General features: G+C 44.3%; 3 protein-coding genes and 1 non-coding gene across 9 annotated transcripts; 2 read left to right on the top strand and 2 right to left on the bottom strand.

Annotated features, from left to right (window-relative positions):
• Positions 1 to 41,600: 41,600 nt before the first annotated feature.
• LOC125528517 (carotenoid 9,10(9',10')-cleavage dioxygenase-like) lies at positions 41,601 to 45,995 on the top strand. The gene is made up of 13 exons (XM_048692971.2): positions 41,601 to 42,207; positions 42,320 to 42,466; positions 42,588 to 42,690; positions 42,783 to 43,045; positions 43,132 to 43,311; positions 44,146 to 44,224; positions 44,326 to 44,407; positions 44,571 to 44,633; positions 44,717 to 44,855; positions 44,995 to 45,316; positions 45,440 to 45,498; positions 45,580 to 45,735; positions 45,828 to 45,995. The coding sequence occupies exons 1-13, from the start codon at positions 42,091 to 42,093 to the stop codon at positions 45,993 to 45,995; spliced, it is 1,878 nt and encodes a 625-aa protein (XP_048548928.1). The 5' UTR covers positions 41,601 to 42,090.
• Positions 43,573 to 53,340, bottom strand: LOC125528518 (Iron-sulfur cluster biosynthesis family protein). The gene is made up of 5 exons (XM_048692972.2): positions 53,028 to 53,340; positions 52,457 to 52,587; positions 52,175 to 52,283; positions 51,967 to 52,053; positions 43,573 to 43,904 (listed from the first exon to the last, which is right to left on the bottom strand). Exons 1-4 carry the CDS (start codon positions 53,223 to 53,225, stop codon positions 51,991 to 51,993), a joined length of 501 nt encoding a protein of 166 aa, XP_048548929.1. The 5' UTR covers positions 53,226 to 53,340; the 3' UTR covers positions 43,573 to 43,904; positions 51,967 to 51,990.
• Positions 53,341 to 57,001: 3,661 nt separating this feature from the next.
• Positions 57,002 to 60,337, top strand: LOC125509084 (purple acid phosphatase 23). 6 transcript variants are annotated; one of them, XM_087526113.1, is made up of 6 exons: positions 57,002 to 57,934; positions 58,273 to 58,496; positions 58,967 to 59,157; positions 59,361 to 59,642; positions 59,767 to 59,890; positions 60,065 to 60,337. In XM_087526113.1, the coding sequence occupies exons 1-6, from the start codon at positions 57,072 to 57,074 to the stop codon at positions 60,094 to 60,096; spliced, it is 1,716 nt and encodes a 571-aa protein (XP_087382239.1). In that variant the 5' UTR covers positions 57,002 to 57,071; the 3' UTR covers positions 60,097 to 60,337. The 6 variants fall into 6 exon arrangements, with proteins under 6 accessions (XP_087382239.1, XP_087382235.1, XP_087382236.1 ...); XM_087526109.1 differs by having other exon boundaries at positions 59,767 to 59,900; XM_087526110.1 differs by having other exon boundaries at positions 59,767 to 59,900; positions 60,060 to 60,337.
• A 79-nt stretch (positions 60,338 to 60,416) lies between these two features.
• On the bottom strand, positions 60,417 to 60,503 carry TRNAY-GUA (transfer RNA tyrosine (anticodon GUA)). Its single transcript is given in 2 exon segments — positions 60,417 to 60,452; positions 60,467 to 60,503. It is a non-coding gene; the product is annotated as a tRNA-Tyr (tRNA).
• Between the last annotated feature and the right edge of the window lie 11,586 nt (positions 60,504 to 72,089).

Raw genomic sequence — 72,089 nt, 5'->3', positions numbered from 1 at the left:
TGTGTGAATACATAGACAAACAGAGTGTCACTAGTATGCCTCTACTTGACTAGCTCGTTGAATCAAAGATGGTTAAGTTTCCTAGCCATAGACATGAGTTGTCATTTGATTAACGGGGTCACATCATTAGAGAATGATGTGATTGACTTGACCCATTCCGTTAGCATAGCACTTTATCGTTTAGTTTGTTGCTATTGCTTTCTTCATGACTTATACATGTTCCTATGACTATGAGATTATGCAACTCCCGTTTACCGGAGGAACACTTTGTGTTCTACCAAACATCACAACGTAACTGGGTGACTATAAAGGTGCTCTACAGGTGTCTCCGAAGGTACTTGTTGGGTTGCCGTATTTCGAGATTAGGATTTGTCACTCCAATTGTCGGAGAGGTATCTCTGGGCCCTCTCGGTAATGCACATCACTTAAGACTTGCAAGCATTGCAACTAATGAGTTAGTTGCAGGATGATGTATTACGGAACGAGTAAAGAGACTTGCCGGTAACGAGATTGAACTAGGTATTGAGATACCGACGATCGAATCTCGGGCAAGTAACATACCGATGACAAAGGGAACAACGTATGTTGTTATGCGGTCTGACCGATAAAGATCTTCGTAGAATATGTGGGAGCCAATATGAGCATCCAGGTTCCGCTATTGGTTATTGACTGGAGACATGTCTCGGTCATGTCTACATTGTTCTCGAACCCGTACGGTCCGCACGCGTAAGGTTTCGATGACAGTTATATTATGAGTTTATGATTTTTGATGTACCGAAGGAGTTCGGAGTCCCAGATGAGATCGGGGACATGACAAGGAATCTCAAAATGGTCGAGACGTAAAGATCGATATATTGGACGACTATATTTGGACATCGGAAAGGTTCCGAGTGATTCGGGTATTTTTCGGAGTACCGGTGAGTTACGGGAATTCGCCGGGGAGTATATGGGCCTTATTGGGCCATACGGGAATAGAGGAGAGAGGCCAAAAGGAAGGAGGCGCGCGCCCCCCTCTGGTACGAATTGGACAAGGGGTGCAACCCACTTTTCCTTGTTCCTCTCCCCCTCTTTCCTTCTCTCCTACTCCAACAAGGGAAGGAGGAGTCCTACTCCCGGTGGGAGTAGGACTCCCCCCTTGGTGGGCCCTCCTCCTAGGCCGGCCGCCTCCCTCCCTCGCTCCTTTATATACGGGGGCAGGGGGCACCCCATAGACACAACAGTTGATCATTGATCTCTTAGCCGTGTGCGGTGCCCCCCTCCACCATAGTCCTCGATAATATTGTAGTGGTGCTTAGGCGAAGCCCTGCGACAGTAGAACATCAAGATCGTCACCACGCCCTCGTGCTAACGGAACTCTTCCCCGACATTCTGCTAGATCGGAGTCCGGGGATCGTCATCGAGCTGAACGTGTGCTAGAACTCGGAGGTGCCGTAGTTTCGGTGCTTGATCGGTCGGGCCGTGAAGACGTACGACTACATCAACCGCATTGTGCTAACACTTCCGCTTTCGGTCTACGAGGGTACGTGGACAACACTCTCCCCTCTTGTTGCTATGCATCACCATGATCTTGCGTGTGCGTAGGAAAATTTTGAAATTACTATGTTCCCCAACAGTGGCATCCGAGCCTAGGTTTTATGCATTGATGTTGTGCACGAGTAGAACACAAGTGAGTTGTGGGCGATATAAGTCATACTGCCTACCAGCATGTCACACTTTGGTTCGGCGGTATTATTGGATGAAGCGGCCCGGACCGACATTACACGTACGCTTACGCGAGACTGGTTCTACCGACGTGCTTTGCACACAGGTGGCTGGCGGGTGTCAGTTTCTCCAACTTTAGCTGAACCGAGTGTGGCTACGCCCGGTCCTTGTGAAGGTTAAAACAGCACCAACTTGACAAACTATCGTTGTGGTTTTGATGCGTAGGTAAGAACGGTTCTTGCTCAGCCCGTAGTAGCCACGTAAAACTTGCAACAACAAAGTAGAGGACGTCTAACTTGTTTTTGCAGGGCATGTTGTGATGTGATATGGTCAAGACATGATGCTAAATTTTATTGTATGAGATGATCATGTTTTGTAACCGAGTTATCGGCAACTGGAAGGAGCCATATGGTTGTCGCTTTATTGTATGCAATGCAATTGCGTTGTAATGCTTTACTTTATCACTAAGCGGGAGCGATAGTCGTGAAAGCATAAGATTGGCGAGATGACAACGATGCTACGATGGTGATCAAGGTGTCGTGCCGGTGACGATGGTGATCATGACGGTGCTTCGGAGATGGAGATCACAAGCACAAGATGATGATGGCCATATCATATCACTTATATTGATTGCATGTGATGTTTATCTTTTATGCATCTTATCTTGCTTTGTTTGACGGTAGCATTATAAGATGATCTCTCACTAAATTTCAAGATAAAAGTGTTCTCCCTGAGTATGCACCGTTGCCAAAGTTCGTCGTGCCCAGACACCACATTATGATCGGGTGTGATAAGCTCTACGTCCATCTACAACGGGTGCAAGCCAGTTTTGCACACGCAGAATACTCAGGTTAAACTTGACGAGCCTAGCATATGCAGATATGGCCTCGGAACACTGAGACCGAAAGGTCGAGCGTGAATCATATAGTAGATATGATCAACATAATGATGTTCACCATTGAAAGCTATTCCATTTCACGTGATGATCGGTTATGGTTTAGTTGATTTGGATCACGTGATCACTTAGATGATTAGAGGGATGTATATCTAAGTGGGAGTTCTTAAGTAATATGATTATTTGAACTTTAATTTATCATGAACTTAGTCCTGGTAGTATTTTGCAAATTATGTTGTAGATCAATAGCTCGCGTTGTTGCTCCCCATTTAATTTTTATATGTTCCTAGAGAAAACTAAGTTGAAAGATGTTAGTAGCAATGATGCGGATTGGATCTATGATCTGAGGTTTATCCACATTGCTGCATAGAAGAATTATGTCCTTAATGCACCGCTAGGTGACAGACCTATTGCAGGAGCAGATGCAGACGTCATGAACGTTTGGCTAGCTCAACATGATGACTACTTGATAGTTTAGTGCACCATGCTTAACAGCTTAGAATCGGGACTTCAAAGACGTTTTGAACGTCATGGATCATATGGATGTTCCAGGAGTTGAAGTTAATATTTCAAGCAAATACCCGAGTTGATAGATATGAAGTCTCCAACAAGTTCTATAGCTAAAAGATGGAGGAGAATAGCTCAAGCAGTGAGCATGTGTTCAGATTGTCTAGGTACTACAATCGCTTGAATCAAGTGGGAGTTAATCTTCCAGATAAAATAGTGATTGACATAATTCTCTAGTCACCATCACCAAGTTAGTAGAACTTCGTGATGAACTATAGTATGCAAGGGATGATGAAAACGATTCCCGAGCTTTTCATGATGATGAAATCGATGAAGGTAGAAATCAAGAAAGAGCATCAAGTGTTGATGATTAACAATACCACTAGTTTCAAGAAAAGGGCAAAGGGAAAGAAAGGGAACTTCAAGAAGAACGGCAAGCAAGTTGCTGCTCAAGTGAAGAAGCCCAAGTCTGGTCCTAAGCCTGAGACTAAGTGCTTCTACTGCAAAGGGACTGGTCACTGGAAGCGGAACTGCCCCAAGTATTTGGCGGATAAGAAGGATGGCAAAGTGAACAAAGGTATATTTGATATACAGATTATTGATGTGTATTTTACTAGTGTTCATAGCAAACCCTCGGTATTTGATACTGGTTCAGTTGCTAAGAGTAGTAACTTGAAACGGGAGTTGCAGAATGAACAGAGACTAGTTAAGGGTGAAGTGACGATGTGTGTTGGAAGTGGTTCGAAGATTGATATGATCATCATCGCACACTCCCTATACGTTCGGGATTAGTGTTGAACCTAAATAAGTGTTATTTGGTGTTTGCGTTGAGCATGAATATGATTTGATCATGTTTATTGCAATACGGTTATTCATTTAAGTAAGAGAATAAATTGTTGTTCTGTTTACATGAATAAAACCTTCTATGGTCATACACCCAATGAAAATGGTTTGTTGAATCTCGATCGTGGTGATACACATTTTCATAATATTGAAGCCAAAAGATGCAAAGTTGATAATGATAGTGCAACTTATTTATGGCACTGCCGTTTAGGTCATATTGGTGTAAAGCGCATGAAGAAAATCCATGCTGATGGGCTTTTGGAATCACTTGATTATGAATCAATTGATGCTTGCGAACCATGCCTCATGGGCAAGATGACTAAGACTCCGTTCTCCGGAACAATGGAGCGAGCAACAGATTTGTTGGAAATCATACATACAGATGTATGTGGTCCGATGAATATTGAGGCTCGCGGCAGGTATCATTATTTTCTGATCTTCACAGGTGATTTGAGCAGATATGGGTATATCTACTTGATGAAACATAAGTCTGAAACATTTGAAAAGTTCAAAGAACTTCAGAGTGAAGTGGAAAATCATCGTGACAAGAAAATAAAGTTTCTACGATCTGATCGCAGAGACAAACATTTGAGTTACGAGTTTGGCCTTCAGTTAAAACAATGTGAAATAGTTTCACTACTCACGCCACCTGGAACACCACAATGTAATGGTGTGTCCGAACGTCGTAACCGTGCTTTATTAGATATGGTACGATCTATGATGTCTCTTACCGATTACCACTATCGTTTTGGGGTTATGCATTAGAGACAGCTACATTCACGTTAAATAGGGCACCATATAAATCCGTTGAGACAACACCGTATGAACTGTGGTTTGGCGAGAAACCCAAGCTATCATTTCTTAAAGTTTAGGACTGCGATGCTTATGTGAAAAAAGTTTCAACATGATAAGCTCGAACCCAAATTGGAGTAGTAAATCTTCATAGGATACCCAAAAAGAAAATGTTGGGTACACCTTCTATCACAGATCCGAAGGCAAGTTATTCATTGCTGAGAATGGATCCTTTCTAGAGAAGGAGTTTCTCTCGAAATAAGGGAGTGGGAGGAAAGTAGAACTTGATGAGGTAACTGTACCTGCTCCCTTATTGGAAAGTAGTTCATCACAGAAATCTGTTCCTGTGACTACTACACCAATTAGTGAGGAAGCTAATGATGATGATCATGTAACTTCAGATCAAGTTACTACCGAACCTCGTAGGTAAACTAGAGTGAGATCCGCACCAGAGTGGTACGTTAATCCTATTCTGGAGGTCATGTTACTTGACCATGACGAACCTACGAACTATGAGGAAGCAATGATGAGCCCAGATTCCGCGAAATGGCTTGAGGCCATGAAATCTAAGATGAGATCCATGTATGAGAGCAAAGTATGGACTTTGATTGACTTGCCCAATGATCGGCGAGCCATTGAGATTAAATGGATCTTCAAGAGGAAGACGGACGCTGATAGTAGTGTTACCATCTACAAAGCTAGAATTGTCGCAAAAAGGTTTTCGTCAAGTTCAAGGTGTTGACTACGATGAGAGTTTCTCACTCGTATCTATGCTTAAGTCTGTCCGAATCATGTTAGCAATTGCCGCTTTTTATGATTATGAAATTTGGCAGATGGATGTCAAAACTGCATTCCTGAATGGATTTTTGGAAGAAGAGTTGTATATGATGCAACCAAAAGGTTTTGTCGATCCAAAGGGAGCTAACAAAGTGTGCAAGCTCCAGCGATCCATTTATGGACTGGTGCAAGCCTCTCGGAGTTGGAATAAACGCTTTGATAAGTTAATCAAAGCATATAGTTTTATACAGACTTGCGGTGAAGCCTGTATTTACAAGAAAGTGAGTGCGAGCACTACATCATTTCTGATAAGTATATGTGAATGACATATTGTTGATCGGAGATAATGTAGAATTATTCTGCAAAGCATAAAGGAGTGTTTGAAAGAAGTTTTTCAAAGAAAGACCTCGGTGAAGCTGCTTACATATTGAGCATCAAGATCTATAGAGATAGATCAAGACGCTTGATAAGTTTTTCAATGAGTACATACCTTGACAAGATTTTGAAGTAGTTCAAAATGGAACAGTCAAAGAAGGAGTTCTTGCCTGTGTTACAAGGTGTGAAGTTGAGTAAGACTCAAAACCCGACCACGGCAGAAAATAGAGAGAGAATGAAAGTCATTCCCTATGCCTCAGCCATAGGTTCTATAAAGTATGCCATGCCGTGTACCAGACCTATTGTATACCCCGCCCTGAGTTTGGCAAAGGAGTACAATAGTGATCTAGGAGTAGATCACTAGACATTGGTCAAAATTATCCTTAGTGGAATAAGGATATGTTTCTCGATTATGGAAGTGACAAAAGGTTCGTCGTAAAGGGTTACGTCGATGCAAATTTTGACACTGATCCAGATGACTCAAAGTCTCAATATGGATACATATTGAAAGTGGGAGCAATTAGCTAGAGTAGCTTAGTGCAGAGCATTGTTGACATAGAAATTTGCAAAATACTTACGGATCTGAATGTGGCAGACCCGTTGACTAAACTTCTCTCACAAGCAAAACATGATCACACCTTAGTACTCTTTGGGCGTTAATCACATAGCGATGTGAACTAGATTATTGAATCTAGTAAACCCTTTGGGTGTTCGTCACATGACGATGTGAACTATGGGTGTTAATCACATGGTGATGTGAACTATTGATGTTAAATCACATGGCGATGTGAACTAGATTATTGACTCTAGTGCAAGTGGGAGACTGAAGGAAATATGCCCTAGAGGCAATAATAAATTTATTATTTATTTCCTTATTTCATGATAAATGTTTATTATTCATGCTAGAATTGTATTAACCGGAAACATAATACATGTGTGAATACATAGACAAACAGAGTGTCACTAGTATGCCTCTACTTGACTAGCTCGTTGAATCAAAGATGGTTAAGTTTCCTAGCCATAGACATGAGTTGTCATTTGATTAACGGGGTCACATCATTAGAGAAAGATGTGATTGACTTGACCCATTCCGTTAGCATAGCACTTTATCGTTTAGTTTGTTGCTATTGCTTTCTTCATGACTTATACATGTTCCTATGACTATGAGATTATGCAACTCCCGTTTACCGGAGGAACACTTTGTGTGCTACCAAACGTCACAACGTAACTGGGTGATTATAAAGGTGCTCTACATGTGTCTCCGAAGGTACTTGTTGGGTTGCCGTATTTCGAGATTAGGATTTGTCACTCCGATTGTCGGAGAGGTATCTCTGGGCCCTCTCGGTAATGCACATCACTTAAGACTTGCAAGCATTGCAACTAATGAGTTAGTTACAGGATGATGTATTACGGAATGAGTAAAGAGACTTGCCGGTAACGAGATTGAACTAGGTATTGAGATACCGACGATCGAATCTCGGGCAAGTAACATACCGATGACAAAGGGAACAACGTATGTTGTTTTGCGGTCTGACCGATAAAGATCTTCGTAGAATATGTGGGAGCCAATATGAGCATCCAAGTTCCGCTATTGGTTATTGTCCGGAGATGTGTCACGGTCATGTCTACATTGTTCTCGAACCCGTAGGGTCCGCACGCTTAAGGTTTCGATGACAGTTATATTATGAGTTTTGATGTACCGAAGGAGTTCGGATTCCCGGATGAGATCGGGGACATGACGAGGAGTCTCAAAATGGTCGAGACGTAAAGATCGATATATTGGACGACTATATTTGGATATCGGAAAGGTTCCGAGTGATTCGGGTATTTTTCGGACTACCGGAGAGTTACGGGAATTCGCCGGGGAGTATATGGGCCTTATTGGGCCATACACGAATAGAGGAGAGAGGCCAAAAGGAAGGAGGCGCCCCCCCCCTCTGGTCCGAATTGGACAAGGGGTGCAGCCCACTTTTCCTTGTTCCTCTCCCCCTCTTTCCTTCTCTCCTACTCCAACAAGGGAAGGAGGAGTCCTACTCCCGGTGGGAGTAGGACCCCCCCCCCCTTGGCGCGCCCTCCTCCTAGGCCGGCCGCCTCCCTCCCTTGCTCCTTTATATACGGGGGCAGGGGGCACCCCATAGACACAATAGTTGATTATTGATCTCTTAGCCGTGTGCGGTGCCCCCTCCACCATAGTCCTCGATAATATTGTAGTGGTGCTTAGGCGAAGCCCTGCGACAGTAGAACATTAAGATCGTCACCACGCCGTCGTGCTGACGGAACTCTTCCCCGACATTCTGCTGGATCAGAGTCCGAGGATCGTCATCGAGCTAAACGTGTGCTAGAACACGGAGGTGCCGTACTTTCGGTGCTTGATCGGTCGGGCCGTGAAGACGTACGACTACATCAACCGCGTTGTCCTAACGCTTCCGCTTTTAGTCTACGAGGGTACGTGAACAACACTCTCCCCTCTCGTTGCTATGCATCACCATGATCTTGCGTGTTCGTAGGAAAATTTTGAAATTACTACGTTCCCCAACAGAATCACCCTCGATGGAATTCCACCTGATGTTATCGTCAAGGTGAACGAAGGAGGAATCACCCTCGAGGTCCACTCTTGAGGAGTTGCACGACAGTGTCGTTACGAAGAGTGGAGAAGGAGGAATCACCCTCGATGACCATAACCAATGAACTAACCGACAAGGTTAACATGAGAAGTGCTGATGAGGTATCACCCTCGGCACTCGATAGTAACCTAGTAGTGTCAAGCAACTAAGGGGAAAGTGATGTGCGGTGCCGGGGCCTAGTCTTCGATCCCGTTGATCGGGTCTTCTGATAATCCAGTGGGGCAGTCGGGACAAAGTGGTATCAATTGCATCATTGTTAGAGTTCAATTGGTTAATCAAAACTTCACTTGAAAAGTGCCACTTGATGTTAATTCCAGAAACTGTTAAAATATGCGAACATAGGATTTTATGACTTTTATAGGATTTAATCCGTGCGACAAATGGATTTGATCCAGTGGAGTAAAATGGAGTTTGACAAGCATATTTTCTACGCATATTGTTTTTACTCATGTTATCAGTTATTTAGACGTTGTTTAGGGGTTGTCTAGACGGCTAATCAAAGCAGCAGTGGCAAAGCTAGCTACTGCTATAGTAACAGAATGTTACTGTAGCAGAGCAGCAGTAGTATGCAGCAGTAGCAAGCAGTTACTAAGAGTAGCAGCAGCTAGCAACAGCAGAAGCAGTGGGCAGTGGCGGGCATCAGTAGCAGCGACGCAAGAGGAACAGCAACAGGGTGAGACCATGGTGCACAAGCGCGCGAGACAGGAGTAGCGGCGGGACGCTGCGCGGCCAGGGGCGCGCACGGGGCACGGGCGCTTGCTACGTCTTGAGCTTGCGTTGGTTTTCCCCGAAGAGGAAGGGATGATGCAGCAGAGTAGCGTAAGTATTTCCCTCAGTTTTTGAGAACCAAGGTATCAATCCAGTAGGAGGCCACGCTCAAGTCCCTCGTACATGCACAAAACGATAGCTACTCGCAACCAACGCGATTAGGGGTTGTCAATCCCTTCACGGTCACTTACGAGAGTGAGATCTGATAGATATAATATTTTTGGTATTTTTGGTATAAACATGCAAAGTAAAAAAGTAAAGGCAAAGTAAAAAAGCAAAACAAGATTAAAGTGATGGAGATTGATATGATGAGAATAGACCCGGGGCCATAAGTTTCACTAGTGGCTTCTCTCAAGAGCATAAGTATTCTATGGTGGGTGAACAAATTACTGTTGAGCAATTGACAGAATTGAGCATAGTTATGAGAATATCTAGGCATGATCATGTATATAGGCATCATGTCCGTGACAAGTAGATCGAAACGATTCTGCATCTACTACTATTACTCCAATCATCGACCGCTATCCAGCATGCATCTAGAGTATTAAGTGAAAAACAGAGTAACGCCTTAAGCAAGATGACATGATGTAGGGAGATAAATTCATGCAATATGAAATAAACCCCATCTTGTTATCCTTGATGGCAACGATGCAATACGTGCCTTGCTGCCCCTTCTGTCACTGGGAAAGGACACCGCAAGATCGAACCCAAAGCTAAGCACTTCTCCCATGGTAAGAACTACCAATATAGTTGGCCAAACCAAACAGATAATTCGAAGAGACTTGCAAAGATAACCAATCATACATAAAAGAATTCAGAGAAGACTCAAATATTATTCATAGATAGACTTGATCATAAACCCACAATTCATCGGTCTCAACAAACACACCGCAAAAAGAAGATTACATCGAATAGATCTCCACAAGAGAGGGGGAGAACTTTGTATTGAGATCCAAAAAGAGAGAAGAAGCCATCTAGCTGCTAACTATGGACCCGAAGGTATGAGGTAAACTACTCACACTTCATCGGAGGGGCTAGGATGATGTAGAAGCCCTCCGTGATGACGGCCCTCTTCCGGTGGAGCTCCGGAACAGGCCCCAAGATGGGATCTCGTGGATACAGAAAGTTGCGGCGGTGGAATTAGGTTTTTGGCTCCTCTTCTGATCGTTTGGGGGTACGTGTGTATATATAGGAGGAAGGAGTACGTCGGTGGAGCACCGAGGGGCCCACGAGGCAGGGGGCGCGCCCTAGGGGGGGCGCCCCCCACCCTCTTGACCTCCTCTTTGACTCCTTAGAGTAGGGACCAAGTCTCCTGGATCACGTTCGGTGAGAAAATCACGTTCCCGAAGATTTTATTCCGTTTGGACTCCGTTTGATATTCTGTTTCTCCGATACACTGAAATAGGCAAAAAAAACATCAATTCTGGGTTGGGCCTCCGGTTAATAGGTTAGTCCCAAAAATAATATAAAAGTGGAAAATAAAGCCCAATATAGTCCAAAACAGTAGATAATATAGCATGGAGCAATCAAAAATTATAGATACGTTGGAGACGTATCCGGCATCCCCAAGCTTAATTCCTGCTCGTCCTCGAGTAGGTAAATGATAAAAAGAGAATTTTTGATGCGGAGTGCTACTGGGCATAATTTCAATGCAAATCTTCTTAATTGTGGTATGAATATTCAGATTAGAAAGATTCAAGACAAAAGTTTATATTGACATAAAAATAATAATACTTCAAGCATACTAACAAAGCAATTATGTCTTCTCAAAATAACATGGCCAAAGAAAGTTATCCCTACAAAATCATATAGTTTGGCTATGCTCTATCTTCACCACACAAAATATTTAAATCATGCACAACCCCGATGGCAAGCCAAGCAATTGTTTCATACTCTAACTTTTTCAAAACTTTTTCAATCTTCACGCAATACATGAGCGTGAGCCATGGATATAGCACTATAGGTGGAATAGAATGGTGGTTGTGGAGAAGACAAAAAGGAGAAGATAGTCTCACATCAACTAGGCGTATCAACGGGCTATGGAGGCGCCCATCAATAGATATCAATGTGAGTGAGTAGGGATTGCCATGCAACGGATGCACTAGAGCTATAAGTATATGAAAGCTCAAAAAGAAACTAAGTGGGTGTGCATCCAACTTGCTTGCTCATAAAGACCTTTGGCAATTTGAGGAAGCCCATCATTGGAATATACAAGCCAAGTTCTATAATGTAAAATTCCCACTAGTATATGAAAGTGATAACATGAGAGACTCTCTACTATGAAGATCATGGTGCTACTTGGAAGCACAAGTGTGGTAAAAGGATAGTAACATTGTCCCTTCTCTCTTTTTATCTCATCATTCATTTATTTTTCTATTTTTTTATTTGGGCCTTTTCTCCTTTTTTTTATTTGGGCTTCTTTGGCCTCTTTTATTTATTTTTCATCCGGAGTCTCATCCCGACTTATGGGGGAATCATAGTCTCCATCATCCTTTCCTCACTGGGACAATGCTCTAATAATGATGATCATCACACTTCTATTTTTCTTACAAATCAACAATTACAACTCGATTCTAAAACAAAGTATGACTCTATATGGATGCCTCCGGCGGTGTACCGGGATATGCAATATGACAATGATGGAATGTGTTGTGAACGGAATGGTGGAAAGTTGCATGGCAATATATCTCGGAATGGCTATGGAAATGCCATGATAGGTAGGTATGGTGGCTGTTTTGAGGAAGGTATATGGTAGGTGTATGATACCGGCGAAAGGTGCGCGGTATTAGAGAGGCTAGCAAAGGTGGAAGGGTGAGAGTGCGTATAATCCATGGACTCAACATTAGTCATAAAGAACTCATATACTTATTGCAAAAATCTAAAAGTTATCAAAGCAAAGTATTACGCGCATGCTCCTAGGGGGATAGATTGGTAGGAAAAGACCATCGCTCGTCCCCGACCGCCACTCATAAGGAAGACAATCAATAAATAAATCATGCTCCGACTTCATCACATAACGGTTCACCATACGTGCATGCTACGGGAATCACAAACTTTAACACAAGTATTCTTTAAATTCACAACTACTCAACTAGCATGACTTTAATATTATCACCTCCATATCTCAAAACAATTATCATGCTTCAATCTTTTCTTAGTATTCAACACACTCAAAAGAAATTTTTACAAATCTTGAATACCAAGCATATTATTATTAAGCAAATTACCATGCTATTAAGACTCTCAAAATAATTTAAGTGAAGCATGAGAGATCAATAGTTTCTTTAAAACAAATCCACCACCGTGCTCTAAAAGATCTAAGTGATGCACATAGAGCAAAATTATAACGCTCAGAAGATATAAGTGAAGCACATAGAGAAAAACTACATAGCTCAAAAGATATAAGTGAAGCACATAGAGAAAAACTACTTAGCTCAAAAGATATAAGTGAAGCACATAGAGCAAAACTACATAGCTCAAAAGATATAAGTGAAGCACATAGAGCATTCTATCAAATTTTAATTCATGTATGGCTCTCTCAAAAGGTGTGTACAGCAAGGATGATTGTGGCATACTAAGACACAAAGACACAAATAATACAAGACGCTCCAAGCAAAACACATATCATGTTGGTGAATAAAAATATAGCTCCAAGTAAATTACCGATGGAAGTAGACGAAAGAGGGGATGCCTTCCGGGGCATCCCCAAGCTTTGACTTCTTGGTGTCCTTGGATTATCTTGGGGTTGCCATGGTCATCCCCAAGATTAGTCTCTTGCCACTCCTTGTTCCATAATCCATCAAAAGAATTCACCCAAAACTTGAAAACTTCACAACACAAAACTCAAAATAGAAAACTCGTGAGCTCCATTAGCGAAAGAAAACAAAAGACCACTTCAAGGTACTGTAATGAACTCATTATTTATTTATATTGGTTTTAAACCTACTGTATTCCAACTTCTCTATGGATTATAAACTATTTTACTAACCATCGATTCATCAAAATAAGCAAACAACGCACGAAAGACAGAATCTGTCGAAAACAGAACAGTTTGTAGTAATCTGTAGCTAGTGCAAGATCTGGAACCCCAAAAATTCTAAAATAAATTGCTGGACGTGAGGAATTTATCTATTAATCATATGCAAAAATAATTAACTAAATATCACTCTTCAAATAAAAATTACAGCAGTTCTCGTGAGCGCTAAAGTTTTTGTTTTTTACAGCAAGTTCAACAAGACTTTCCCCAAGTCTTCCCAACGGTTCTACTAGGCACAAACACTAATTAAACACAAGAAACACAACCAAAACAGAGGATAAATAATTTATTTATTACTAAGCAGGAGCAAAAAGCAAGGAATAAAAATAAAATTGGGTTGCCTCCCAACAAGCGCTATCGTTTAACGCCCCTAGCTAGGCATAAAAGCGAGGATAGATCTAAGTATTGCCATCTTTGGTAGGCAATCCATAAGTGGCTCTTATGATAGTTTCATATGGTAATTTTATTTTATTTCTTGGAAAGTGTTCCATGCCTTTTTTAATGGAAATTGAAATCTAATATTCCCTTCCTTTATATCAATAATCGCATCAACCATTCTAAGGAAAGGTCTACCAAGAATAATAGGGCAAGAAGGATTGCAATCTATATCAAGAACAATGAAATCTACGGGCACATAATTCCTATTTGCAACAATAAGAACATCATTAATCCTTCCCATAGGTTTCTTAATAGTGGAATCCGCAAGATGCAAATTTAGAGAGCAATCATCAAAATTGCGGAAATCTAGCAAATCACACAAAGTTTTGGGAATAGTGGAGACACTAGCACCCAATTCACACAAAGCATAAAAATCATGATCTTTAATTTTAATTTTAATAGTTGGTTCCCACTCATCATAGAGTTTTATAGGGATAGAAACTTTCAACTCAAGTTTTTCTTCATAAGATTGCATCAAGGCATCAACAATATGTTCGGTGAAGACTTTATTTTGACTATAAGCATGTGGAGAATTTAGCACGGATTGCAACAAGGAAATACAATAAATTAAAGAGCAACTTTCATAATTAAATTCCTTGAAATCCAATATAGTGGGTTTAGCCACATCTAGATTTTTATTTCTTTCAATCCCACTTTCATCAATTTCATCATTAGGATCTAAATACTCCGAATTTTTAGAACGCCTTCTAGGTAAAGGAAGATCATATTCAGTTTCATCAAGATTCATATTGCAAAATAAAGATTTAATAGGGGACACATCAATAACTTTTAGATCTTCATCTTGATTTTCATAGGAATTGGAAGAACACGCTTTATTAAAAGCATCTTTGGAAGCACGCATCCTAGCGGTTCTTTACTTGCACTCATCAATGGAAATTCTCATGGCTTTAAGAGACTCATTGATATCATGCTTAGGAGGAATAGATCTAATCTTTAAAGAATCAATCTGAAGAGAAATTCTATCAACGTTTCTAGCCAAATCATCAACTTTAAGCAATTTCTCTTCAAGCAAAGCATTAAAATTCTTTTGTGAATTCATAAACTCTTTAACACTATTCTCAAATTCAGAGGGCATCTTATTATAATTTCCATAAGAGTTGTTGTAGGAATTCCCATAATTATTAGAAGGATTACTAAGATATGGCCTAGGATTAAAATTCCCTCTATAAGCGTTGTTACCAAAATTATTCCTACCAACAAAATTCACATCCATAGATTCATTGTTATTCTCAATCAAAGTAGACAAAGGCATATCATTAGGATCAGAAGAAGCACTCTTACTAGCAAATAATTTCATAAGTTCATCCATCTTTCCATTCAACACATTGATTTCTTCTATCGCATGCACTTTTTTATTAGAAGATCTTTCAGTATGCCATTGAGAATAATTAACCATAATATTATCTAGGAGTTTAGTAGCATCTCCTAAAGTGATTTCCATAAAAGTGCCTCCCGCGGCCGAATCTAAAAGATTTCTAGAAGCAAAATTCAATCCGCTATAAAATTTTTGTATAATCATCCACAAATTCAAACCATGAGTAGGGCAATTACGTATCATTAATTTCATTCTCTCCCAAGCTTGTGCAACATGTTCATGATCAAGTTGCTTAAAGTTCATAATATCGTTTCTAAGAGAGATGATCTTAGCGGGAGGAAAATACTTAGAGATAAAAGCATCTTTGCACTTGTTCCATGAATCAATACTATTTTTAGGCAAAGACGAAAACCAAGCTTTAGCACGATCTCTAAGCGAAAAAGAAAATAGCTTCAATTTAACGACATCATTATTGACATCTTTTTTCTTTTGCATATCACATAAATCAACGAAGCTATTCAGATGAGTAGCGGCATCTTCACTAGGAAGGCCGGCGAATTGATCTTTCATAACAAGATTCAACAAAGCAGCATTAATTTCACAAGATTCAGCATCGGTAAGAAGGGCAATCGGAGTGCTAAGGAAATCATTATTATTGGTATTGGTGAAGTCACACAATTTGGTAGTATCTTGAGCCATCGCGACAAACAAGCAAACTAGCACACAAGCAAACAAGAGCAAATGGGCAAAAGAGGCAAATAGAGAGGGAGGATAGAGAAAGAGGGCGAATAAAACGACAAGGGTGAAGTGGGGGAGAGGAAAACGAGAGGCAAATGGCAAATAATGTAATGCGGCAGATGGGGATTGTGATGGGTACTTGGTATGTTGACTTTTTGCGTAGACTCCCCGGCAACGGCGCCAGAAATCCTTCTTGCTACGTCTTGAGCTTGCGTTGGTTTTCCTCGAAGAGGAAGGGATGATGCAGCAGAGTAGCGTAAGTATTTCCCTCAATTTTTGAGAACCAAGGTATCAATCCAGTAGGAGGCCACGCTCAAGTCCCTCATACCTGCACAAAATGATAGCTACTCGCAAACAACGCGATTAGGGGTTGTCAATCCCTTCACGGTCACTTACGAGAGTGAGATCTGATAGATATAATATTTTTGGTATTTTTGGTATAAAGATGCAAAGTAAAAAGTAAAGGCAAAGTAAAAAAGCAAAACAAGATTAAAGTGATGGAGATTGATATGATGAGAATAGACCCGGGGGCCATAGGTTTCACTAGTGGCTTCTCTCAAGAGCATAAGTATTCTACGGTGGGTGAACAAATTACTGTTGAGCAATTGACAGAATTGAGCATAGTTATGAGAATATCTAGGCATGATCATGTATATAGGCATCACGTCCGTGACAAGTAAATCGAAACGATTCTGCATCTACTACTATTACTCCACTCATCGACCGCTATCTAGCATGCATCTAGAGTATTAAGTTAAAAATAGAGTAACGCCTTAAGCAAGATGACATGTAGAGAGATAAATTCATGCAATATGAAATAAACCCCATCTTGTTATCCTCGATGGCAACGATGCAATACGTGCCTTGCTGCCCCTTCTGTCACTGGGAAAGGACACCGCAAGAGCTAACCCAAAGCTAAGCACTTCTCCCATGGCAAGAACTACCAATCTAGTTGGCCAAACCAAACAGATAATTCGAAGAGACTTGCAAAGATAACCAATCATACATAAAAGAATTCAGAGAAGATTCAAATATTATTCATAGATAGACTTGATCATAAACCCACAATTCATCGGTCTCAACAAACACACCGCAAAAATAAGATTACATCGAATAGATCTCCACAAGAGAGGGGAGAACTTTGTATTGAGATCCAAAAAGAGAGAATAAGTCATCTAGCTACTAACTATGGACCCGAAGGTCTGAGGTAAACTACTCACACTTCATCGGAGGGGCTAGGATGATGTAGAAGCCCTCCATGATGACGGCCCTCTTCCGGCGGAGCTCCGGAACAGGCCCCAAGATGGGATCTCATGGATACAGAAAGTTGCGGCAGTGGAATTAGGTTTTTGGCTCCTCTTCTGATCGTTTGGGGGTACGTGTGTATATATAGGAGGAAGGAGTACGCCGGTGGATCACCGAGGGGCCCACGAGGCAGGGGGCGCGCCCCCCACCCTCGTGACCTCCTCTTTGACTCCTTGGAGTAGGGTCCAAGTCTCCTGGATCACGTTCGGTGAGAAAATCACGTTCCCGAAGATTTTATTCCGTTTGGACTCCGTTTGATATTTTGTTTCTCCGAAACACTGAAATAGGCAAAAAACAGCAATTCTGGGCAGGGCCTCCAGTTAATAGGTTAGTCCCAAAAATAATATAAAAGTGGAAAATAAAGCACAATATAGTCCAAAACAGTAGATAATATAGCATGGAGAAATCAAAAATTATAGATATGTTGGAGACGTATCAGCGCTCGCGCTGTGTAAGGCGTGGTCAAGCGACAGCGCGCACGGCCGGATGCGGCCAGGGCGAGCTGGGCGGCACACGCGTAGGCGGGAGTGGCAGTTGTAGGCTGCAGCGCAGCCATCAGGAGCGGGCGACTGTAGGCCGGGGCACGGCCCTACGGAGGTGGGACATGCGCGTAGCCGCGGCCAAGGAATGGACCGGGGCGGGGTGAGAGCGGTCTGGTGTGGCCGGGCGCTAGCCGGAGGTGAGGCCAGGCAGTGGGTAGCACGGCGCAGGCGCACGCGGAGCGAGGCCCGACCATGGCGGATAGTGGTGCGGCAAAATCACGGGCGCAACTCTACGGGAAGCAAACGAGCATGGGGTGGAGGGGAAACTGAAGAAGAGCTCACAGCGATCGCAGAGGAGTAGACGGCGTGGTCGGGGAGGGTTCGACGGAGACGAATTTGATGAAGACGTGCTTCGAGTGTCGAGGTGGAAGACGAATTCGATCCACGCATTGCAGGGGCTCCGAGGCCGAATCCGTCCACGCAGTCGACGTAGGCGACGACGGCGAAGTAGCTGGACAGATTCTCAGGCGTCAGTGAGCTGGGTGGGAGCGAGGACGACGGGGTCCACGGTGACGGCGACTCAGCTTCTTGCGGGAGAGAAATAAACAACGCAAGAGGGGAATGAGGGGGCTAGGGTTTCAGCAGGGGTGAGGGAAGGTCTTGTGGTCGCCGGGGAGGACCGGATGGCCGACGTGTGGCAATCGAAACCATGGACGCGGCGTGTGCGTCCACGGCGCGTGTGATGAACAGGAAGAAGGAGACAGGGGTAGTTGGGGTGGGCTGTTGCGCTGTGCGTGCTGGGCTGTGTGGTATGGCCACTAGAGCCTAGCGCACTGTAGTTGTTTCTTTCTTCCTTCTTCTTCTTTTTTATTAGTCCACCAGTGAGTTGCATTTATTAGTGCACCAAATGACTTTTAAAAAAGTGGATCTTGCCAAAACAATTACTAAAAAATATTTTGCACTGCCACAAAAAGTTTGGTGGCATGACAGTTTCATTTGAACTTTGTTATGAATTTAAATGTGATGGATGGTTGTTGTTGGGTCATTCAAAATTATCTAGGGCGTTTTGGAGTTTCAAATAATGTTGGTTTTATTTTAATAACAGCTTTGGGAATTTTTGTAATATTATGAACACTTTTGCTTTGCTACTTGGATAATTAAGATCTTGACTTTAATTTAAAATTGAATTTGAGGTTGAAGTATTTCTTAATTGTTTTTCTTATGGGCATAATGACGATGACTTGGCATCATTAGTGTGGAGTTACTGCAGCATGATTCTCGGGGTGTTACAACCCTGAACCGACAAAATAGGTCAGCTGAAATGACCACAACCAAAGACATGAATGGGCCAAATTAGTCGACCAAGCCCATTTAGATGACTACAATGGACAAGAACGACAAAGCTTTTGATGAAATGCTTATTGAAAATATGCCCTTGAGACAATAATAAATATTATTATTTATTTCCAAGTTTGTAATTAATGTTTATGTTTTGTGCTATAATTGCAATGGTTCTCGAGTGTGCAATAACTAGGAGGCTTAGAAGAAAACTCATATGCATGTATGGACAATAAATGGTAAATAGATTCCTAGTCCTACCTCTAAGACTAGCCCAAGTGGTGCATGACGGTTTCATTTTACTGATCATGGGCATAAGCTAGTGGAACAAGGATGCCGGCAACTTTGAGGACACAGTGTTAGAAGGACACTTGTGTTGAACTGACCCAAATTAAATGTTATACTATGAGATTCTTTCATCACAAGTTTATAGTATATAACACAAAGGTTAACTGTGTTAACCTCTGTGCGATTCTTTACACCATGAGAGTATCAAGTTCCTTCATACCGATGATGCACTTTGGGGTTCGTCAAACGTCAACTGTAATAGGGTGATCATAACGACAACTTGTTGGTTCATCGGGAATGTATGACGATGAATTGGATAGCTCGAGATTGTGATTTTTTTCCTCCGGCGATGGAGAGATATTCTTAGGACCCTCTCGGTGTGACGGTATCCATCATCGTCTGGCAAGACACAACATGATTTGATCACGGGGATGCCAGAACATGAGAACGAGAAAAGAGAAAAAATAGGTAACGAGAAAACTGGCATAGTTATTCGCGCGAATGCTGATAAATCTCACCTCGGGGTTTTTAAAGTATTGCGAATCAACAGGAATAACACACGGTAACTACAGGTTAACTTGATAATAATTTGTGTAGGTATAGGGGTCAATATTGATGTTCACAGTTCCGCTATTGATCATTGAACACAAGGAGTTCTGATCATGTCTATACATTACCGAACATGCGGGGCCACACGCTTAATGGTCATCGATTTATTGAGTACTAGATGGGTTAGGAGCTCGAGAGAAAATCACCGAAAAGGTTTAGTAGATGTTGTATATATGTATGAGAGAGAACCGAATGTGTTTTGGAGAAAAATGAGGAGACCGAAAAAGTCTCGGAGGAGAATAAAAAGATATAGAAGTGCTACGAGAATTTTTCAAAGCCCCCTAGAAGTGTTAGGGGGCATGGGTTGGCCACACGGGCAAGGCCTATAGGTCGTTGGCCGCATGGGCCTTTGAGGCACAATAGGCGGGTGCCTCCCCCTAGCCTTGGCACCCATGCTAGTTGTTGCGGCTAGGGTTAGAGGTGGGGCCCACTCTTGGTGCACCTCCCCAAGAGTAGGGAGCCCCTCCTGCTGGGGAACGCAATAATTTCAAAAAAATTCCTACGCACACGCAAGATCATGGTGATGCATAGCAACGAGAGGGGAGAGTGTTGTCCACATAGCCTCATAGAGTGTAAGCGGAAGCGTTATGACAACGCGGTTGATGTAGTCGTACGTCTTCACGATTGACCAATCCTAGTATTGAAAGTACGGCACCTCCACGATCTGCACACATTCAGCTCGGTGACGTCCCACGAACTCACGATCCAGCAGAGTGTCGAGGGAGAGCTTGGTCAGCACGAGGGCGTGATGGCGGTGATGATGATGCTACCGGAACAGGGCTTCGCCTAAGCACCGCTACGATATGACCGAGGTGGATTATGGTGGAGGGGGCACTGCACACGGCTGGAAACAATCAACTTGTGTGTTCTAGGGTGCCCCCTGCCCCCGTATATAAAGGATCAAGGGGGGAGGCCAGCCGACCCTTAGGGCGCGCTAGGAGAGGAGTCCTCCTCCTAGTAGGAGTAGGACTCCCCTTTCCTACTCCTACTAGGAGGGGGAAAGGAAGGAGGAGAGGAAGAAGGAAAGGGGGGCGCCCCCCCCCCTCACTAGTCCAATTCGGACCAGAGGGGAGGGGCGCGTGGCCTGCCCTAGTCGGCCCTCTCTCTCCACTAAGGCCCATGTGGCCCATTAGTTCTCCCGGGGGGTTCCGGTAACCCTCCGGTACTCCGGTTTTCTTCGAAATCACCCAGAACACTTCCGGTGTCCGAATATAGCCGTCCAATATATCAATCTTTATGTCTCGACCATTTTGAGACTCCTCATCATATCCGTGATCACATCCGGGACTCCGAACTACCTTCGGTACATCAAAACACATAAACTCATAATACCGATCGTCACCGAACGTTAAGCGTGCGGACCCTGCGGGTTCGAGAACTATGTAGACATGACTGAGACATGTCTCCGGTCAATAACCAATAGCGAAACCTGGATGTTCATATTGGCTCCCACATATTCTATGAAGATCTTTATCGGTCAAACCGCATAACGATATACGTTGTTCCCTTTGTCATCGGTATGTTACTTGCCCGAGATTCGATCTTCGGTATCTCAATACCTAGTTCAATCTCGTTTCCGGCAAGTCTCTTTACTCATTTCTTAATGCTACATCCTATAACTAACTCATTAGCTACATTGCTTGCAAGGCTTATAGTGATGTACATTACCGAGAGGGCCCAGAGATACCTCTCTGACAATCAGAGTGACAAATCCTAATCTCGATCTATGCCAACTCAACAAACACCATCGGAGACACCTGTAGAGCACCTTTATAATCACCCAGTTACGTTGTGACGTTCCGTAGCACACAAAGTGTTCCTCCGGTATTCGGGAGTTGCATGATCTCATAGTCATAGGAACATGTATCAGTTATGGAGAAAGCAATATCACCAAACTAAACGATCATCGTGCTAAGCTAACAGATGGGTCATGTCGATCACATCATTCTCCAATGATGTGATCCCGTTAATCAAATGACAACTCATGTCTATGGTTAGGAAACATAACCATCATTGATTCAACGAGCTAGTTAAGTAGAGGCAAACTAGTGACACTATGTTTGTCTATGTATTCACACATGTACTAAGTTTCCGGTTAATACAATTCTAGCATGAATAATAAACATTTATCATGATATAAGGAAATATAAATAACAACTTTATTATTGCCTCTAGGGCATATTTCCTTTAGTCTCCCACTTGCACTAGAGTGAATAATCTAGTTCACATCGTCATGTGATTTAACACCAATAGTTCACATCTTTATATGATTAATTCACATCTCCATGTGACTAACACCCAAAGGGTTTACTAGAGTCAATAATCTAGTTCACATTGCTATGTGATTAACACCCAAAGAGTGATCATGTTTTTCTTGTGAGAGAAATTTAGTCAACGGGTCTGCCACATTTAGAGCCGTATGTATTTTGCAAATTTTCTATGTCTACAATGCTTTGCACGGAGCTACTCTAGCCAATTGCTCCCACTTTCAATATGTATCTAGATCGAGACTTAGAGTCATCCAGATCGCTGTCAAAGCTTGCATCAACGTAACTCTTTACGATGAACTCTTTGTCACCTCCATAACCGAGAAACATTTCCTTATTCCACTAAGGATATTTTTGACCGTTGTCCAGTGATCCACTCCTGGATCACTATTGTACCCTCTTGCCAAATTTATGGTGAGGTACACAATAGGTCTGGTACACAGCATAGCATACTTTGTAGAACCTATGACTGAGACATAGGGAATGACTTTCATTCTCTTTCTATTTTCTGCCGTGGTCGTGTTTTGAGTCTTACTCAACTTTACACCTTGCAACACAGGCAAGAACTCCTTCTTTGATTGTTCCATTTTGAACTACTTCAAAATCTTGTCAAGGTATGTACTCATACAAAATATATCAAGCGTCTTGATCTATCTCTATAGATCTTGATGCTCAATATGTAAGTAGCTTCACCGAGGTCTTTATTTCAAAAACTCCTTTCAAACATTCCTTTATGCTTTCCAAAAAATTCTACATTATTTCCGATCAACAATATGTCGTTCACATATACTTATCAGAAATGTTGTAGTGCTCCCACTCACTTTCTTGTAAATACAGGCTTCACCGCAAGTCTATATAAAACCATATGCTTTGATCACTTTATCAAAGCATATATTCCAACTCTGAGATGCTTGCACCAGTCCATAGATGGATCGCTGGAGCTTGCTCACTTTGTTAGCACCTTTAGGATCGACAAAACCTTCTGGTTGCATCATAAACAACTCTTCTTTAAGAAATCCATTAAGGAATGCAGTTTTGACATCCATTTGCCAGATTTCATAAAATGCGGCAACTGCTAACATGATTCGGACAGACTTTTAAGCATCGTTACGAGTGAGAAAATCTCATCGTAGTCAACACCTTGAACTCGTCGAAAACATTTTTGCGACAATTCGAGCTTTGTAGATAGTAACACTACTATCAGCATCCGTCTTCCTCTTGAAGATCCATTTATTCTCAATGACTCACCGATCATTGGGCAAGTCAATCAAAGTCCATACTTTGTTCTCATACATGGATCCCATCTCAGATTTCATGGCTTCAAGCTATTTTGCGGAATCTGGGCTCATCATCGCTTCCTCATAGTTCGTAGGTTCGTCATGGTCTAGTAACATGACTTCCAGAACAGGATTACCGTACCACTCTGGTGTGGACCGTACTCTAGTTGACCTATGAGGTTCGGTAGTAACTTGATCTGAAGTTTCATGCATCATCATTAGCTTCCTCACTAATTGGTGTAGGAATCACTGGAACTGATTTCTGTGATGAACTACTTCCCAATTCGGGAGAAGGTACAATTACCTCATCAAGTTCTACTTTCCTCCCACTCACTTCTTTCAAGAGAAACTCCTTCTCTAGAAAGGATCCATTCTTAGCAACAAAATATCTTGCCTTCGGATCTGTGATAGAAGGTGTACCCAACAGTTTCTTTTGGGTATCCTATGAAGAAGCACTACTCCGATTTGGGTTCGAGCTTATCAGTTTGAAACTTTTCCACATAAGCATCGCAACCCCAAACTTTAAGAAACGACAGCTTTGGTTTCTTGCCAAACCATAGTTCATACGATGTCATCTCAACGGATTTAGATGGTGCCCTATTTAACGTGAATGCAGCTGTCTCTAATGCATAACCTCAAAACGATAGTGGTAAATCGGTAAGAAACATCATAGATCGCACCATATCCAATAAAGTACGATTACAACGTTCGGACACACCATTATGTTGTGGTGTTCCAGGTGGCGTGAGTTGCGAAACTATTCCACGTTGTTTCAAATGAAGACCAAACTCGTAACTCAAATATTCGCCTCCGCGATCAGATCGTAGAAACTTTATTTTCTTGTTACGATGATTTTCCACTTCACTCTGAAATTCTTTGAACTTCTCAAATGTTTCAGACTTATGCTTCATTAAGTAGATATACCCATATATGCTCAAATCATCTGTGAAGGTGAGAAAATAACGATATCTGCCGCGAGCCTCAACACTTACGGATTGCATACATCAGTATGTATTATTTCCAATAAGTCAGTTGCTCGCTCCATTGTTCCGGAGAACGGAGTCTTAGTCATCTGCTACCTCTTGAGCATGCATTGGTTTTCCCTTGAAGAGGAAAGGGTAATGCAGCAAGGTAGCGTAAGTATTTCCCTCAGTTTTTGAGAACCAAGGTATCAATCCAGTAGGAGATTACACGCAAGTCGCCTAGTACCTGCACAAACAAACAGCAACCTCGCAACCAACACGATAAAGGGGTTGTCAATCCCTTCACGGTCACTTACGAAAGTGAGATCTATTAGAGATAATAAGATAAATATTTTTGGTATTTTTATCATATAGATTGGAAAGTAAAGATTGCAAAATAAACAACGATAGAAATAGCAAGTTGATATGAAAATAATATGATGGAAGATAGACCCGGGGGGCATAGGTTTCACTAGTGGCTCTCTCAAGATAGCAAATTCTACGGTGGGTGAACAAATTATTGTCGAGCAATTGATAGAAAAGCGCATAGTTATGAGAATATCTAGGCATGATCATGTATATAGGCATCATGTCCGCGACAAGTAGACCGAAACGATTCTGCATCTACTACTATTACTCCACACATCGACCGCTATCCAGCATGCATCTAGAGTATTAAGTTCATAAGAACAGAGTAACGCATTAGGCAAGATGACATGATGTAGAGGGATAAACTCAGGAAATATGATATAAACCCCATATTTTTATCCTCGATGGCAACAATACAATATGTGCCATGTTGCCCCTGCTGTCATTGGGAAAGGACACCGCAAGATTGAACCCAAAGCTAAGCACTCCTCCAATTGCAAGAAAGATCAATCTAGTAGGCCAAACCAAACTGACAATTCGAAGAGACTTGCAAAGATATTAAATCATGCATAAAAGAATTCAGAGAAGAATCAAATATTGTTCATAGATAATCTTGATCATAAACCCACAATTCATCGGATCTCAACAAACACACCGCAAAAAGAATTACATCGAATAGATCTCCAAGAGAATCGAGGAGAACTTTGTATTGAGATCCAAAAAGAGAGACGAAGCCATCTAGCTAATAATTATGGACCCGAAGGTCTGTGGTAAACTACTCACACATCATCGGAGAGGCTATGGTGTTGATGTAGAAGCCCTCCGTGATCGATTCCCCCTCCGGCGGAGCGCCAAAAAAGGCCCCAAGATGGCATCTCACGGGTACAGAAGGTTGCGGCGGTGGAAATAGGGTTTTGTGGTGCTCCTGGATGTTTTCAGGGTATATGGATATATATAGGAGGAAGAAGTAGGTCGGTGGAGCTGCGAGGGGCCCACGAGGGTGGGGGCGCGCCCACCCCCCTAGGGCGCACCCTCCTGCCTCGTGGCCTCCTTGCTTCTTTCTTGACATCCACTCCAAGTCTCCTGGATCACGTTTGTTCCAAAAATAACTCTCCCGAAGGTTTCATTCCATTTGGATTATGTTTGGTATTCCTTTTCTGTGAAACACTGAAATAGGCAAAAAAAACAGCAATTTGCATTGGGCCTTTGGTTAATAGGTTAGTCCCAAAAATAATATAAAAAGGTATATTAAAGCCCATTAAACATCCAAAACAGATAATATAATAGCATGGAACAATCAAAAATTATAGATACGTTGGAGACGTATCATCATCTTGCCCATGAGGCATGGTTCGCAAGCATCAAGTGATTCATAATCAAGTGATTCCAAAAGTCCATCAACATGGAGTTTCTTCATGCGCTTTACACCAATATGACCTAAACGGCAGTTCCACATATAAGTTGCACTATCATTATTAACTTTGCATCTTTTAGCTTCAATATTATGAATATGTGCATTACTACGATCGAGATTCAGTAAACCATTTATATTGAGTGTATGACCATAGAAGGTTTTATTCATGTAAATAGAACAACAATTATTCTTTGACTTAAATGAATAACCGTATTGCAATAAACATGATCCAATCATATTTATGCTCAATGCAAACACCAAATAACATTTATTTTAGGTTCAACACTAATCCCGAAGGTAAAGTGAGTGTGCGATGGTGATCTTATCAACCTTGGAATCACTTCCAACACCCATCATCACCTTGCCCTTAACTAGTCTCTGTTTATTTTGCAATTCCCATTTCAAGTTACTACTCTTAGCAACTGAACCAGTATCAAATACCGAGGGGCTACTATGAACACCAGTAAAGTACACATCAATAACATGTATATCATATATACTTTTGTTCACTTTGCCATCCTTCTTATCCGCCAAGTATTTAGGGAAGTTCCGCTTCCATTGACCATTTCCTTTGTAGTAGAAGCACTCAGTTTCACGCTTGGGTCTAGCTTTGGGCTTCTTCATGGGAGTGGCAACTTGCTTGCCATTCTTCTTGAAGTTCCCTTTCTTTCCCTTGCCCTTTTACTTGAAACTAGTGGTCTTGTCAACCATCAACACTTGATGCTTTTCTTGATTTCTACCTTCACCGATTTTAGCATTGCGAAGAGCTTGGGAATTACTTTCGTCATCCCTTGCATATTATAGTTCATCACTAAGTTCTAGTAACTTGGTGATAGTGACTAGAGAACTTTGTCAATTACTATCTTATCTGGAAGATTAACTCCCACTTGATTCAAGCAATTGTAGTACCCAGACAATCTGAGCACATGCTCACTGGTTGAGCTATTCTCCTTCATCTTGTAGGCAAAGTACTGTCAGAGGTCTCATACCTCTCGACACGGGCATGAGTATGAAATACCAATTTCAACTCTTAGAACATCTTATATGTTCTGTGGCGTTTAAAACATTTTTGAAGTCCCAGTTCTAAGCCGTAAAGCATGGTGCACTAAACTATTAAGTAGTCATCATACCGAGCTTTGTCAAACGTTCATAACGTGTACATCTGCTCCTACAATAGGTCTGTCACCTAGCAGTGCATCAAGGACATAATTCTTCTATGTAGCAATGAGGATAATCCTTAGATCACGGACCCAGTACGCATCATTGCTACTATCATTTTTCAACTTATTTTTCTCTAGGAACATATCAAAAAATAAACGGGGAGCTACATTGCAAGCTATTGATCTACAACATAGATATGCAAAAACTATCAAGACTAAATTCATGATAAATTAAGTTTAATTAATCATATTACTTAAGAACTCCCACTTAGATAGACATCCCTCCAATCATCTAAGTGATCACGTGATCCGTATCAACTAAACCATGTCTGATCATCACATGAGATGGGGTAGTTTTCAATGGTGAACATCACTATGTTGATCATATCTACTATATGATTCACGCTCGACCTTTCGGTCTCAGTGTTTTGAGGCCATATCTGCATATGCTAGGCTCGTCAAGTTTAACCCGAGTATTCTGCATGTGCAAAACTGGCTTGCACCCGTTGTATGTGAACGTAGAGCTTATCACACCCGATCATCACATGGTATCTTAGCACGAAGAACTGTCGCAACGGTGCATACTCAGGGAGAACACTTATACCTTGAAATTTAATGAGAGATCATCTTATAATGCTACCGCCGAACTAAGCAAAATAATATGCATAAAGGATAAACATCATATGCAATCAATGTAAGTGATATGATATGGCCATCATCATCTTGTGACTTTGATCTCCATCTCCAAAGCACCGTCATGATCACCATCATCACCGGCTTGACACCTTGCATCGAAGCATCGTTGTCGTCTCGCCAACTATTGCTTCTACGACTATCGCTACCGCTTAGTGATAAAGTAAAGCAATTACATGGCGATTGTATTTCATACAATAAAGCGACAACCATATGGCTCCTGCCAGTTGCCGATAACTGTGTTACAAAACATGATCATATCATACAATAAAATTTAGCATCATGTCTTGACCATATCACATCACAACATGCCCTGCAAAAACAAGTTAGACGTCCTCTACTTTGTTGTTGCAAGTTTTACGTGGCTGCTACGGGCTGAGCAAGAACCATTCTTACCTACGCATCAAAAACCACAATGCGGTATAATGATTGCTTTTTGATCTTCAGAAAGAACCCTGTTCATTGAATCCGATTCAACTAAAGTTGAAGAAACTGACACCCACCAGCCACCTGTGTGCGAAGCACATCGTGAAGGAAATATGCCCTAGAGGCAATAATAAAGTTATTATTTATTTCCTTATATCATGATAAATGTTTATTATTCATGCTAGAATTGTATTAACCGGAAACATAATACTTGTGTGAATACATAGACAAACAAAGTGTCACTAGTATGCCTCTACTTGACTAGCTCGTTAATCGAAGATGGTTATGTTTCCTAACCATAAACAAAAGAGTTGTTATTTGATTAACGGGATCACATCATTAGGAGAATGATGTGATTGACATGACCCATTCCATTAGCTTAGCACCCGATCGTTTAGTATGTTGCTATTGCTTTCTTCATGACTTATACATGTTCCTATGACTATGAGATTATGCAACTCCCGTTTGCCGGAGGAACACTTTGTGTGCTACCAAACGTCACAACGTAACTGGGTGATTATAAAGGAGCTCTACAGGTGTCTCCAAAGGTACATGTTGGGTTGGCGTATTTCGAGATTAGGATTTGTCACTCCGATTGTCGGAGAGGTATCTCTGGGCCCTCTCGGTAATGCACATCACATAAGCCTTGCAAGCATTGCAACTAATGAGTTAGTTGTGAGATGATGTATTACGGAACGAGTAAAGAGACTTGCCGGTAACGAGATTGAACTAGGTATTAAGATACCAACGATCGAATCTCGGGCAAGTAACATACCGATGACAAAGGGAACAACGTATGTTGTTATGCGGTCTGACCGATAAAGATCTTCGTAGAATATGTGGGAGCCAATATGAGCATCCAGGTTCCGCTATTGGCTATTGACTGGAGACGTGTCTCGGTCATGTCTACATTGTTCTCGAACCCGTAGGGTCCGCACGCTTAAGGTTTCAATGACAGTTATATTATGAGTTTATGAGTTTTGATGTACCTAAGGAGTTCGGAGTCCCGTATGAGATCGGGGACATGACGAGGAGTGTCGAAATGGTCGAGATGTAAAGATCGATATATTGGACGACTATATTCGGACATCGGAAAGGTTCCGAGTGAATCGGGTATTTTTTCGGAGTACCAAAGAGTTATGGGAATACGTATTGGGCCTTATTGGGCCATACGGGAAAGAAGAAAAAGGGCCTCAAGGGTGGCCGCACCCCTCCCCTTGGTCTGGTCCGAATTGGACTAGGGAAGGGGGGCGCCCCCTTCCTTCCTTCTCCTTTTCCCTTCCTCTTTTCCTATTCCATATGGGAGGTGGAATCCTACTAGGACTAGGGAGTCCTAGTAGGACTCCACACTTGGCGCGCCCCCTCCTAGGGCCAGCCTCCTCCTCCCTTGCTCCTTTATATACGGGGGCAGGGGGGCACCTCTAGACACACAAGTAGATCTTCGTGATCGTTCCTTAGCGTGTGCGGTGCCCCCTCCACCATATTCCACCTCGGTCATATTGTAGCGGTGCTTAGGCGAAGCCCTGCGACGGTAGAACATCAAGATCATCACCACGCCGTCATGCTGACGGAACTCCTCCCCGACGCTTTGCTGGATCGGAGCCCGGGGATCGTCATCAAGCTGAACGTGTGCTAGAACTCGGAGGTGCCGTAGTTTCGATGCTTGATCGGTCGGGCCGTGGAGACGTACGACTACATCAACCAAACGCTTCCGTTGTCGATCTACAAGGGTACGTAGATCACACTCTCCCCTCTCGTTGCTATGAATCACCATGATCTTGCGTGTGCGTAGGAATTTTTTTGAAATTACTACGTTCCCCAACAGTGGCATCCGAGCCTAGGTTTTATGTGTTGATGTTATATGCACGAGTAGAACACAAGTGAGTTGTGGGCGATATAAGTCATACTGCTTACCAGCATGTCATACTTTGGTTCGGCGGTATTGTTGGACGAAGCGGCCCGGACCGACATTACGCATACGCTTACGCGAGACCGGTTCTCCCGACGTGCTTTGCACAAAGGTGGCTAGCGGGTGACAGTTTCTCCAACTTTAGTTGAACCGAGTGTGGCTACGCCCGGTCCTTGCGAAGGTTAAAACAGCACCAACTTGACAAACTATCGTTGTGGTTTTGATGCGTAGGTAAGATTGGTTCTTGCTTAAGCCCGTAGCAGCCACGTAAAACTTGCAACAACAAAGTAGAGGACGTCTAACTTGTTTTTGCAGGGCATGTTGTGATGTGATATGGCCAAGACATGATGCTAAATTTTATTGTATGAGATGATCATGTTTTGTAACCGAGTTATCGGCAACTGGCAGGAGTCATATGGTTGTCGCTTTATTGTATGCAATGCAATCGCGCTGTAATGCTTTACTTTATCACTAAGCGGTAGTGATAGTCGTGGAAGCATAAGATTGGCGAGACGACAACGATGCTACGATGGAGATCAAGGTGTCGCGCCGATGACGATGGTGATCACGACGGTGCTTCGAAGATGGAGATCACAAGCACAAGATGATGATGGCCATATCATATCACTTATATTGATTGCATGTGATGTTTATCTTTTATGCATCTTATCTTGCTTAGATTGACGGTAGCATTATAAGATGATCTCTCACTAATTATCAAGAAGTGTTCTCCCTGAGTATGCACCGTTGCGAAAGTTCTTCGTGCTGAGACACCACGTGATGATCGGGTGTGATAGGCTCTACGTTCAAATACAACGGGTGCAAAACAGTTGCACACGCGGAATACTCAGGTTATACTTGACGAGCCAAGCATATACAGATATGGCCTCGAAACACGGAGACCGAAAGGTCGAGCGTGAATCATATAGTAGATATGATCAACATAGTGATGTTCACCAATGAAACTACTCCATCTCACGTGATGATCGGACATGGTTTAGTTGATTTGGATCACGTGATCACTTAGAGGATTAGAGGGATGTCTATCTAAGTGGGAGTTCTTAAGTAATATGATTAATTGAACTTAAATTTATCATGAACTTAGTCCTGGTAGTATTTTGCAAATTATGTTGTAGATCAATAGCTCGCGTTGTTGCTTCCCTGTGTTTATTTTGATATGTTCCTAGAGAAAATTGTGTTGAAAGATGTTAGTAGCAATGATGCGGATTGGATCCGTGATCTGAGGTTTATCCTCATTGCTGCATAGAAGAATTATGTCCTTGATGCACCGCTAGGTGACGGACCTATTGCAGGAGCAGATGCAGACGTTATGAACGTTTGGCTAGCTCAATATGATGACTACTTGATAGTTTAGTGCACCATGCTTAATGGCTTAGAATCGGGACTTCAAAGACGTTTTGAACGTCATGGAGCATATGAGATGTTCCAGGAGTTTAAGTTAATATTTCAAGCAAATACCCGAGTTGAGAGATATGAAGTCTCCAACAAGTTCTATAGCTAAAAGATGGAAGAGAATCGCTCAACTAGTGAGCATGTGCCCAGATTGTCTGAGTACTACAATCGCTTGAATCAAGTGGGAGTTAATCTTCCAGATAAGATAGTGATTGACAGAATTCTCTAGTCACCATCACCAAGTTAGTAGAACTTCGTGATGAACTATGATATGCAAGGGATAACGGAAACGATTCCCAAGCTCTTCGTAATGCGGAAATTGACGAAGGTAGAAATCGAGAAAAACATCAAGTGTTGATGGTAGACAAGACCACTAGTTTCAAGAAAAGGGAAGAGGGAAGAAGGGGAACTTCAAGAAGAACAGCAAGCAAGTTGCTGCTCAAGTGAAGAAGCCCAAGTCTGGTCCTAAGCCTGAGACTAAGTGTTTCTACTGCAAAGGGACTGGTCACTGGAAGCGGAACTGCCCCAAGTATTTGGCAGATAAGAAGGATGGCAAAGTGAACAAAGGTATATTTGATATACAGATTATTAATGTGTATTTTACTAGTGTTCGTAGCAACCCCTCGGTATTTGATACTGGTTCAGTTGCTAAGAGTAGTAACTCGAAACAGGAGTTGCAGAATGAACAGAAACTAGTTAAGGGTGAAGTGACGATGTGTGTTGGAAGTAGTTCCAAGATTGATATGATCATCATCGCACACTCCCTATACTTTCGGGATTAGTGTTGAACCTGAATAAGTGTTATTTGGTGTTTGCGTTGAGCATGAATATGATTTGATCATGTTTATTGCAATACGGTTATTCATTTAAGTTAGAGAATAAGTGTTGTTCTGTTTACATGAATAAAACCTTATATGGTTACACACCCAATGAAAATAGTTCGTTGGATCTCGATCGTAGTGATACACATAATCATAATATTGAAACCAAAAGATGCAAAGTTAATAATGATAGTGCAACTTATTTGTGGCACTGCCGTTTAGGTCATATTGGTGTAAAGCACGTGAAGAAACTCCATGCTGATGGGATTTTGGAATCACTTGATTATGAATCACTTGATGCTTGCGAACCATGCCTTATGGGCAAGATGACTAAGACTCCGTTCTCCGGAACAATGAGCGAGCAACTGACTTATTGGAAATAATACATACTGATGTATGTGATCCGATGAGTGTTGAGGCTCACGGCGGGTATCGTTATTTTCTGACCTTCATAGATGATTTGAGCAGATATGGGTATATCTACTTGATGAAACACAAGTCTGAAACATTTGAAAAGTTCAAAGAATTTCAGAGTGAAGTGGAGAATCATTGTAACAAAAATAAAAAGTTTCTACGATATGATCGCAGAAGTAAAATATTTGAGTTACGAGTTTGGCCTTCAGTTAAAAACAATGTGAAATAGTTTCACTACTCACACCACCTGGAACACCACAGCATAATGGTGTGTCCGAACGTCATAACCATACTTTATTAGATATGGTGCGAACTATGATGTCTCTTACCAATCTACCACTATCGTTTTGGGATTATGCATTAGAGACAGCTGCATTCACGTTAAATAGGGCACCATCTAAATCCGTTGAAACGACACCGTATGAACTATGGTTTTGCAAGAAACCTAAGCTGTCGTTTCTTAAAGTTTGAGGTTGCAATGCTTATGTGAAAAAGTTTCAACCTGATAAGCTCAAACCCAAATCGGAGAAGTATGTCTTCATAGGATACCCAAAGGAGACTGTTGGGTACACCTTCTATCACAAATCCGAAGGCAAGACTTTTGTTGCTAAATTCAGAGTTTTTCTAGAGAAGGAGTTTCTCTCGAAAGAAGTGAGTGGGAGGAAAGTAGAACTTGATGAGGTAACTGTACCTGCTCCCTTATTGGAAAGTAGTTCATTACAAAAATCTGTTCCTGTGACTACTACACCAATTAGTGAGGAAGCTAATGATGATGATCATGTAACTTCAGATCAAGTTACTACCGAATCTCGTAGGTAAACCAGAGTGAGATCCGCACCAGAGTGGTACGAAAATCCTGTTCTGGAAGTCATGTTACTAGACCATGACGAACTTGCGAACTATGAGGAAGCAATGATGAGCCCAGATTCCGTGAAATGGTTTGAGGCCATAAAATCTGAGATATGATCCATGTATGAGAACAAAGTATGGACTTTGATGGATTTGCCCGATGATCGGCAAGCCATAGAAAATAAATGGATCTTCAAGAGGAAGACGGACGCTGATAGTAGTGTTACTATCTACAAAGCTAGAATTGTCGAAAAAGGTTTTCGACAAGTTCAAGGTGTTGACTAAGATGAGATTTTCTCACTCGTATATATGCTTAAGTCTGTCCGTATCATGTTAGCAATTGCCGCATTTTATGAAATCTGGCAAATGGATAAACAAAACTGCATTCCTTAATGGATTTCTTAAAGAAGAGTTGTATATGATGCAACCAAAAGGTTTTGTCAATCCTAAAGGTGTTAACAAAATATGCAAGCTCCAACGATCCATCTATGGACTGGTGCAAGCATCTCGGAGTTGGAATATACGCTTTGATAAGTTGATCAAAGCATATAGTTTTATACAGACTTATGGTGAAGCATGTATTTACAAGAAAGTGAGTGGGAGCACTACAACATTTCTGATAAGTATATGTGAACAACATATTGTTGATCGGAAATAATGTAGAATTATTCTGCAAAGCATAAAGGAATATTTGAAAGGAGTTTTTAAAATAAAGACCTCGGTAAAGTTGCTTACATATTGAGCATCAAGATCTATAGAGATAGATTAAGATGCTTGATAAGTTTTTTTAATGAGTACATACCTTGACAAGATTTTGAAGTAGTTCAAAATGGAACAGTCAAAGAAAGAGTTCTTGGCTGTGTTGCAAGGTGTGAAATTGAGTAAGACTCAAAGCCCGACCACGGCAGAAGATAGAAATAGAATGAAAGTCATTCCATATGCCTCAGCCATAGGCTCTATAAAGTATGCCATGCTGTGTACCAGATCTATTGTATACCCTACACCGTGTTAAGCAAGGGAGTACAATAGTGATCTAAGAGTAGATCACTGGACAGCGGTCAAAATTATCCTTAGTGGAATAAGGAAATATTTCTCAATTATGGAGGTGACAAAAGGTTCATCGTAAAAAGTTACGTCGATGCAAGTTTTGACACAGATCTGGATGACTCTAAGTCTCGATCTAGATACATATTGAAAGTGGGAGCAATTAGCTAGAGTAGCTCCGTTCAGAGCATTGTAGACATAGAATTCACAAAATACTTACGGATCTGTATGTGACAGATCCGTTGACTAAAATTATCTCACAAGCAAAACATGATCACACCTTAGTACTCTTTGGGTGTTAATCACATAAACAATGTGAACTAGATTACTGACTCTAGTAAACCCTTTGGGTATAGGTCACATGACAATGTGAACTATGGGTGTTAATCACATGGTGATGTGAACTATTAGTGTTGAATCACATGGCAATGTGAACTAGATTATTGACTCTAGTGCAAGTGGGAGACTGAAGGAAATATGCCCTAGAGGCAATAATAAAGTTATTATTTATTTCCTTATATCATGATAAATGTTTATTATTCATGCTAGAATTGTATTAACCGGAAACATAATACTTGTGTGAATACATAGACAAACAAAGTGTCACTAGTATGCCTCTACTTGACTAGCTCGTTAATCGAAGATGGTTATGTTTCCTACCCATAAACAAAAGAGTTGTTATTTGATTAACGGGATCACATCATTAGGAGAATGATGTGATTGACATGACCCATTCCATTAGCTTAGCACCCGATCGTTTAGTATGTTGCTATTGCTTTCTTCATGACTTATACATGTTCCTATGACTATGAGATTATGCAACTCCCGTTTGCCGGAGGAACACTTTGTGTGCTACCAAACGTCACAACGTAACTGGGTGATTATAAAGGAGCTCTACAGGTGTCTCCAAAGGTACATGTTGGGTTGGCGTATTTCGAGATTAGGATTTGTCACTCCGATTGTCGGAGAGGTATCTCTGGGCCCTCTCGGTAATGCACATCACATAAGCCTTGCAAGCATTGCAACTAATGAGTTAGTTGTGAGATGATGTATTACGGAACGAGTAAAGAGACTTGCCGGTAACGAGATTGAACTAGGTATTAAGATACCGACGATCGAATCTCGGGCAAGTAACATACCGATGACAAAGGGAACAACATATGTTGTTATGCGGTCTGACCGATAAAGATCTTCGTAGAATATGTGGGAGCCAATATGAGCATCCAGGTTCCGCTATTGGCTATTGACTGGAGACGTGTCTCGGTCATGTCTACATTGTTCTCGAACCCGTAGGGTCCGCACGCTTAAGGTTTCAATGACAGTTATATTATGAGTTTATGATTTTTGATGTACTGAAGGAGTTCGGAGTCCCGGATGAGATCGGGGACATGACGAGGAGTCTCGAAATGGTCGAGATGTAAAGATCGATATATTGGACGACTATATTCGGACATCGGAAAGGTTCCGAGTGAATCGGGTATTTTTTCGGAGTACCGGAGAGTTACGGGAATACGTATTGGGCCTTATTGGGCCATACAGAAAAGAATAAAAAGGGCCTCAAGGGTGGCCGCACCCCTCCCCTTGGTCTGGTCCGAATTGGACTAGGGAAGGGGGGCGCCCCCTTCCTTCCTTCTCCTTTTCCCTTCCTCTTTTCCTATTCCATATGGGAGGTGGAATCCTACTAGGACTAGGGAGTCCTAGTAGGACTCCACACTTGGCGCGCCCCCTCCTAGGGCCGGCCTCCTCCTCCCTTGCTCCTTTATATACGGGGGCAGGAGGGCACCTCTAGACACACAAGTAGATCTTCATGATCGTTCCTTAGCGTGTGCGGTGCCCCCTCCACCATATTCCACCTCGGTCATATTGTAGCGGTGCTTAGGCGAAGCCCTGCGATGGTAGAACATCAAGATCGTCACCATGCCGTCGTGCTGATGGAACTCCTCCCCGACGCTTTGCTGGATCGGAGCCCGGGGATCGTCATTGAGCTGAACGTGTGCTAGAACTCGGAGGTGCTATAGTTTCGGTGCTTGATCGGTCGAGCCGTGGAGACGTACGACTACATCAACCAAACGCTTCGGTTGTCGATCTACAAGGGTACATAGATCACACTCTCCCCTCTCGTTGCTATGCATCACCATGATCTTGCGTGTGCGTAGGAATTTTTTTGAAATTACTACATTCCCCAACACATCGGTAGAACCAGTCTCGCGTAAGCGTACGCGTAATGTCGGTCTGGGCCGCTTCATCCAGCAATATCGCCAAATCAAGAATCAACTAGTGATGGCAAGCAATATGTATATACCCACGCCCACAACTCCTTTGTGTTCTACTCGTGCATATAACATCTACGCATAAACCTGGCTCGGATGCCACTGTTGGGGAACACAGTGATTTCAAAAAAGATCCTACGCACACGCAAGATCATGGTGATGCATAGCAACGAGAGGGGAGAGTGTTTTCCACGTACCCTCGTAGACTGTAAGCGGAAGCGTTATGACAACGCGGTTGATGTAGTCGTACGTCTTCACGATCGACCGATCCTAGTACCGAAAGTACGACACCTCCGCGATCTGCACACGTTCAGCTCAGTGACGTCCCACGAACTCACGATCCAGCAGAGTGTCGAGGGAGAGCTTCGTCAGCACGACGGCGTGATGATGGTGATGATGATGCTACCGGAATAGGGCTTCGCCTAAGCACCGCTACGATATGACCGAGGTGGATTATGGTGGAGGGGGGCACCGCACACGGCTGGAAACAATCAACTTGTGTGTTCTAGGGTGCCCCCTGCCCCCGTATATAAAGGAGCAAGGGGGGAGGCCGGCCGGCCCTTAGGGCGCGCTAGGAGAGGATGAGTCCTCCTCCTAGTAGGAGTAGGACTCCCCTTTCCTACTCCTACTAGGAGGGGGAAAGGAAGGAGGAGGGGGAGAAGGAAAGGGGGGCGCCCCCCCCCCTTCCCTAGTCCAATTCGGACCAGAGGGGGAGGGAGCGCGCGGCCTGCCCTAGCCGGCCCTCTCTCTCGCCACTAAGGCCCATGTGGCCCATTAGTTCTCCCGGGGGGTCCGGTAACCCTCCGGTACTCCAGTTTTCTCTGAAATCATCCGGAACACTTCCAGTGTCCGAATATAGCCGTCCAATATATCAATATTTATGTCTCGACCATTTCGAGACTCCTCGTCATGTCCGTGATCACATCCGGGACTCCGAACTACCTTCGGTACATCAAAACACATAAACTCATAATACTGATCGTCACCGAACGTTAAGCGTACGGACCCTACGGGTTCGAGAACTATGTAGACATGACCGAGACACGTCTCTGGTCAATAACCAATAGCGGAACCTAGATGTTCATATTGGCTCCCACATATTCTACAAAGATCTTTATCGGTCAAACCGCATAACGATATATGTTGTTCCCTTTGTCATCGATATGTTACTTGCCCGAGATTCGATCGTCGGTATCTCAATACCTAGTTCAATCTCGTTACCGGCAAGTCTCTTTACTCGTTCCGTAATGCTACATCCCGTAACTAACTCATTAGCTACATTGCTTGCAAGGCTTATAGTGATGTACATTATCGAGAGGGCCCAGAGATACCTCTCCGACAATCGGAGTGACAAATCCTAATCTCGATCTATGGCAACTCAACAAACACCATCGGAGACACCTCTAGAGCACCTTTATAATCACCCAGTTACGTTGTGATGTTTGGTAGCACACAAAGTGTTCCTCCGGTATTCGGGAGTTGCATGATCTCATAGTCATAGGAACATGTATAAGTTATGGAGCAAGCAATATCAACAAACTAAACGATCATCGTGCTAAGCTAACGTATGGGTCAAGTCAATCACATCATTCTCTAATGATGTGATCCCGTTAATCAAATGACAACTCATGTCTATGGTTAGGAAACATAACCATCATTGATTCAACGAGCTAGTTAAGTAGAGGCAAACTAGTGACATTCTGTTTGTCTATGTATTCACACATGTACTAAGTTTTCGGTTAATACAATTCTAGCATGAATAATAAGCATTTATCATGATATAAGAAAATATAAATAACAACTTTATTATTGCCTCTAGGGCATATTTCCTTCAGCTCCTCCAAGTCTCCTCCCTCCCCTATGCCTATATATAGTGGAGGGGGCAGACTCTCTATTCGCACAATTCCAGGCGCAAGGGTTGCCCCCTCTCTACCTTGTTTTCCACCGGAAAATTGTTCTGTATGGCATTAGGCTACTCCACCCCTTCTAGGTATCCAACGCCACTAAGTTCTAGATGGTGAAGCGTTGTCGGATCGCCGACTACATACACGTGGATACCTACATCGAGAAATTCTCAAGGTAGGAAGGTTGTAAATCCTAACCGTGGGAATCTGCATCAACGATCTTCACCAACTCCTCTTCGCTGCAACTCTAGTCAGTAAAGATCCAATCTAATCCTCATTTGCACCTTCATAATGTTCTTGGGTTCCATTCGTAGGACATTTTTTTTTCTACTACGTTTTCCAACAATGCTTTCGTCATAGATCATGCCACATCGGATCCCACATGGCATTCACATCATCCCACACACTACATGGATAACACTAGGTCTAATCTCACATGGTGTAGGCCCATGGGTTAGACAAAAAAATGACCATAGCGAACAAAGTGTAACTCAGTTTGGCGTGTTCCTTGTGGTGGAACCTACTCATCCGTCTTTAAATCCTAGACTAGGTATGTGTGTTCGCATTTTTCTGGATTTGTTTCATAGTTTAAGGGTTTCGTTCTTTCAATGATAAGTATTGCAGGAACGAGTGTGTGTGCATGTGTGTGACCTTTTTTTGACATTGTGAACATCCATGATTCACACTGTATTTCACAAAAAAGATGGCGATAGATATCTATTTCAAAAATGTTAGGAATACCACGCTATGGTCCATTAGTGGAAAGCTCAACTTTCGACGATCCATTTTTATCATAAAACGAACATAGATGAAGTACAATGACAATCATGTGATAAAATATGACGTTGCATGTTAGCATATATTACTGGTGGTGATCTTGTAGTGATTTGCAACGGTGGTGCTAGCAAAGCAAAGTGATACCAGTTCGCACGCAATCGCGCATATTTTCAAGATGACAACCATAGAGCTAATCCTCGTGTTATTATATGTTCATTGTTTCTTGAATATTAAAGCTACGTGAGGATTGAAGCAAGGAATAGCGACAGATAAAGTTGCAATTAAAAAGGTGATCCGTAACCACCCCATTGATTATATTTTTAAATTCATCATCTTCTTTCAACTAGGGTTATCTCTGGGGAAGAGGAAAGACGGGTCAGTGCCCGGAGTGGTGCTTACCAAGTTTAAGGCGATCCACTCCTTCAATAGACACCGGCTTTGTGCGTGTGTTCATACAGGTGAATGTGCGTATGTATGAACGTCTGCATTTATACTATACTAAAAAACGCCAGCACTAGCTGCTTCTCTGTTGGTCCTCTTGGCCCATCTTTGTGTGCGGCTATCTTAGTATTTTTAGTTGGCCGTCCTGACCGGGCAAGATGTTTTGGCTCCTGGGTGCATTTGCACCGGGATGAATAGTAAAATAAAAAATAGTTAAAAATAAAATTCTGAAGAAAAAAACAGATGTTTGCATTAGTGTTGCAAGCATGTTTGATAATTTTCATGTGAAACGGAGCAGCAGTGTTTCGTTGACGAAAAAACTAATTTGGGTGTGACATTTTGGGGTAACAATTGATGTTCAATTTGTTTGTTTGGTTGGTTGGTTTTTTGCACAGGCCAAAATGCTTAACCTTTTTGCCTAAAAAAATTTCAGGTAGCATTTGAATGTGACAAAGAACACATAAAAAATTTGGCATTCCAAAAAATCATTTTACACAGGCAGGAGCACGTGCTTTCGGGAGCTGAATTGCATTTCCGGTCCCGACCCTGTAATTTTCGTTTTCATGGCTCTTTTGTTTGTTGTACCTTGGTGCAAGACTTTGTTCACTTCGCCCTTTTGTTCGAGCCTTATTAACTTGCAGGGACGTGATACGGCGCGACGATCTGGGTGTGACACACCTCAGCCACAGGTCACCGTGAGCATGTTTACGATCACGGAACGTGCCGCCGATGGTACCGGTGTAACTCACTCGTGGTCAAAAACTAAAGAGCTGACATTTGTCACATCTACTTGGATGTCGTTAATTTTAAGTTGGATGCTGCTTGTGCCTTCGCTCTAAGTAACATCGCCAACTGTAGTGAGCTCCATATCTTGAGTTTTGTAATACAGTTGTGAAGCAAAATCTTGAAGAATGCAAAGGCACGCTACAAAGAACGGGGGCGATAAAACAACTACTAGGAGCTAACGATTTACAGCAGCTCAGAAACCCCACGATCCGTAAACCCCAGTACTACAGAGGATGGAGACAAAACGTCAATGCAGCTTCGCGAAGAGGATCTCAAACGAGCCGATGCCATTTGAGCCCCAAAGTCCGTACCTAGCGACGTCACCATGTGAAAGGTGGGCGCGCCAAACCTGATCCACCAATCACCATTAGCGATCTACTCCCTCCGTTCGGAATTACTTGTCTCGAATATGGATGTATGTAGAACTAAAATACATCTAGATACATCCATTTCTACGATAAGTAATTTCGAACGAAGGGAGTAGCATCATCGCTGCGCATGCAGCAGATTATTATACGGCAGGGCTCAAGAGTCAAGGCTCCGCTGCGTGCGTCTACAAGATTAGACTACTCTTTCTAGTGCTATCTACATTGATCAGCCGCCAAAGAACTGATTGGACTCCAAACAGGAGATCGCACGGCACGAGATCCTCGTGGCATCTCGTCCAGGTTACTACTGCTCCTTCGGGGAACCCACGAGACCCTCGTGGTCGTGGCATCTCGTCCACGTTGGTGCTCCTTCCGGAAACCAGATTCTGGTTTGGCCGGCATATTTTGGCGCCAACGAAAGCCTCCAGGCCAGTGCAGGGATTCTATATACACGCAAAAATGGCGGTCATCACCGGTGTCGTCACGTGTCCGAATCGCTCGACCCCAACCACCAACTCGGATGTGGCCATGTCGGATATTCCAAGATGCCCACGGCGTTTGCTGCCCGTTGTCTGATCCCGCGAGAAACTCCATCGGAGTTGCTATAAACGGAGGTCAATCGTCCTCCTCATGATTGCAGGAGGATCAGGCTTTGTCACTATCAGAAACTCAGAATGCTGAAAGCTACTACCTCTCCTCCACATGCCTTGAGGCCGTCCCGTGCCTGCTACAGGCCGGCTTTCTCTCTCAGTGCAAGAACTTCGTCCTCGCCTCTAACCTCCAACCCAAAGGTCGACCCTCCCTCCATCTCCTGAACGTTTCCCGGTTTCTGTCGTCGGAGAAACCGGTTTGTTTCTTGTGAAATTTCTGTCTGATGCTGTTCTTCCTGCCCTCTTGCCTCAGAAATCTTTGATCCAGGAGCTACAAAGGCAGCTCTCTTCCAGGATCAACGATGCCTCACTGGTGCTGAAGAATGCGCCGCAGAGGCTTCTGGATGCAATAGTTGACTCAACCTTCAAGTTTACTCATCAAGCTCTGCTCCCATCTGAGGTACTCCAGTCCAGGAAACTCGATTGCAATTTCCAGTGTAAAAATTCTGGCAATGACAACCCAGAAGCTCAGCCGTGCTTCCTTTCTCGCAAAATTAACATTGCCTGTGGCATGTTTGCAGAGCAACTTTGCACCGGTCGATGAGATCGGTGGATCCGTAGAGATACTCCAGATTGAAGGAGAGATACCCAAAGATTTCCCCGAGGGTGTATACATCAGAAATGGTGATCATCTGCATCTTTTCTGGTTGCTGTGGTGTAAGTAAGTGCAGTAGGAATCGCAAACAAGAAGCTAACTGTCGGCTAAATTATGACAGGTTCCAATCCTCTCTTTGGCGCCCTCCATTCGACGGTCTCCGTCTTTGGGGAGTCCAGTGAGATATGGGTTGAGGGCGAGGGCATGCTCCATGCCCTGTACTTCACCAAGACCGGTTCAGCTTCTTCTTGGTCAGTCTCCTACGACAATCGCTACGTGCAATCCGAAACATTGAAGATCGAACAAGGCCGCCAGAAACCATGCTTCCTCCCTGCTATCGAGGGTGACTCGGCAGCCATCATCGTCGCCTACATTCTCAACTATGTAACTAACACTTGCAAATCCAAATTTTATATATAAGTTGTTTACTAGAAATCCTAACCTGAAGTGTGAGTAAACATGCAATGCAGCTGAGGTTTGGCAAGGTGAACAAGAACATCACCAACACCAATGTGTTTGAACATGCCGGTAGGGTGTACGCTGTCGCAGAAAGCCATCAGCCCCAGGAAATCTGCATACAAAATCTTGAAACAGGCAATACCTGGGACATTGGTGGGGAGTGGGATCGGCCCTTCACAGCTCACCCAAAGGTATGGGTGACCAGCAGCTCTATCCTTCATAAACCCCAAGGATAACAAGAACAGTAAATCAAGCAAGTATAGACCACAAGAACAGAACTACTACTACCTCTGTAGCTAAATATAAGACATTCTTGCAGTTCAATTTGAACTGCAAAAACGTCTTATATTTAGTTACAGAGGTAGTACTATGGAAGGTACAAATACTGCAGTCACATAGTAACTTGATCTTGAATATCAATCAATAAAGAATAACATATCGATACATCTGCGAGAGAAGAAGATTATTTAATTTTATTGATACATCTGCGAGAGAACAAGATTATTTAATTTTATTGATACATCTGCCAGAGAACAGAATTAACATCCTTGTTTCAGTTACATCCGTGTCCTCGATCTGTTGGCTCAAAAAATAAGTGAACAATACAACCCAGGTGTGAAAAGAACTGAGATGCGGCACATATGATGGAAGCTTACTCCAGATCTGATCTGGAAAAAGGATGAAAAGCAGCCACATCGGATTTATCTATCATCTATGTTACATGCCTTGCTTATATAACCCTGCGTTTTGCAAGATGAGTAGTCCGTACCAATGTGCTATTTAACTGCAAAAATAACAGAAGTCCAGGGTTTATCAGAGGCAAATATATAAATATATAGTTAAAAAAGAGGAGGTACTCTATTTTACACGGTCATATATGTTGCAGATAATAATGAATAACTGCAAAAAAAAGACCACACTGCATACATAAGTATGATTACAAGATGTTCCCAAATACATGCACATGTTGTTATCCTTGTTCAGTCATCTGTTTGATTTAAGGCACTTCATTCAAATGACTGTAGGTAGCTCCTGGATCAGGAGAACTTGTCATCTTTGGCTCAGATGCAAAGAAGCCTTTCCTAGTTGTTGGTGTTGTCTCAGGTAATTTATAATATGTTGCACTTTTTTAGAATTTTACACCATGTTCATGTGCCAAGGTTGAAATCAAGTTATAACCACAACTCGAGTTTATTTGACTGCAGATGATGGAACCAAACTAAAACATAAAGTTGACCTCAAGCTGAACAGATCTACACTTTGTCACGACATAGGAGTTACTCTGAAGTATGTGGATTTAAGAAATACCATTTGCTCCCAGCAATTTCTTGATTACAGTGCATACTATTTATGAATTTTTAACTTGATTGGTAATACTAGAATATCTCAGAGTAGGTACTTTATGGTAAACAATGATAGCAATTCACAGATATTGTTTCTCTTGATGTAGGTACAACATAATCATAGATATACCACTTACAATTGACATTGGTAGACTCACTACAGGCGGTCAGTAAGTACTTCATATAAACTTATCCAACAATAAGCAGCTATATTATTTTGTAAAATCAAAATCACATATTACCCGTTGCATAGGCTGATTGAATTTGAGAAGGAAGGTTATGCAAGAATTGGGATTATGCCCCGCTATGGTGACGCAGAGTCAGTTATGTGGTTCGATGTTGAACCATTCTGCATGTTCCATCTTATCAACTGCTTCGAAGAAGGTGATGAGGTACATAGTATTCTCTTGTTAGCTTTTTTCATATATTTGTAAATAAATACTGAAATTTATTGAAAAAATATGTGTTCCATCCCTTCAAGTCGCTCGCAACTACCTGCACTACAAATTTCATCTTTTTCTGGTGGCCTAGGTTGTTGTTCAAGGCCTCCGTTCGGCAGACTCCGTCATACCAGGGCCAAGATTAAACAAACAAGACATACTCCCTGAAAGATCCGAGCTTAAAAAAGATGGCAAGGCCATGAAACAAGGAATTAATGAGAAATTATTCTCTCGCTTGTTTGAATGGAGATTAAACCTGAGAACGAAGACTGTTTCAGGGGAATATTTGACTGGCACCGAGTGCTCCTTGGAATTCCCAATGATCAATAACCACTACACAGGCGTGCGTCATAGTTATGGCTACGCACAAATAGTGGATTCTTTAACAAGATCTGCTGGCAGTAGTGAAAAAGGTATTGCTAAAATCAAACAACACTGTCTATATTACGAGCATGTACACCGGGTGCCTACTTCTATTTCCGCGTTTACAGTATTATGTATCACAGCTTGACTCAGTTTTTCGTTATATCTTACAGTACTTCCAAAGTATGGGGGCTTTGCAAAACTATGCCTTGAGGAGAGAGAGAATACAGAGGTATGTATAAATCAGCTTCGTGCCTCAGTTCAGCTACTATTTAACCAAGATTTCCTCACTCAAATTCAAGCTGTACACCAGACATCGGCAGAAGATCTAATAAAGATGGAAATTCATCGGCTTAGTGAAGATGAGTTCTGCTCTGGAGCATCATTTGTTCAAAGAGTTGGTGGCTCACATGAAGATGATGGATGGATAATTTCTTTTGTACATAATGAAAGAACAAATACGTCACAGGCAAGTTTTCATTGTAACACATTACATACACACACCCCAATTTTCATATGAAACACAAGTCCAATTTTGAAGCTTTATGCCTTATGTTGCAGGTGCACATTATTGATACCCAAAAATTTGAAGGAGCTCCTGTTGCAAAAATAACATTGCCACAAAGAGTGCCCTATGGCTTTCATGGAACTTTTGTCCATAACAACATACATGGGCACGTGAATACCAGATCAGAAAAAAAACTGGACAGCTTAAAGTTCATATATTGAATTGGGTGTTTGTAAGTAGAAATTTTTGTATCCAGTGAACTGTACAAAATTTTAACCTGTATGAGTATATTCGTAGGTTATCTCATTCATTGCTATGTAGGTTATCTTGTACAAGTGTATCTCGAATCACAAAGAAGCCGTGTTCAGCTAACATATGGCTGCCGTTCTAGCTGTAATCAGTTCATTATACAAAAATGTTGTATTGCAAAAACATTCAATACACCACAGTATCTTGAAAAAGAATGAGCTAAGGTATATAATTCTAATGCAACCGGACTTGAAGTACAATTAGAAGAGAATACTCAACATCATCAGAACAGATCATGGTCTCTGATGCCAAGTTCGAATGACCCCCAGGAGCTTAGGGAGAAGTCGTTTGTTGACGCGTGATCGTCGATAGCGGGGATTAAGGGCAAACCCCTTTTTTGTTCAGCTAGGGGCTAAAACACTTCAGTAAACTTCACGTCAAGACACGTTTTTTTTTACCCAGGTTCAGGCCACCGCGAGGTGTATTACCTTACGTCCTGCTCTAGCTCTTGATGAGCTTATATGAGTGGTTAGAAGCTACTGCTAGGGGCAGCTCTAGTGCTCGGGATAGTTCTACTGTTCTTCTCCTAGCTTTGGTCTTCTGTTAAGTTCGTACAGAGAGATCACCTAACCAAGAACTGGTCCTTTGATTTGGCCACGGTCGTCCCTTATATAGGCCTGGGGGGTACCACAATGGCCTTTACAATTAAGTTGATACGTTGAACCTTCGGGGGTACAAACTGCACGCCCCATGCGGGCTCGCCAGCCGGTTGTGGCGTAGTGGACGACAGGCCAAGTCGGTTCCTCGAGAAACGCATCCATCCTGTCATCTACAGCACACTGGGGCCCATAAGGCAGTGGCACAAGGCTAATGTAGATACATCACCCGTGGTGGTGCCAAAGTCAAAAAGGTGGGGCACCTGTCACATCTCTGATAAGCGTCAGGTGCCGTCTTGGGACAAGACAAACCGTCATACTGTAGACTCATGATGCGTATCTACGAAGCGTCGATCACCGTAGGAATGCAGGCCTGGATTTAATTCGTCGGTCGGCCCTTCCAACTCTAAGAGAGTAGAGTTGCGCAGGCCTTACATTAAATGCCTTGCCAGCCGGTAGACCCCCAGGAGGGCCCACCAGGATCAAAGCTGCTGCTCGGGGGAGTTGAAGGTGCTCGGGGGCAGCCCCGCGTACTTCCCCTGGCTCCTTATGTTCGGCTGTCATTGCTGAAATCATCATTCCCGGGGGCGACACCTTGCCCAAGCTGGTCGGGGAACCATGCTGGGGGGAGTCTAGAGTACCGGTCCTTGGTGCTTTTACTCCTTGGCCTTGACGTTGTCGATGATGCGACTTGACAATGGTGCACTGATGGATCTTTGTGGAGCCAAGCTCGGCCCATTACAGCAGGCCCGGGGTACCTATCCCCCGTCATGCTGACATAAGCCCTCGGCCCTGCCACCTGGTGATGGTCGAGAGAGCCTTTCTTGAAAGGTTCTGACAGGGACCGGCTCCCGACGGGAGGCCAATTGCGATAAATGGTCGGCGAGCTCGTTGTCCCGACACGGCACGTGTTGTAGCTGCAAGCCATCGAAGTGCCGCTCCAACTTCCTGACCTGAGCCAGTTATGCTGCCATTTGTGGGTCCAAGCATTGATGGTCCTTCGACACTTGATTGATGACGAGTTGGGAGTCACCCTTGATGAGTAGGCATCGAATTCCGAGGGAGGCTGAGGCACGGAGGACTGCGAGCAGCCCCTCGTATCCGCTCATGTTGTTCGTGGCACCTTTGAAAAGGAGCTGCACAACGTACTGCAGTTGTTTGTCCGTCGGAGAGGTGAACCACTCCAGCCCCCGGGCTCTGGAGCTTGAAGGATCCGTCGAAGTGCATCATCCAGTGTACGGGAAGACCGATGATTCGGGAGTTAAGGACACCTCCTCCTTGTCTTCGGGCACCGGTGTCATTTTTTGTGATAAAGTCGACTAGGGCGCGACTTGATGGCGTGGGAGCTGACAAGCAGAGATCAAACTCCCCAAGCTTGATCGCCCACTTCACAACTTCATGCCGCGACCAATGACCTCATGATTGTGAAGGATGCGATCAAGCAAAAAGGAACTAACGATGGACACCTTGTGGGCTTGGAAGTAGTGTCAGCTTCCTTCATGCGACCAAGACTGCATAGAGTAGCTTCTGGACCTGCGGGCACCATGATTTGGCATCGCGTAGGACTTCATTGATTAAGTAGATTGGTCATTGTACGAGACGTCCTTGAATCGGGGGAGCCCGCCCAGGCTCCTCGACCAGCTCGAGGCCAAACGGGAGCCTGGGCTTGCCTGCCAGCTCGGGGCTGGGCGGGAGCTCGGGCTCAGTTGCCAACTCGGGGTCAGCCATCTTCTCGGAAGGTGCTGGGAGCTTGGACCCAGCAGCTTGATTTGACGCATGAGCGGCCGGGGGTTCGGGCCTGAGCTCAGGCTCCGACATTTCCTCCCGTTTCGCCACCAAGACGATGCTCACGACTTGGGGATTGACCATGATATATATAGCAGCAATGGCTCTTCGGGTCTTGTTGCCACCAGGATCGGCGGAGAGGTGAGGGACTGCTTGACGCCTTGGGAGTGCTTGTTCGGCCTCCAAGGTCCACTTGAATGGACCCGACTTCTTGAGGAGCTTGAATAAGGGGAGGCCTCGCTCCCCGAGCTTGGAGATGAATCTCCCCAAGGCTGCCATGCAGCCTGAGAGGCGTGGCATGCCCTTGAGGTGCGTCGGTGGGCGACTGGGCGCATCTGGCTAATGGTGTTGATCTCCTCAGATATGGCTTCTATGCCCTTGCTCGAGACGAGGAAGCCCAGGAGCTTCCTCGAAGGCACGCACCACAAAAACATAATTCTCGGGGTTAAGCTTCATGCACATGCAGCAGAGGTTGTCAAAGGTTTCTGCAAGATTGCCGAGGAGTGCAGCTTGATCTTTGGTATTCACGAAGAGGTTGTCGATGTTGCGACCTATCTGGCACTCCAGTGCGATGAGCATGGCCTGTTGATATGGGGGCCCGGTGTTTTTCAAGCCAAAAGGCATGCAGATGTAACAGAACATTCCAACCGGGGTGATGAATGTTGTTTTTCCTCATCCTCTTTAGCCATGTGAATCTGGTGATGACCAGAATATCCATCCAGGAAGCACAAGAGATCACATCCCGCCGTGGAATCCACGACCTGATCTATGCCGGGTAGAGGAATCCTTGGGACATGCTTTGTTAAGGTCAGTGAAGTCGACGCACATCCTTAGCTTGTCATTAGCCTTCGGGACAACGACGGGGTTGGCGAGCCACTCAGGGTGGATCACCTTGAACTGAGCTTTTTTTAGTCTATGCACCTCGGCTCAGATGAAATCTTAGTGCTCGGGCGCTTGACGGAGGTCGAGTTTGGCGATGTCGAAAATGATGCTTTCCTTCTGGTGGTGTCTCTGGCACCAAAGGCGACCATCAAGGACACCTGCCCGAGCGGCACTGTAAACGCCTTCATTGGTCGCAGGCACCCTAGGGGCACTTGCATCTTATCGAAGACATCGAGGGAAAGATGTTGAGGCCCGCGCCTCTGTCCACCAGCATGTTTGTCGGGGAAACCACCGACAAGACCTTGGGGTGGTGTTTGTGGCTGAACATGATCGGGGTGTCCGACCACTTGAGTGGTCAGGAAGCGCCGATGCTTGGGAGCACTGCGTTCACTTCCCACACTAGTAGCTTGAGCTGGCAGCGTGAAGTGGGTGTGGAAGCATCCCCACAGATGCATGCCACGGTCTTTCACTCCTGAGAGCCTGCTGTCTCGGTCACGGTGGGTAGTACGCTCGTCCCAACAGTGTCACCTGTTGCGTGCACCAAGATGTCCTTTGCGGCATGCTTGGTGTCAGTTGTCAACGGGGGCTCGAACCTCCCACCCATTCGTGAGGCCATGCTCGTCAAAGAGGGATGCGGGACATCACTCCCTAGTGCCTTCTTTGGGGCATTTGCCTTCCTCTTGTGGTCAAGGACACCATGGAGATCATCAGCAGGCATGAAAGCGGTGATGGTGAGATGGGACGCAAAACAATGCTTCTTTGCATTGCCTCGCGATGGACTTGGCAGACGCAGGTGCTTCTAACCGTCGACTGGCGGCGGGCGATGTCCACCAACCCCGCAATCTCCCAAAGCCAAGGGCCCATGGGAAATTCATCCTCCACCAGAACAGGAGGGCGTTGAGGAACTCAGACAGTCCACAGCACGGCCTCCTGGACTGTTCCCTTGGAAACCGCTCGGCAGCATGTCGACCAATGCGTGCTGGTGGAGGCCCATATCTCGGACGGCGCAGTGCCCCTCGAATGGAGCTCATCAGCTGCACCAGTGTGGTCATCAATGCCGTGAGGATCCGCGCGCGCCGATGACGAACAATGTCACTGTCGTCGCAACCACGATTCGTGCAAGGGCATGGCTGAGGCAACTGGTTCGAAGAAAACTGAAGCCTTAGCCTCCTACCTGGCGTGCCATATGTTGACTTGTGATCGTCGATATCGAGGATTAAGGCTAGACCCCTTGTTTGTTTCTTACCCGGGAGGTTCAGGCCACCGCAAGATGTAATACCCTATGTCCTGCTCTAGCTCTTGATCAGCTTATATGAGTGGTCACAAGCTACTGCTCGGGGCACTTCTAGTGCTCGGGATAGTTCTTCTGTTCTTCTCCTAGCTCTGGTCTTCTGTTAAGTTTGTAGAGAGAGATCACCTAACAAGAGTCGATCATTTGCTATGGCCTCGATTCTCCCCTTATATAGGCATGGGGGTACCACAATGGCCTTTACAATTAAGTTGATACGTTGAACCTTTGGGGTTACAAATGGCACGCCCCGAATGGGCCCATCAAACGGCTGTGGCTTAGTGGACGACAAGCCGAGTCGGTTCCTCGAGAAATGCGTCCATCCTGCCATCGACAACTCAATTGGGCCCATAGGGCAATGCACAAGGCTGACGTAGGAACGCCTCCGTGGTGGTGCCAACGTCAAAAAGGTGGGGCGCCTGTCACATCTCTGATAAGCGTCAAGCGCTATCGCCTTGGGAGGAGACGAACCGTCGTACTGTAGACTCATGATGAGTATCTACGAAGCGTAGATCGTCGTAGATATGTAGGCCTGGATTTAGTGTGTCGATCGGGCCTTGGCACTCTAAGAGAGTTGTGCAGGCCTTGCATTAAATGTGTTGCCATCAGGTAGACCCCCAAGAGGGCCCACGAGGAGCACGGTTCTACTCGGGGGCAGGCCCCACGCACTTCTCCTGACTCCTTATGTTTGGCTGCCATTGCTAAAATCAACATGCTGGGGGCGACGCCTTGCCCAAGCTGGTCGGGGAACCATGCTCGGGGGAGTCCTGAGTACTGGTCCTTAGTGCTTTTTCTACTAGGCCTTGACGTTGTCAATGATGTGACTTGACAATGGTGTACTGCTGGATCTTTGTGGCCCCGAGCTCGGCCCATTACAGCGGGCCCGGGGTACCCTGTTGCCATGATGCTAACATCGTTGCAAGAAGATCTTCAAGGCCAGCGAAGTGTTGCCCAGCAGGCAACAATGCCACTGGGGTTGGTTAACGGTAACATGAGTAGGAGAGAGAGGAGGGGGGTTCTTCTTTATCGATTTCTCCTCCCACCATAATATCTGTCTGGCATTCTATAGCCAGCTCACGTAACAAACTTGGAAACAGAACCGGAATTTATGTCTAAGGTATCTTGGGCACCAAGCATTAAGGTGGCTGTGCAGAATCCGGCAGGCTAGACCCAAGCCACCAATGGGTATGCATCCACATAACAAAAATATTCTAGTAAAGCAGTAGGTTACATAAGATTCCTAAGATAGTAGCAATAACAGGGACTTATTTGGAAGTATCGAAGTATTGTAGTAATTCAAGAAAAATGCAACACAAAGTTCTGTCAGGCTACCTCTTAAAGTTACTAATGTTCGAATTATTTAACCATGAAGGAACTCTTGCAGCTGCAGCCTCCAACAGCACTTGGATTGGTTGAAACCTGCACATCGTACAAACAGAAATCAGAGAAGATTCCTAAGCATAAAACAGTAGGGTCACAATTGGGTAATCTAAAATAGTGCCCGAGTTCAGGTATTGAGCAATAGTCATTCAAAACTAACCACAAATGCTGAGCTTATCAATTCCTCTACATAATCGATTGTTGAACCTTTCACGAAGTCGTATGAGACATTGTCGACAACCAACTTAACACCATTCTTCTCGAAGACCCTACAGTTAAATCGACAACATGTGAGATATGCAACTGTACCCTGACCAGACAATGGTGGTAAACGTTGATGCTCCATTGTTTCCACAGAAACATTTCGGAGATTCCATGTCCCACTAAAAATGGTGGTGCAAACAAAGATCGTGAAACCTCAATCTGAAGCATGACCACCAACCTATCATCAGCATTTTCCTTGCTATCCAGTGAGAAGGTGTACTGGAATCCAGAACAGCCACCAGCTTCAACGCTCAAGCGCAACATGTTGCCCTTAGCAGATGGTTCTTTAGTATGCAACTCTTTGAGTCTCTGCAGCAAACAAATTACATGATCAGACACTGTACGTGCTAAACTAACTGAAGAAGTTAAATACAGAACATAATAAGTATTGGAGGTGAGTAAGTGATACATTTTCCTTATAATAGCACAACAATTTTGTGAGCGAACAACAGTATATGATCTGTATTACCAAACATACATAGAACACTGCAGTCTTCATACCAAATAAGAAGTTAGGAACTCAAGAGATCTTCCCAGAATGATAACCTCGGATTTTAAACCCCTAAATTTCTACAGAGTCATTATACAACTGACGGAAAATATAGGCAAACTCCACAGTTAAATCTTATAAAATGAATATCGATCCGTACAAGATCCTAAAATATATCCCCGAATTTATGGAACAATTGCCCCTCGAAGCAGCAAAGCAGATTGTAGTTGCTGAAATAAAGAGGTTGCGAGGCACCTACACGGACGCAGTTATCCGTCATGCTGACGACCTCCGGCTCCTCCGGCGCCGGCGTCTCGGTGGTGGCGGTGCCGGCTGCGGCGGCGGTGGGGTAGGAGGAGGTGGAGGTGGAGGCGGAGGCGAGGAAGCGGTTGTTGGCGCGGATGCGGCTGTTAAGCAGCAGCGCGAGGCGGCGGAGAGGGGGCCTAACCGAGGCCATCGCCGCCCAATGTCGCCGCTGATATGCGGCGCGCCTCCAGGGGGATTGGGGAACGGAGGAAGGAGGTGCGTGGGCTCCACGCCTCCACGCGTAGATGCTTTGCTCTGACTTTTCTTGGAAAGGTTCTTCTTGCTCCGTGTTTTGTTTCTCCTCTGTTCCTTTTTCTTTTTCTTTTTCATTTTTTTAGCTGTGTTCCTTTTCCTTGATGACCTGTTCAATTGCAAAAATTTACATACTCCTTTCAGGTTGATTTTATTTTTTCAAAGGTCAATGACTATACTTTTAATGTTAAATTGGGGTTCTCTATGATAGAAATAAAACGTTGATTTGAACTTTGATGTTAAGACATAGGTGTGAATAGCTATCAACTATCTAGGCCCAAAGAGTAGAAGAATAATGAATGTGTTATTATGGTTCCGAGCTCACATGCTTTTGCGATGATGGTGTTACGATCCAATCGTGTCTCATCTTATCAGTTGCCGGACCAAGTAGGCCGCCCGAGCCCCCCCTAGGTCGGTTTCGCCTTAGGTCATCAGCCCGACCCACGGTCCTCATAAGAAAAAGACTTGGAGGCCTTGTCGTCCAAGAGAAGGAAACCGGAGCCATGGAGGACTCCCCTCCATCAACATAGCGACTAGTTGTGTAATCCTAGGAACCCGGCTATGTTATATAAGTCGGGGCCGAGCTAGTCGATAAATACATTACAGTTCCTTGGTTTATACATGTATTTTGTACACCTTAATCATAATATACATAGAGCAAGAGTAGGGTTTTTACCCCAATCGGAGAGCCTAAATCTGGGTAAACTCCCCTCGTTGTCTCTCCTCCGACCTAGTCACCACGCAGGGATTCCCTACAGACGGATCTGCCGAAATCATCTCCGATAGTGGTGGCCCATACAAGTCTCGCTTGGTGAACGTAGAGGTCTGATGGGATCTCCAATCGGCGACGGTGTAATCTACACGTTGGTTCAGATGTTCTTCTCCGGTAGCGCCACGTTCGTCAATGACTCGGCTGGCCACCTCGACCAAATCGAGAACTTCGCCCCAGGCCAGATCAACAGATTCGGCAATCTTGGGTACGTCACAGATTCTCACGGTAAGCTGGTTATTCGAGGATTGGCATCATCCCGGGCCTATAGCACTTTAATCTAGACTGTTGGATCGACATGCCAACCAAGGTTGTCAGAATCGTGATTCTGTTATACGATTTTACGACTTTACAATCCAAACAAACCACTCTGATTCTACCATTTTAGTTCATAAAATCTACGCTTTTACGACCCTGATAGTGAAGATTTTACGATTTGCGATCCTACCATCGGAGCTCCGATCCGATTCAAAATCGCGATTCCGACAACCTTGATGCCAGCCCTCATGCGTCGGCGACACTCTCACCTGCGTCTCGCCACCCCGTCCTCCCTTGGGCACCGTTCATCGATGTGATGTTGCTGCCCCGACTATCCCTCTAAACCCCCGCCTACTCTTCTTCTCCGGCACTGGCACCCCCCCTTCACCATCATCTGAACCGTCAACTTTGACTCCCCTCCACTTGTAACGTCATTGCCATGTCATTTGCAGCTCCTGGTCAGGGCCTCGTTGACTTTCTCCCGCCTCACTAGTGTCGCCCTCCTCGACCTCTCCAGAATCTGTTAACGCAATTCAAATTTTAGTTGCCGAAATGGAAAAACTGTCCATTATAAGAAAGGTCACCGCCTAGCTTCGGCCGGCTAAAAACTTGCGTGGATCTGCCTACTCTCTTGACCCTCTGATCTACCACCCCCAAGCGCAACCATCTCATTCCTTTCTCACCCACTTGTTCCTTCCTTCTGAGCTTTTACCTATGCATAATGTCTCTTAGCCGACAAATGAAAGGAGGTCAGCTTGGAGAAATGAGAGAAGCACTATCGCATTGGTGCCACCGCTCCGAGCATCATCATTAACGCCCGACATGGTCGCTCACAGCACCAACTTCCGTCAGTCGTAACTCCGTCGTCAGCGCCCACATAGCTTGCCCACCATCGCCCTACCCCATGCAACATTGATGTATGCCACTCGCAGCTTCGACATCGCTGCTCCACCACTTGCGGCTCCGATATCACCGCCCTAAACCACGCTGCTGCGGCGTAAATCTATCGTAGCTCTGATGGCGTTGCATGTGTGTTGTCGCCACAACCCACACAACACCGATGTCCACCGCTTGCAGCACCGAGATCCGTTGGTCGCAACTTTGAGGTTACCATCGCAAAAACACAACAACAACAAGAAAACCAAGAAAAAATAACAAATAAACCTAAAAATTGTTCCAGTGGAAGACGTTCAACATGGGACATGTGGCAGCGTTGAAGCGACTCTACAAGTGACCTCTAGGAAGCCCACCAAAGATAACTTAATTAGTTGCCCGTGGGATCCGTCGGTCGAAAAGAAGGATATGGACTCCAATAATGTGTTGACGTTTCTTAGGGAGGTCAGCTGAGCGAACTACCGTTTCCCAGTCGGGTAGGAACGAACAAATGTTTTCGTTCGCTCAAAAGAAATCCACTTCCATTCCCCAGTGCTGCCATGCGAAAACAAATAAATTTGACATGTTGTTATAAGGATTTGACATATTCTAAAATTAAAAAATCATATAGTATAAAAAAATTGTTAGAAAAGTGTAATATTCAGCAAAGTAATTGCCATGCGTTTTCAGGAATTCATGATTGCAACATGAAAACTTGTCAACCTATAAAATTCTGTGAAAATTACTATGCTCAGAAATTGTCATGGAATTGCCATGCTACATCAACGAAAAAGGGTGAAAACTGCGTCGCATTGAAAACAAAAATTGTCATCCTAAAATGTGTTTGCTCAAATTGCTATACTGAGCCGAGCGAACCAAGTAACCACATATGTTTTATTAGAAAAAGATTACAGAGAGTACACACTATGTCATCAGAAGACACATAGATATCTTGCAATATTGCATCAAAGACCTCACAAAAAAAATTTAGAATTTCACCTCAGGGGAATCTTGTGCCACACCGAAACATGGTCCACCATCATCTTCTACAGTTACCGAGGCAACACTAAAGAAGTAGAGGAGTTGCCATCATATCCAGATCTGAAGGAGCACCATCTTATACAATGATGCTTTTCGAACCGAGAACTGGACCGCCGCAAGCGACGAGAGCGAGGCTTTTGTGGCATGTCAGCCAGGGTTCTTCCCAATGTCTGCTAAATCTCAGCGCCATCAACTTTATCCAACATGGTTGAAGAAGAGAAACCTTGTCGTCATCCACGCACCTCACTACAAGACACCAAACACAGCTGCAATGGTTGGCACCAACGCCATCCGGAGGGTGTCATGCATCGACCATTGAAAACAAATCTCATCAGATTTGAAGATCGACAAGAAGACCGAGTCACCTTCTCCTCGATGCCACCCATTAGAATGTCATCGAGATGAAGGAAAAGCAAAAACAGACTATTGTCGGCTCCCACCGCTGAAGCGACAGACCGAAAGGACGAGGACCCAGAGCTGTCGAGAGGGAAGGCCGAGATCACCTCCGGTCGCCTCTCTGGAGCGGTTTAGCAAACGAAGCGGCTCGGTATGTAGCGAACCTTGTAGGTCACTCAGAGGGAAGCTAACACTTTAAGATTCGCGCGCAAAATCCAACGTGACCGAGCGCGTTCACTTGAAAACGCCAAAAATCTGATATCACAATCATTAGCATTTTCGGTTGCGCTAAATGAGTAGGAAAAAGAAAGGCCAGTATGCAAGGAATATCCAGCGAATTATCCGCTCCAGAACATCCTCCGATCCTAGTACAGTCCGTAGGTGTCCGAATAGGACGCACTGTCTGCCATGGGCGCCATGGCCACCAGCACCATCGCCGGCACCCTCCACAGCCGCCACCTCCATTGCCGCACTCTCCTGCTGCTATTACCGTACCTCCCGATCGCGTTCCTACTCGTCGACGGCGGCGGCATTCCGACGACGCTGGACGGCCCGTTCACGCCGGCCACCCGCGCGTTCGACCGCTCGCTGCGGCAGGGCAGCGAGGACGTCCCGCTCTCCGACCCCCGCCTGGCCCCGCGCGCGCGCCCGCCGTCCCCGGAGCAGATCGCGCTCGCCGCCTCGGCCGACCCCACCTCGCTCTGGGTCTCCTGGGTCACGGGCCGCGCCCAGGTCGGCTCCCACCTCACCCCTCTCGACCCCACCGCCGTCCGCAGCGAGGTCTGGTACGGCGAGCGCCCCGCCTCCGCCGACACCGTCGCCCACCCGCACCACGTGGCGAGGGGCTCGGCGGAGGTCTACAGCCAGCTCTACCCGTACCCGGGCCTCCTCAACTACACCTCCGGCGTCATCCACCACGTCCGGCTCGTGGGCCTGAGGCCGTCCACCCGCTACTACTACCGTTGCGGCGACAGCTCCCTCAAGGGCGGCCTCAGCGATGAGCGCTCTTTCGTGACGCTGCCCGCGCCGGCGCCGGACGCATACCCTCGTCGCGTCGCGGTGGTCGGGGACCTTGGGCTCACCGGCAACTCCACCTCCACCGTCGACCACCTCGCCAGGAACGACCCGTCCATGATCTTGATGGTCGGCGACATGACGTACGCCAACCAGTACCGCACCACCGGCGGCAGAGGCGTCCCCTGCTTCTCCTGTTCCTTCCCAGACGCCCCGATTCGGGAGTCCTACCAGCCGCGATGGGACGGCTGGGGAAGGTAATCTGAGTACCAGTATATTCCTCAGATGAATCGCCATTGTCAATTTCTTGCTGTGGATTTGTGGTGGTCCGGTGAACTGGTGATCAGGGTACAAGTATCATATTAAGATTTAATATTGTCAACTCAATTCTACCGCATGCGTGAGTCCTGCTCTTGGAAGCATGCAAGGACTTACAGTAGAAAATTGGAGTTTTATTGTCACTAGCTGTGCACTCCACCAACGGTCAGTGATGTGGCATGTAAAGACTGAGATAGAGTAGAGCTGCAGCGTCATAGCCCCAACATATATCATGTCTCTCGTGATCACATTTGTGAATGTGTATGAATTAATCTAGATTCATGGAGCCGCTTGCATCGAGGGTGACAATGATGGTGACCGAAGGGAACCACGAGATCGAGCCGCAGGGGCACGGCGGAGCCGCGACCTTCGCCTCCTACTTGGCGCGCTTCGCTGTGCCGTCGGAGGAGTCTGGATCCAACACCAAGTTCTACTACTCGTTCAACGCGGGTGGTATTCACTTCATCATGCTTGGTGCCTATGTCGACTACAATCGCACAGGTAGGGGCTCTTTGATTTATAGGATTTTGAAAATGTAAGAATAGAAAAAGTATAGGATTGGAGTGACATGCCGACTTGAATCCTATAGGATTAGCAATGTGTGTTTGATGGCACATAAAAAACAAAGAAATTACAAAAAAAGGTTGAAGTGGATGTTAGATTTCCTATGAAATGTAGTAGTATAAAAGATTCCATAGGAAAAATTCCTATAGGATTCAATCCTATGAATCAAAGGACCAACATAAAAAAATCCTAAGGATTTCAATCCTCCAGAAATCCTATAAAATTCCTTTGAATCAAAGGAGCCTGTAATATATGAACCGACTTGCCAACGTTTCATCTGGAATTCTAGATGGATGGCCTACCCTCTTGATAAGTTGTAAGATTTTGCAAACCAACTGTATTTACATGTACATGCTGATGCTGATAGTGTAGTAACTAACATTAGGTAGTTGCTTCATTGTGCATAGGAGCTCAGTACTCGTGGTTAGAGAAGGATCTGCACAAAGTTGATCGACGAGTCACACCATGGGTTGTCGCTTCTTGGCACACGCCGTGGTATAACAGCTATTCCTCGCACTACCAGGAATTTGAGTGTATGAGGCAAGAAATGGAAGGACTCCTCTATCAACACGGGGTCGACATTGTCTTCTCAGGCCATGTAAGCACACACATTGTTTGGTAAATGCCTTGATTCAGACTGCATTCATTCGATTTCTGTGCTTTCTTTTCCTGCATCCAGATTAATCACTCGTACTCTCAATCACTCGTACTCTCCTCAGTTCCGTTGTTAATTTGATTCAAGCCTCTTACCTTTTTGGCAAAACAAGTCTAGTTTATTTGATTCTACATTTGATTGCCAAGGTACACGCATACGAAAGGATGAACCGGGTGTTCAACTACACGTTGGACCCGTGCGGGCCGGTTTACATTACGATCGGGGATGGCGGTAACATTGAGAAAATCGACATTGATCATGCAGATGACCCTGGAAAGTGCCCCTCACCAGGTGACAACCACCCTGAATTTGGTGGAGTCTGCCATCTGAACTTCACTTCTGGTCCTGCCAAGGGGAAATTTTGCTGGGAACGACAGCCGGAATGGAGCGCATTCAGGGAAAGCAGTTTCGGCCACGGTATTTTAGAGGTGATTAAATCACTTCACACTCTCCTCCCCATCACTATAAATTCTTCACTAGATGTGTGCAACACAGAAGGAAATGTGTCATGTGTATGTTGTTGTACCAGTCCTCACATGAGAGATCATGCAGGTTGTGAATTCGACATATGCCTTGTGGACATGGCACCGGAACCAGGATGCATACGGAGAACACAGTGTGGGAGATCAGATCTATATAGTACGGGAACCCGACAAGTGCCTATTGCAGCCAAGGGGTCTGATTCCGTAAGACTGGTGATTTTGAATTCTATGTTCTTTATTAATAGCCCTTCTCAAAATAAGAAATCTACGTGTTTCAGTTAGCTGCATGTTGTTATCTTGCAACCTGTGTTTATTACCAATGTAGATTCTCAATCCCTTTTGTTCTCGTTTGTGATTGCACAGGACAGTCCCTCGGCGGGATGCCCTTCTTCAACATTAAGTAGCACCTCAGGTGCTGAACAAGCTGCTAAAAATGGCCGGCTCCTTTGGACTACTACATGTATGATTTTGATCAGTACGGTTTTGTAGTCCCATCCTTGGCCTTGTGAAGCACCAGGCAAAATATATGGGTAGTGTGGTGGCGAGTTGACAGATAATATTCCTCGTAGCAATGGGGTTGTACATGTAACAACATACTGTATTTGAAAGAAAATAACATCGCAAATGTTTTTTGGCGGCAATCACTGAGAGTTTTGACACTTGCACAAATCAAAGAAAAAAAGTATGTATACAAAAAAAAAGTCCACTAAAAAGGAATAATCCGACCTACCGGATTCGAACCAGTGACCTAAGGATTTAGCTGCAACATACTACAGTCCTCCGCTCTACCAACTGAGCTAAGGTCGGGATGTGAACGATTTAATTAGCTAAACTACATACAATCGCTCTATTTATCTTTTTCCTCACGTGGCGTTCTCTAGCGACGCGGCTGATGGAGTTTTGGTCGCCGGGATGGCGGCCCCGGCCGGGTTCCCTAGGTGGTCGTCGTGCCGCTCTAATGTGTGGGCAGCCATGTGTGATTACGGGCCTTCATCATCTATAGTAGATTTGACGGCGGTGGCTCGAGGTACGGTGGACGATGGTAGCGGCGAAGCAACGACAACAACTGTCAGATTATTGGCTCGCTTATGTATTTGGCGAGTGCCACGAGGCCTGACATTTCTTTTGCTATGAGTAAGCTGAGTCGGTTTGTGTTAAAACCGGGAGATGATCCATGCGCTTGAGAGAGTTATGCGCTATTTGAAAGGCACCGCGAGCTATGGGATTCACTACACCGGGTATCCAAGGGTACTGGAGGGTTATAGTGACTCAAACTGGATATCTGATGCTGATGAGATTAAGGCCACAAGTGGTTATGTTTTTACATTTGGTGGTGGCGCTGTTTCCTGGAAGTCTTGCAAGCAGACCATCTTAACGAGGTCAACTATGGAAGCAGAACTCACAGCATTAGACACTGCCACTGTTGAAGCAGAGTGGCTTCGTGAACTCTTGATGGACTTACCTATGGTTGAAAAACCAATACCCCCTATCCTAATGAACTGTGATAATCAAACTGTGATCGTCAAGATAAACAGTTCTAAGGACAACATGAAGTCCTCAAGGCATGTGAAGAGGAGACTAAAATCTGTCAGAAAATTGAGAAACTCCGGAGTTATTACGTTGGATTATATCCAAACGTCGAAAAACTTGACAGATCCCTTCACAAAGGGTCTATTACGTAATGTGATAGATAATGCATCGATGGAGATGGGTTTGAGACCCACCTCATGAGTTGTCCATAGTGGTAACCCACTCTATGTGATCGGAGATCCTGTGAAGTAGAAGTGGGAGACAAACTATTGGTCAGCTGGGAGGAGAGTATCCCTATATTAATTATCCCACTCCGTGAAGATGCAATACTCTCATGATCTGCATGGCAGGTTGATACTTATCTTAATGTGTTCCAAGTGGCTTATTCGGGTAAGCAGAGATGTTGTCTTGCATAACATCTTCTGAGGAACACACCTATATGAATTTGACTGTTAACGTCGCAGTCTGTGAGAATTGGGTGTTCTCTGATAAATTCATGAAAGGCCCTGGAGTATGACGTATACGCTCCATCCGTGGGGAAGCCTTGCGGCAGCCCAGTATCGGTCAAGAATTTGTGTGAAACTAGTTTCACAGAAAACTTGTAGTTCAAGGCATAGTCCACTATTCAAGTTGTGATCTAGTGTAGTATAAATTTCTAAGTGGAAGTTCAACTTCACAGTCTCCACTAAGCACCGATATATAAAACAATGTTTTGGAACTAAATGATGAGATGTGCCAATAAGACTTTGTGGGGGATTGTTGGAATTTTGCTAGTAGGCCTTTGGCCCAAAGCCCAACTAAAATTCTGAAATTCTCTTGGCCCATTCATGCACACATGTGAGTGGAGTGAGTGAGATTAAAGTTTAGTCCCACCCCGGAAGTTGAGAGAGAGTTGCACCTCTTTATAAGGTGAGCTCTTCTACCACTTGTATGAGCATGAGAAGAGGAGATCTACACGCGCGCTCCTCCTCCTCGCTCGCCTCGCCACGCCACGCCACGCCTCGTCACGACGCGCCGCGGGTTGCGGGATTGAGCCGAGCCAAGGACAGAGCTATGAACGTTGTCTATATTTTTGCTGTATGGGAAAATTAATGAGTCATTAATTAATAATTAACGGATGCGTTAATTACTGAACCGTTTCCGATTCTTTTGGATCGCGATGACTCGGACGTGGGGTTTACTCCAACGACCTACCCGGCCCGCACTATATAGTCAGGCAGACGTCTACCCTAGCCGCCGCCGCTTCGTATGGTTTCTCACCACCGTTCCAGATCATTGCGCCGCCAAGCAAGTCTTCTCCATCCCTCCTTCCGGCGTGCACCGCGAGAAGGGACAACAGGCCTCCGGAACCCCGCCTCTCGTGATCCTGTACGGGAGAGGGGCGATCAGGTTTTTGGGGAGCGCACTCGCGCGACTGTTGGCAGCGACGACTTCGCGAACGACGACTTCTTCCCCGACCTCGGCAACCTCGTCCTCGACGACATGGGCGACAACATCAACGCCGGCGGTGCTGCACCCGCTGCACCGTATGTGATTCTATCCTTCCTGTTCGAGATCGTGGTAGAATGCATGCTTCTAGTATGTGCCCTAGATGTGATATGTTCATCTGCTATGCTAGTTCGCATGATTAGTTTAATCTCTGCTGCTGTGGTCATGATTTATCTTCTGTTTATTCGGATTAAATCTCGTAGTAATTTGCTCATATTTGCAACAATCCAAAAACCCGATGATAGGCAATTTACTCCAAGTGGTTTTGCTGCGCATCTGAAGCCGCCTGCCTTTAAGGGGGTGCAATATAAGAGGTGGCGCACGAGAGCAGTCTACTGGTTTCAGACCATGGGCTGCTATGATGCCACCAAGGGCAACCCTGAGGGCGATCTTAATCCAGCACAACTGGAAGCTTTTGAGAAGATCGATACCCTCTTTAAAGGCGCTCTTCTGAGTGTTCTTGATGACTCCACTGTGGATTCGTATATGTCGTTTGACAACGGCAAGGACATGTGGGCTGCGCTCGAGGCCAAGTTTCGTGCCTCGGACGCCGGCAGCGAGTTGTACGTCATGGAGCAATTCTATGACTACAAGATGACTGATGAGCGCCCTGTTGTACAACAGGCTCATGAGATACAGTCGCTCGTAAAAGAACTTGAGTACTTCAAGTGTGTGTTGCCGGACAAATTTGTTGCCGGAGGCATTATTGCCAACCTTCCACCTTCGTGTAACAATTTTGCTACTTCCCTGAAACACAAGAGACGGGAGTTTTCCGTTGCGGATCTCATTGGTACTCTTAATGTTGAAGAGAAGGCGAGAGCAAATGACACACGTGCTCGAGTTGCTGAGGGAGGTTCTAGTGCCCACATGATACAGAAGAAGAACTCCCAGCCCAACAAGTTCAAAAACAATAAGAACAAAACTCAGGGCAAAGGCAAGTTTGATACAAAGAACAAGCCATCACATTCTACCAACTTCAAGAAGAATTATCATAAGAAGGGGAAGGGACTTTGCCATGTCTGCGGTGATCCTAATCACTGGGCTCCGAAGTGTCCTAACCGCTTTGAGGAGCGCGAACATGAGAAGAGCGGCAAGTCCGCTAATGTTGTCATCGGTGATACTGATATGAAGGAATCAGGGTACGGTATTTTTCCTACCATCCTTTCAGTATTTCAATCCCCTGATTGGTTAATTGACACCGGTGCCAATGTACATGTTTGTGCTGACGCCTCCATGTTTTCTTCTTACCAGGCAACAGGGACTTCACCCGTGCTGATGGGGAACGGGTCACATGCCATCGTTCGAGGTGTTGGTACGGTCGATCTGAAGTTTACTTCGGGCAGGACTGTGCGTCTGAAGAACGTTCATCATGTGCCGTCCATCAATAAAAATCTCGTTAGCGGTTCCCGTTTATGTCGAGATGGTTTTAAGTTGGTTTTCGAATCCAATAAAGTTGTAATTTCTAAGTGTGGACAATTTGTTGGAAAAGGCTATGAGTGCGGAGGCTTGTTCCGCCTATCTTTGTCAGATATTTGCACTAAAGTTATTAATAATGTTTGCCACAATAATGAGCCTGATATTTGGCATTCACGACTCTGTCATATTAACTTTGGTTGCATGACGCGGTTAGCCAATATGAATTTAATTCCGAAAATCTCTACTGTCAAAGGCTCCAAGTGCCAAGTATGTGTGCAAGCTAAGCAACCTCGCAAGTCCCATAAGACTGCAGAGGCAAGAGACTTGGCGCCACTAGAGCTTATACATTCTGATCTTTGTGAGATGAATGGCGTGTTGACAAAAGGTGGAAAGAGATACTTCATGACGTTGATTGATGACTCCACTAGATATTGTTATGTGTATCTTCTGAAATCAAAAGATGAGGCTTTGACTTTCTTTAAAAACTATAAAGCTGAGGCAGAGAACCAACTTGATCGAAAAATTAAATGGCTTAGGTCCGATCATGGTGGAGAGTATTTTTCCAATGAATTTGATCTATTTTGTGCGGAACATGGTATAATCCATGAGAGGATGCCTCCCTACTCACCCCAGTCAAATGGGGTAGCCGAAAGAAAGAACCGAACTCTAACTGATATGGTTAACACCATGTTAGACACTTCGGGTCTATCCAAGGAATGGTGGGGGGATGCGCTAATGACTGCGTGTGATGTCCTAAACCGAGTTCCCACAAAGCATAAGACCATGACTCCATTTTAGGAATGGGAAAGGAAAAGGTTGAAACTCTCTTACCTACGTACTTGGGGTTGTTTGGCGAAAGTCAATATACCAATTCCCAAGAAACGCAAGCTTGGACCAAAAACCGTGGATTGTGTTCTTCTGGGCTATGCTTTTCATAGCATCGGCTATAGATTTTTGATAATAAAATCTGAGGTATCCGACATGCATGTTGGTACGATTATGGAATCAAATGATGCAACTTTCTTTGAGGACATATTTCCTATGAAGGATATGCCGAGTTCATCAAATCAGGAGATACCTACTCCATCTAGTGAGGAATTCACTGTAATTCCTGAACCCACCATTGCGATGGAACACGTTGAGAATCCTGTTGAGGGTAACAATGGAACTCCTATGAGGAGTAAGAGACAGAGGACTGCAAAGTCTTTTGGTGATGATTTCATTGTGTACCTTGTGGATGACACACCCAGGACTATTTCAGAAGCCTATGCATCTCCTGATGCTGACTACTGGAAGGAAGCTGTACGTAGCGAGATGGATTCCATCTTAGCTAACGGTACCTGGGAGATCACTGACCGTCCTTATGGGTGCAAACCTGTAGGATGTAAGTGGGTGTTCAAGAAGAAGCTTAGACCTGATGGTACGATTGAAAAGTACAAGGCACGGCTTGTGGCCAAGGGTTATACCCAGAAAGAAGGTAAAGACTTATTTGATACTTACTCACCCGTGGCTAGACTGACCACAATTCGGGTGCTACTATCACTGGCTGCCTCACATGGTCTTCTCGTTCATCAAATGGACGTTAAGACGGCTTTCCTCAATGGAGAGTTGAAGGAGGAAATTTACATGGATCAGCCAGATGGTTTTGTAGTACCTGGTCAAGAAGGAAAGGTGTGCAAGTTATTAAAGTCTTTATATGGCCTTAAACAAGCTCCTAAGGAGTGGCATGAGAAGTTCGAAAGAACATTAACTGCTGTCGGCTTTGTAGTAAACGATGGTGACAAGTGCGTGTACTATCGCTATGGTGGGGGCGAAGGAGTTATTCTTTGTCTGTATGTCGACGACATATTGATCTTTGGAACCAAACTTGATTTAATCAAGGAGGTTAAGGATTTCTTATCTCGCTGTTTTGAGATGAAGGATCTAGGAGTAGCTGAAGTTATCTTAAACATCAAGCTGTTGAGAGATGAGAATGGTGGGATCACACTGCTTCAGTCTCATTATGTGGAAAAGGTCTTGAGTCGTTTTGGATATAGCGACTGCACGCCTTCTCCAACTCCATATGATGCTAGTGTGTTGCTTCAAAAGAATCGACGGATTGCTAGAGATCAGCTGAGGTATTCTCAGATTATTGGCTCGCTTATGTATTTGGCGAGTGCCACGAGGCCTGACATCTCTTTTGCTGTGAGCAAGCTGAGTCGGTTTGTGTCAAAACCGGGAGATGATCCATGCGCTTGAGAGAGTTATGCGCTATTTGAAAGGCACCGCGAGCTATGGGATTCACTACACCGGGTATCCAAGGGTACTGGAGGGTTATAGTGACTCAAACTGGATATCTGATGCTGATGAGATTAAGGCCACAAGTGGTTACGTTTTTACACTTGGTGGTGGCGCTGTTTCCTGGAAGTCTTGCAAGCAGACCATCTTAACGAGGTCAACTATGGAAGCAGAACTCACAGCATTAGACACTGCCACTGTTGAAGCAGAGTGGCTTCGTGAACTCTTGATGGACTTACCTATGGTTGAAAAACCAATACCCCCTATCCTAATGAACTGTGATAATCAAACTGTGATCGTCAAGATAAACAGTTCTAAGGACAATATGAAGTCCTCAAGGCATGTGAAGAGGAGACTAAAATCTGTCAGAAAATTGAGGAACTCCGGAGTTATTACGTTGGATTATATCCAAACGTCGAAAAACTTGGCAGATCCCTTCACAAAGGGTCTATTACGTAATGTGATAGATAATGCATCGATAGAGATGGGTTTGAGACCCACCTCATGAGTTGTCCATAGTGGTAACCCACTCTATGTGATCGGAGATCCCGTGAAGTAGAAGTGGGAGACAAGCTGTTGGTCAACTGGGAGGAGAGTATCCCTATATTAATTATCCCACACCGTGAAGATGCAATACTCTCCTGATCTGCATGGCAGGTTGATACTTATCTTAATGTGTTCCAAGTGGCTTATTCGGGTAAGCAGAGATGTTGTCCTGCATAACATCTTCTGAGGAACACACCTATATGAATTTGACTGTTAACGTCGCAGTCTGTGAGAATTGGGTGTTCTCTGATAAATTCATGAAAGGCCCTGGAGTATGATGTATACGCTCCATCCGTGGGGAAGCCTTGCGGCAGCCCAGTATCGGTCAAGAATTTGTGTGAAACTAGTTTCACAGAAAACTTGTAGTTCAAGGCATAGTCCACTATTCAAGTTGTGATCTAGTGTAGCATAAATTTCTAAGTGGAAGTTCAACTTCACAGTCTCCACTAAGCACCGATATATAAAACAATGTTTTGGAACTAAATGATGAGATGTGCCAATGAGACTTTGTGGGGGATTGTTGGAATTTTGCTAGTAGGCCTTTGGCCCAAAGCCCAACTAAAATTCTGAAATTCTCTTGGCCCATTCATGCACACATGTGAGTGGAGTGAGTGAGGCTAAAGTTTAGTCCCACCCCGGAAGTTGAGAGAGAGTTGCACCTCTTTATAAGGTGAGCTCTGTTGGAAATATGCCCTAGAGGCAATAATAAATTGGTTATTATTATATTTCCTTGTTCATGATAATCGTTTATTATCCATGCTATAATTGTATTGATAGGAAACTCAGATACATGTGTGGATACATAGACAACACCATGTCCCTAGTAAGCCTCTAGTTGACTAGCTCGTTGATCAATAGATGGTTACGGTTTCCTAACCATGGACATTGGATGTCGTTGATAACGGGATCACATCATTAGGAGAATGATGTGATGGACAAGACCCAGTCCTAAGCCTAGCACAAAGATCGTGTAGTTCGTATGCTATAGCTTTTCTAATGTCAAGTATCATTTCCTTAGACCATGAGATTGTGCAACTCCCAGATACCGTAGGAATGCTTTGGGTGTATCAAACGTCACAACATAACTGGGTGACTATAAAGGTGCATTACAGGTATCTCCGAAAGTGTCTGTTGGGTTGGCACGAATCGAGACTGGGATTTGTCACTCCGTGTAAGCGGAGAGGTATCTCTGGGCCCACTCGGTAGGACATCATCATATGCGCAATGTGACCAAAGAGTTGATCATGGGATGATGTGTTACGGAACGAGTAAAGAGACTTGCCGGTAACGAGATTGAATAAGGTATAGGGATACCGACGATCGAATCTCGGGCAAGTACAATACCGCTAGACAAAGGGAATTGTATACGGGATTGATTGAGTCCTTGACATCGTGGTTCATCCGATGAGATCATCGTGGAACATGTGGGAGCCAACATGGGTATCCAGATCCCGCTGTTGGTTATTGACCAGAGAACGTCTCGGTCATGTCTGCATGTCTCCCGAACCCGTAGGGTCTACACACTTAAGGTTCGATGACGCAGGGTTATAAAGGAAGCTTGTTTGTGGTTACCGAATGTTGTTCGGAGTCCCGTATGAGATCCCGGACGTCACGAGGAGTTCCGGAATGGTCCGGAGGTAAAGATTTATATATAGGAAGTCCTATTTCGGCCATCGGGACAAGTTTCGGGGTCATCGGTATTGTACCGGGACCACCGGAAGGGTCCCGGGGGCCCACCGGGTGGGGCCACCTATCCCGGAGGGTCCCATGGGCTGAAGTGGGAAGGGATCCAGCCCAAAGTGGGCTAGGGCGCCACTTCCCTTATGGCCCATGCGCCTAGGGTGAAGGGGGAACCCTAAGGAAGAGTCCCAAGGAGGGAAGGCACCTCCTAGGTGCCTTGGGGGGGAGGGAAACCTCCCCTGGCCGCCGCCCCCTAGGAGATTGGATCTCCTAGGCTGGCGCACCACCCCCCTTGGCCCTCCTATATATAGTGGGGGAGAGGAGGGACTTCATACACGAACTCCTTATGCCTTTGGTGCAGCCCTCCCTCTCTCCTAAGTCCTTCTCCTCTCTCGTGGTGCTTGGCAAAGCCCTGCAGGATTGCCACGCTCCTCCATCACCACCACACCGTTGTGCTGTTGCTGGATGGAGTCTTCCTTAACCTCTCCCTCTCTCCTTGCTGGATCAAGGCATGGGAGACGTCACCGGGCTGTACGTGTGTTGAACGCGGAGGTGCTGTCCGTTCGGCACTAGGATCATCGGTGATTTGAATCACGACGAGTACGACTCCATCAACCCCGTTCACTTGAACGCTTCCGCTTAGCGATCTACAAGGGTACGTAGATGCACTCTCCTTCCCCTCGTTGCTGGTCTCTTCATAGATAGATCTTGGTGACACGTAGGAAAATTTTGAATTTCTGCTACGTTCCCCCACAGTGGCATCATGAGCTAGGTCTATGCGTAGTTTCTATGCACGAGTAGAACACAAAGTAGTTGTGGGCGTTGATTTTGTTCAATATGCTTGCCGTTACTAGTCTTATCTTGATTCGGCGGCATCGTGGGATGAAGCGGCCCGGACCAACCTTACACGTACTCTTACGTGAGACTGGTTCCACCGACTGACATGCACTAGTTGCATAAGGTGGCTAGCGGGTGTCTGTCTCTCCTACTTTAGTCGGATCGGATTCGATGAAAAGGGTCCTTATGAAGGGTAAATAGCAATTGGCATATCACGTTGTGGTTTTTGCGTAGGTAAGAAACGTTCTTGCTAGAAACCCATAGCAGCCACGTAAAACATGCAAACAACAATTAGAGGACGTCTAACTTGTTTTTGCAGGGTATGCCATGTGATGTGATATGGCAAAAGGATGTGATGAATGATATATGTGATGTATGAGATTGATCATGTTCTTGTCAAGGGAATCACGACTTGCATGTCGATGACGAGACAACTTCAAGAAGACACGATGATGGAGATCATGATGATGGAGATCATGGTGTCATACCGGTGACAAGATGATCATGGAGCCCCAAGATGGAGATCAAAGGAGCTATATGATATTGGCCATATCATGTCACTATTATTTGATTGCATATGATGTTTATCATATTTATACATCTTATTTGCTTAGAACGACGGTAGTAAATAAGGTGATCCCTTACAACAATTTCAAGAAGTGTTCTCCCCTAACTGTGCACCGTTGCTACAGTTCGTCGTTTCTAAGCATGCCGTGATGATCGGGTGTGATGGATCCTTACGTTCACATACAACGGGTGTAAGACAGTTTTACACATGCAAAAACACTTAGGGTTAACTTGACGAGCCTATCATGTACAGACATGGCCTCGGAACACAGAAGACCGAAAGGTCGAGCATGAGTCGTATAGAAGATACGATCAACATGAAGATGTTCACCGATGTTGACTAGTCCGTCTCACGTGATGATCGGACACGGCCTAGTTGACTCGGATCATGTAATCACTTAGATGACTAGAGGGATGTCTATCTGAGTGGGAGTTCATAAGATGAACTTAATTATCTTGAACATAGTCAAAAGGATTTTGCAAATTATGTCGTAGCTCACGCTTTAGTTCTACTGTTTAGTTGTGTTCCTAGAGAAAAATTAGTTGAAAGTTGATAGTAGCAATTATGCGGACTAGGTCCGTAAACTGAGGATTGTCCTCATTACTTCTTAGAAGGCTTATGTCCTTAATGCACCGCTCAGTGTGCTAAACCTCGAACGTTGTGTGTGGATGTTGCGAACATCTGACATACACGTTTTGATAACTACATGATAGTTTAGTTAAACGGTTCAGAGTTGAGGCACCAAAGACGTTTTTGAAACGTCACGAAACATATGAGATGTTTTGAGGGCTGAAATTGGAATTTCAGGCTCGTGCCCACGTCAAGAGGTATAAGACCTCCGACGATTTTCTTAACCTGCAAACTAAGGAGAAAAGCTCAATTGTTGTGCTTGTGCTCAGATTGTCTGAGTACAACAATCATTTGAATCAAGTGGGAGTTGATCTTCCAGATAAGATAGTGATGTTTCTCCGAAGTCATTACCACCAAGCTGCTAGAGCTTCGTGATGAACTATAATATATCGGGGACATGTATGATGATCCTTGAGATGTTCGTGATGTTTGACACCACAAAAGTAGAAATCAAGAAGGAGCATCAATTGTTGATGGTTGGTGAAACCACTAGTTTCAAGAAGGGCAAGGGCACGAAGGGATACTTCATAAAACGGCAATTCAGCTGCTGCTCTAGTGAAGAAACCCAAGGTTGAACCCAAACCCGAGACTAAGTGCTTCTGTAATAAAGGGAACAGCCACTGGAGCAGAATTACCCTAGATATTTGGTAGATTAGAAGGCTGGCAAGGTCGATAGAAGTATATTGGATATACATTATGTTAATGTGTACTTTACTAGTACTCCTAGTAGCACCAGGGTATTAGATACCGGTTCGGTTGCTAAGTGTTAGTAACTCGAAATAAAAGCTACGGAATAAACGGAGACTAGCTAAAGGTGAGCTGACGATATGTGTTGGAAGTGTTTCCAAGGTTGATATGATCAAGCATCGCACGCTCCCTCTACCATCGAGATTGGTATTAAAACCTAAATAATTGTTATTTGGTGTTTGCGTTGAGCATAGATATGATTGGATTATGTCTATCGCAATACGGTTATTCATTTAAGGAGAATAATGGTTACTCTGTTTATTTGAATAATACCTTCAATGGTCTTACACCTAAAATGAATGGTTCATTGAATCTCGATCATAGTGATACACATGTTCATGCCAAAAGATATAAGATAGTAATGATAGTACCACCTACTTGTGGCACTGCCACTTAAGTCATATCGGTACAAAACGCATGAAGAAGCTCCATGTTGATGGATCTTTGGGCTCACTCGTTTTGAAAAGTTTGGGACATGCGAACCATGTCTATTGGTATATATGCATGAAGAAACTCCATGCAAATGGACCGTTTTGTACTCGCTTGATTTTGAATCACTTGAGACATGCAAACCATACCACATGGGCAAGATGACTGAAAGCCTCGTTTTTCAGTAAAATGGAACTAGAAAGCAACTTGTTGGAAGTAATACATTTTGATGTGTGCAGTCCAAT

Source organism: Triticum urartu, chromosome 5A (genome assembly GCF_056163025.1).
Source record: "Triticum urartu cultivar PI428250 chromosome 5A, HENAU_Tu73, whole genome shotgun sequence".
Classification (NCBI taxonomy): Eukaryota; Viridiplantae; Streptophyta; class Magnoliopsida; order Poales; family Poaceae; genus Triticum; species Triticum urartu.
The sequence above is the reverse complement of the archived record's forward strand: the minus strand, read 5'-3'. Positions and strand labels throughout refer to the sequence as shown.

Bases quoted from the DNA above. Each gene is read 5' to 3' on its own strand.
- LOC125528517 (XM_048692971.2), top strand. From the start codon at position 42,091: ATGCTGAAAGCTACTACCTCTCCTCCACATGCCTTGAGGCCGTCCCGT. The intron at 44,856-44,994 runs GTACATAGTATT...CTGGTGGCCTAG, and splicing joins GCTTCGAAGAAGGTGATGAG to GTTGTTGTTCAAGGCCTCCG. The intron at 45,499-45,579 runs GTATGTATAAAT...GCTGTACACCAG, and splicing joins AGGAGAGAGAGAATACAGAG to ACATCGGCAGAAGATCTAAT.
- LOC125528518 (XM_048692972.2), bottom strand. From the start codon at position 53,225: ATGGCCTCGGTTAGGCCCCCTCTCCGCCGCCTCGCGCTGCTGCTTAAC. The intron at 52,588-53,027 runs GTAGGTGCCTCG...TGTTTGCTGCAG, and splicing joins TGACGGATAACTGCGTCCGT to AGACTCAAAGAGTTGCATAC. The intron at 52,054-52,174 runs GTTAGTTTTGAA...TACGATGTGCAG, and splicing joins TGATAAGCTCAGCATTTGTG to GTTTCAACCAATCCAAGTGC.
- LOC125509084 (XM_087526109.1), top strand. From the start codon at position 57,072: ATGGGCGCCATGGCCACCAGCACCATCGCCGGCACCCTCCACAGCCGC. The intron at 57,935-58,272 runs GTAATCTGAGTA...GAATTAATCTAG, and splicing joins CGATGGGACGGCTGGGGAAG to ATTCATGGAGCCGCTTGCAT. The intron at 59,158-59,360 runs GTAAGCACACAC...TTGATTGCCAAG, and splicing joins ACATTGTCTTCTCAGGCCAT to GTACACGCATACGAAAGGAT.